Source organism: Rattus rattus, chromosome 8 (assembly GCF_011064425.1).
Source record: "Rattus rattus isolate New Zealand chromosome 8, Rrattus_CSIRO_v1, whole genome shotgun sequence".
Lineage (NCBI taxonomy): Eukaryota > Metazoa > Chordata > Mammalia > Rodentia > Muridae > Rattus > Rattus rattus.
This window is the reverse complement of record NC_046161.1, coordinates 84,103,965-84,173,256: the sequence shown is the minus strand read 5'-3', so window position 1 is coordinate 84,173,256 and position 69,292 is coordinate 84,103,965. Positions and strand designations below refer to the sequence as shown.

The window sequence follows — 69,292 nt, the reverse complement described above, 5'->3', positions numbered from 1 at the left end:
GTGTTCCTTTAAAACAATAGATTTATTTACTTTATATTTGTGTGTGTGTGTGTGTGTGTGTGTGTGTGTGTGTGTGTGTGTGTGCACGCATGCGTGTGTGTGCCTGGTGTATCTACATATACATACATGTTTGTGAGGTGCCTGCAGAGGCCAGAAGAGAACATTTGAAACCCTGGAACAGGAATTAAAGGTAGTTATGATCTGCCTGATGTGGGTGTTAGAAATCAAGCCAGTTCTCTGCACAAACTGAAAGTGCTCTTAACCACCACGTCATATCTCTAGCCTCTTCAGAGCTTGTTACAAGCAAGTAAATAAATTATATTTCTGATGATTTTATGTTCTCAGAATAAGAAGAAAATGGCTTTGGAGATCGAGAAGGTTTTTGATTAATTATTTTATTTTTGGAGTTACAAAGTGTTAAATTCATACTTGCATAGTGTACAAACCAGAGCTCCCAGGGACTAAACCACTACCCAAAGACTATACATAGACTGACCCAGGGCTCCAACTGCATAGGTAGCAGAGAATAGCCTTGTTTGGGCACCAGTGGAAAGGGAAGTCCTTGATCCTGCCAAGGTTGGACCCCCAGTGCAGGGGAATGTCGGAGGGGAGGCACTAAGGTGGGTAGATGGGAGGGGGGAACACCTGCATGGGGGCGGGGGCTGGGATGAGGACTTATAGAAGGAAACTGGGAAAGGAAATAACATTTGAAATGTAAATAAAGAAATATATCTAATAAAAAATATTTCAAAAAAATCTCAAAAAAAGAAAGAGTTTTGTGAAGATATACATATGAAAATTATATATTTTATGTTTTAAATGAAAAAAAAACAAAGGTCAGCTCAGGGTAGTGAGCATTTACACCTCCATAGACACTTTAAATTTTTGCTTAACAAATAATAATCATAATTATTTATGAAATATAACGACACACTGAAGCACACATATACAATGTGCACTGATGAAATCGGGGAAATCAGATTCTCTACCTTTTATCATTGCTCTGTGGTTGGAGACATTGAACTCCTCTTTCCTCCCTATTAAAAAGCCTAAGTTACTCTGGACAGGTCTGAGCTGTGCTGTCGAATGCTCCAACTTCTCCTTGAGTTGTTTTCTGGTAGCAGTTAAGCAAACTCTCACTGCTTCTCCCTCTCCATCTGGGTCATCCCTTTTAGCACATCCTTCCTCTCATTTTCGCTCCGGGTGTTCATTGAAAGAAAATAGCACCCTCATTCAAAGAAACATTTGCACATCGGGGTTTACTGTTACGTAATTCACCCGGAGTAAGATATGAAACTAGGTAACTGCATATCAACCGATGGGCGGAGAAAGAAAATATGGTTTGTGTCATGTAGCAGAATATTACCTAGCCACTAACGTGCTGACATTGTCAGCAAACTGATGTAACTGGGGACATTGTGTTATGTGAAATTAGACTCAGAAAGACATACTTCAGTCCTTTGTCTCAGGGAGTGACTGAAGAAAAGAAGAAAGCTGCCTTGAAATGAGAAAAGCCAAGGGTAGGCTTGTTTTCTCTCACACACAGGTAAATGGAAAGCCAGAGCGACTTCAGAGGAATTAATTCAATTTGCTAAATCCCTGGAAGTGGGCGTGTGATAAATGCCTGAATAGGATAAAGCATTCGAGTCAGCCAGAGATTCTTGGCCAAGCTGAGTTTTGTAGTTTGGGAGTGGTGATTCACTTCTAAAAGACGGTTTCCCAAACAACACAGCCGAAACAAAATATAGGCATTCCTCTAGTCAGTCTTGTTATAACTCCCTACCAGGAATAAATATTTAGTTTAAAATAAACACACACATTCCGATGGGCCCATTTGTAAGAACTCTAGGATTTAACAGTGGACAGTGTGTACACTGACACAGATGACATGGTGGCTATTCTTATTTCTTTTGCATGGCCGGGTGGGTTGTGGTTTCTTTAGTTTGTGAAGACTCCAAAGGCAATCTCGAGTTTGGAACCATCAGATTATCATTTAGAAAGACCCCGAAGTAACGCGATTTTCCTGAGCTCTGGAAACAGAAATAGATTCTAACGCTATATCAAAGCTGACGGAGACGGAAGGGAACGCGGCTCCCAATGCAGTTTTTCTAATTCCCCTTGGCTCTCTGACTCGAAGGATGTTCCCGTAAGTTTTGTCTGTGACTCAGCAGTACATTCCGATGACCTCATGCTTCCACTTACCCAGACGCGAACATGACTATTTACTCAGTCTGTGATCCCCAATTAGGATGGCAGCAGCCTCAGGGGAACTAAGCGTGTGGCTTGGCGTTCATCTTTTTCCCCCTCTCAGAAAATCAGCACTTACAGTGAGCCTGCTTAGCAGACATTTTTTGTTTCTTAAATCCTTTCGGATATTTCTTGGTTACTGTAGCTAAAAGCCTAGCTACACATATCTTGCATACAGTAAAGCAAACCTGTTTCTACCCTTTTACATCACTGCTACACCAAGGTCTAAAAACCCAGTCTTGACCATCAAATTCTCACAATAATGATTTGTTATCAAAGCTGTTCTGGGATTATGGAATTAATTCTTTAGAAACAGCAAGGGAGCGTAAAGAACTTCTGCCTCAGAGGCACATACATGACGATCACACCTGAGTATCATTCAGTTGCGGTGTAAGCATTTGTTGGTATTTTCAGTCGTGTGTGCGTGTGTGTGTGTGTTTGTGTGTGTGTGTATTTGCTGTGTGTTAGAGTTTGTGCATTGACAGTGACAATAGTTTTTTCTTCAAAAGGAGATTGTATAGTTTATATTGGAAAATGATCCTGAAATCAGAGGTCAGGAAATACATTTACATGAGTTAACTGTACCCTGAAGTTCATTTCCATCTGAATAATAAGTAGCAAGAAGAAGGTACCTGAGTTCTACACACACACACACACACACACACACACACACACACACACACACACACACGGTAGCCTACCTGTACTGTCTTGGTTTAGAACCATTCATACAATTGAAAAAAAAAAAAAGATTAGCAAAAAGTCAAGCAAGTTCAGTTGGTTTAGAGGAGGAAGAACGGAAGTTGGAGTGGAAGGGATATAAATGGGGTTTGGGAGCCATTTGCCTATTCATTGAATTGAATAAGGGGGTGAGCAGAGGATCCAAGCATGTTTTAATATCCAGGGCTTCTGGAAAAGTGTATACAGTGGACATTTTCAGTGGACATTTGCTAAGAGACTACTCTGATTTTGCCTCAAATTCCATCCCCTTTCTCCTTCTTTGCAGACAGCATTGATCTTCAGTGATGTGTTTGTTGGGTTGCAAGAATTCACAGGTAAATTCCTAAGGAAATGTGACTGGATTCTCTCCCAATTAGACTGGATTTTCACCAAAGATATTCAGAAAAGCAATGGCTATTTTATTGTGAGAGTAACTAAGTCGCACATACTGTCTGCAATATCCCTGCACGAAAAACTGGTACCTGGGGCCTGGAGAGATGGCTGAGTTAATAGCATTACCACTCTTTCAAACAACACGATTTTCTTTTCATTTCCCATGTGGGTGGCTCTCACCTGTCTGTAAAGCCAGCTCTACGACCCGGTGCTTCCACACTCCAAGGACACCTATTTCCTGTGCAAAAACCCTCCCTTGCATATTTATAATGGAAAATAATAAATACTTAAAAATATCGATGTCTAAAATCAGCATTTATGTATGTACTTGTTAAGAGACGGGGTCTCTTTATGTAGCTCAGGTTGGCCTTAAACTCAGGATTCCTCCTGCCTTACCCACCACAGGACTGGGATTACAGGCATGGGAAACACACTGAGTTTGTAATTCATAATTAACTCTACATTGTGTAGTCCACATAGCAATTTCGCCCCAATTCACGAAAGCAAGAGAGTATACTCTATTGATTTATATGCAAATTGGGTATAAGTTTCTTGGAGGCTTGATGACATGAGCAGATATTCTCACACTTCATGCAGGATAGATTCTGTGGGGGAGCTCTGCTGCCCTTGCTGCTGCTATGGGATTTGGTAGGATGTAGGATTTTCAACAACTTCCAGGTGACTTCTAGGTATAATTGCAAGGAACTGGAACCTGACACTCAATGGCTCTTAATCTACTCAATATAAACCCAGTATAAAATCATTATCAGAGGACACTCATATTCTGAGGAAGCTTTTAGTGAACACTGAAGATACAGCTGGGTTATGACTATACTTCTGGCTCCAGAGAATGGCACATGCTCTCCTGATATTTAGAGCAGTGGTTTTCAACCTACCTAATGCTGTGTCTCTTTAATACAGCTCCTCATGTTGTGGACACCCACAACCATAAAATAATCTTCATTGCTACTTTATAACTGCAACTTTGCTACTCTTATGAATCATATTCTACATACTTGACCTGCAGGATATCCCACATGTAACCCCTGTGAAAGGGTCTTTGAGACCATAGGTTGAGAACCACTGCTTTAGTGATAGCCCCATCCATGCACACAGCATACACATACATAAATTCCATTTTCAAAAGCATTTGTGTTGCTGGGTAAATCTTTTGTTGTGTGCATAAAGGGAGGAGTCCTCCAGTTCAAGCAACATGTCTGATAGCGATCAGGTAGCATTATTTCATCTAAGAAGCCTTGGGTACCCAGTCCATATTTCTAGTATCTTGTAGAATTCAGTTTCCTGAGATCTGCTCACAGGGTAAGAAACTGTGCCAACCATTCCATTGGCGATGGAATCCACTGGGAGAAGACAGAATAGATTATTGGCCAAAGACCTGATCGCATTTTTACTTGCCTGATACTCCCTTTTAAACAGGTAGAGAACACAGCTAGGGATGTAGAAATAATATTTATTTGCATGAAATAAAGTCATAGATTTCCCTGCTTTGAAATTGCCTTCACACACACACACACGCACGCACGCACGCATGCACGCACGCACATGAACACAAATGAACATAACCTTCTAAATTTTTTAAATAAATGTTATCATTTGTCCAATAGTTACCTAAAACGGATGTATCATCTTCATTGTTAAAGAGAGCTCAGCACCCACGTGGTACCGTACAGCCACTGTAATCCCAGTTCCAAGACATCTGGCGCCTTTTTTGACCTTTATACAGACACGCAGGCACTCATATAAACACAAAATAAGAAAAAGAAATCATTTTTCAAATCACCACAAGTTGGAAACATGTTTGCTTCCTTTTATAAAACCCTGTTTATTTTTCCTTCATACAGCTTGTCTGCCTGCATACCCTTGAATTGTCAGTGTTACCCCCAGAGTTCCCAGCATCGCGGGGCTCGTTATAGCAGGGGTGGTATGAATCCAAAAGAAAGCCAAACCCAATGGCTTCTTTCTCAGAAGGAACAAGGTGTTCTTTCGAACTTCTTAGGATCCACATTGAAGGATCCATCTACTGAATTACTAGGGAAATTTCCTATGTGGTTTGAAACCACCCACCATGTGACTGAGACAGACCACTCTGATGTCTGGCTTTTCTCACCACCCAGAAATAAACTGACCTCCAGAGCCGCATGAAGGAAGAACACAGCTGTTGCTGAGGTCGGTGCTGTGTGCCCTGCCCAGGTTGGATCCCCACAGCAGTGAGTGTCTCTCTCCGGGTGCTAGAGTATTTATGCACACCAACCTCATGAGTACCAAAAAGACAAGTTTGTAAACTAAGAATAAACTCAAAATATCAATGTTGTAAAAACACGTTGCATTAAATGTTTCAAAGCTCTGCGAAAGTCTTGATTTTATACTAAGGAAACAGGAAAAACAAAAACAAAACCAACAAAACAAAACAGAGACTCGTAGTTTTTCTCCTGGTTTCTTCTGAGTTTCCAGGGTACTTTGGACGTATGCCCGGTCTTTTTAAAATCCTTCATTGTAGATTAGAATGTAACGCAAGTGGTCCTAAATGCCCCTTCTAGGTTCAAATCTTTGTATCTCATAGATCCGAAGAGATTGAGTCTTGGCTGAGAAGATAATTGTACTTCCCTAATGAAATCCACAGGCCTGTGCTGCCCCCTACCGCACCGTGTCATATTCAATTCTTCTGACACCAGGGGTGGGAGACTGAGAAACCAGGTAAGCTTTGTTCTTCCCTTGCTTCTCCCAAGTACCCTTCCTTTGTGTATTCCTACAAAAATCAACAGTATGAAAGACAGTACAATTCTAATTCTGTTGTGGCACGTTATGCAAGATTCGAAACTCTAGTCATCCTTCACTGTTAGTGAAGAGAATTTGAACAAACTTTTTAAGAAGTTGTTCACGGAAGATGTTCTATAATTTGACAAATAAACTTTATCTGAGCCTCAATAATCGGGGAGCTGGAAAATTAAATGAATTTTAAATGAATGTGTGTGGGGGGGGGACAAAAACCGTATCTTCAATTTGAATCTTCCGCAAGGCTGATTAACTTACATCATCTTACAATGAGTTTGGAACGGTGCAGGTCTGGAGCTCAATTACAATTTTTCTTGGGCCAGCTCTGTCCACCTAAGCAACTATATCCCACCTCAGTGACCAATAAAAGCATTTGGACCATACTAACTTAGCAGAACACCAGCTTGCACCAACTCCGAAATCAAGAGTACACCAGAGCATCTGAAGGCATGCCTCTGGTCCTCTGCTTGGCTGTAGCCCGCCTCTCTGATGTCCCCTCAGTGTAGCTGGAAAGGGTTATGATTTATGATTTTCTTGCTGCCACAAAGCCCCATGAAACTGTTTCAACACTGAACACAGAGTTCGATGATTACTCAATCTGTGTTCATGGTCAGACATATTTAGCCCCAGAATCAACTCTTTCTTGTTCCCTTTGAGGAGAGAGCTGTGTTTCAGCATCAACAACCTTTTCCATAACAGCAGTAATAGAAATATTGAGCACTGAAAGACATTCTAGAATGTAGTAGTGTGTTGGTTGTGAAGATGATGCTACCTCAAATGGAAACAGGACTCACATCCTGCAGGAATCCTCAGACCCAGTGACTGGATGCTTACATTAAAGAGCTTTCCCTACCGATCTAGAACTTCACACTTTAAAAAAAAAAAAAAAAAACAGATCCCTTACATGTTGCTACAATTGCAAACTAACTAACCTTAAAATCCTCTTGCTGTAGGAAGCTAGAAAGTCTGATGCAGTACAAACCAAGCATACTGAGGGCAAAGTGTAGCTTGCTTCTGGAAGAGTAAGGGTTTAGCAGAGGCTACAACATAAGAAGCAATCTCAATGCCGGACTCTGATCCACAGTCCTCGTTAACAAATGGGATGAAATTAACCCTGTCTCTGATTCACTATCTGCGATGAGGCTGGTGGTCGGCTTTGAGCTTACCAAGGTGTGGTTTTAGAGCAGAGACTCCAACAAAACAAAAAACCCTAAAGGTATTCACTGGTAAAAAGGGTGAAATTCATCCACTGCTAAGCGGCCATGAAGACAATTATGTATGATGTATATATTGTATCATATCATATTATATTATAAATATTAAGTTTATATGCAATATTTAATATTATGTATAATTGATAACATTATTATTACTTATACCTCAGGAAGGAAAAATTAAATTACTTTTGGAGGATTTAAAAACCACACATTGCCCTCGGTGTTTGGGATTTTGTATTTTAAAACATACACCATCACAGGAAGGGTGTCCATTTGGTACCCCTGGGGTACTAGCAGGGATGAAACTGAACTCTGAAGAGAGTACACCTCACACAAGGCCTCCTCTGTGTCCCCGGCCCGTCCCAGCTGAATTCCAGCATTTCAAACCACAGGACAACATGCTGTCACTCTGTTCTGTTTTTGTATATGCCATTAACGTGCCTTGACACAAGACAGGGTCATCTGGAAAGAAGGAGTTTTGGTTGAAAAATTGCCTGGGAGCAAGATTGTAGAGAATTTTCTTAATTAATGATATGAGAAGGTTCATCTCACCAGGGGCAGTGCCAGCCCTTGGATAGTGATCTTGGCTCTTGGATAAGAAAGCAGGCTGAAGAAGCCATAAGCAGCAAGCCAGTAAGCAGCACTCCTCCATGGCCTCTGCTTCAGTCCATGACTCTAGGTTCCTGCCTTAGTTTCCCTGGACTGTGAAGTGTAAGTCTAAAAGAAAGAAACCCTTTCCTCATCAAGTGGCTTTTGCTTGTGGTGCTTTGTCACAGAAATATAAACTCTAATTAAGGCATAGTTGGAATGTTTACAAACTGTAACAATGACCAGAATGTCAAAATAAACCCAAGGTTACCATAGTGACTCATATCCCTAGAGTAACCAACAGCTGTCTAATTGGACTTAAGCCCTGCTTAAAAGGAAGAGATCTGTGCCCACGAGTGTAAACTTCTCCAACCACCCATGGATGGCGATGTTGCAGACTCTAAAAGGGGACCTGTGGCTGCCATTTTCTTACATGGGTATAATTCCCAATTACAGCCTAAGGATTTATCTTAATGTCATAGATAAGTGTAGCTCTCACCTCTCAAAGAAGACTCTCTAAAAGTAACATTTTAATAACTTTCTTGAGAATTTTGATCATATTCACTTCCTTATCTTCCCCAAAGCCGTCCCAGTCCTTGTCCCTAACACCTACATTTCATGCTTTCTTCTTAATCCTTTGTTCTTTCAGAAGAAAATACATCATAGCAAATGTCTTGTTCCTTTGGTTTGTGTGTGGGTAAAATGACAGGTTTATACCTGAGCTCTCAGAATGCTGTTTATCTGGTTTATATGCAAAGTACAAGATATCACACAGAAAATGTACATCTCTAGTTAAAATTAGAGGTGCATTTCAAAATACAAGGTAATAAGTTTTAGTCTAGAACCCGTGGCTTTTTTTTTTTTTTTTTATAAAAAGTCACAGCAGCAAGTAAATAACTGAGGAATCAATCTTTCTCATCAAAATCTTTTTGCCTCCTCTTCTGTGACATTCCCTGAGTGTGTCGTAAATACAGAATGAGAGGGACAAGGAATTTAGAGAATGGAGAGAATATGGTGAAAGTGATGTAAATATATTATTCACGTATGAAAATCTCAACAAAATAAATGTCGATTGTAATTGGGGCTGGACAAGAGACTCTTGGTTGTTCTCTGACTTTTGACCACTTGTGGATTTCTGTGACATTCTCTTGCAAACAAAGACGCTTCTTTGATGGGGGTGTGAAGGGACTTCTAAGCAAATAGAAACCAATATAAACACTTGCAAAAGAAACTTCGTTTTGTAACAAATGAAGTCTGTCCCTGAAGGAGACAACTATCCAGAGACCAGAGGACTGACCACGTGGAGTCCATCCACAACTGATACAAGCTACAACACAACCCTACCCAGAGGTTAGGTGGGGGAGCATCTCTGAAGAGGGGCAGAAAGAATGTGCAAACCACAGGAGAGCAAGGTTTGAAGTGAGATGATAATTTCTATACATGACAGGCAGCGCTGCAGAGATCATAACATGGTCTTCTAAACAAACCCACACAATGGCAAATACTAATGGACGTTCCTGCATGGATGGGGGAAATCTCACAGGGCCTGTCCAATAGATGATGCGCACCTCAAAGAGGGATAAAGTGTCTTCCCAGAAGGAGCCCCTAACACACTGTCCAATTCTTAGTGGTCAATCCTAAAGTCATGCACATAAGAACAATACTAAATGGACTTAGCAAGCTGTGTGCGAATTTGTCTGTTGACTAGAGAGGCTTATGTATTTGAGAGGGAGAGGGAGGAACAAGGAAATTGGACCGGGGAATATGAGGTAGAAATGATAAAATATAGAGTGCATACGCAATTCTCAATATGATAATACAAGTGTTAAAAACAGACAAGTACAAAATGAAAGAGGGTCTGAGGTAGGGGTGCAGGGTGTGGAAGTGGGTCTGAGGTAGGGGTGCAGGTGTGGAAGTGGATCTAAATAGGGGTGCGGGGTGTAGAAGTGGGTCTGAGGTAGGGGTGCAGGTATGGAAGTGGGTCTGAGGTAGGGGTGCAGGTGTGGAAGTGGGTCTGAGGTAGGGGTGCAGGTGTGGAAGTGGATCTAAATAGGGGTGCAGGGGTGTAGAAGTGGGTCTGAGGTAGGGGCAGGGTGTGGAAGTGGGTCTGAAGTAGGGGTGCAGGGTGTGGAAGTGGGTCTGAGGTAGGGGTGCAGGGTGTGGAAGTGGGTCTGAGGTAGGGGTGCAGGTGTGGAAGTGGGTCTGAGGTAGGGGTGCAGGGTGTGGAAGTGGGTCTGAGGTAGGGGTGCAGGGTGTGGAAGTGGGTCTGAGGTAGGGGTGCAGGGGTGGGAGGTGGGCTGGAGGAGGGGTTCAGGGTGTGGAAGTGGGTCTGAGGTAGGGGTGCAGGGTGTGGAAGTGGGACTGAGGTAGGGGTGCAGGTGTGGAAGTGGGTCTGAGGTAGGGGTGCAGGTGTGGAAGTGGGTCTGAGGTAGGGGTGCAGGTGTGGAAGTGGGTCTGAGGTAGGGGTGCAGGTGTGGAAGTGGGTCTGAGGTAGGGGTGCAGGGTGTGGAAGTGGGTCTGAGGTAGGGGTGCAGGGTGTGGAAGTGGGTCTGAGGTAGGGGTGCAGGGTGTGGAAGTGGGTCTGAGGTAGGGGTGCAGGGTGTGGAAGTGGGTCTGAGGTAGGGGTGCAGGTGTGGAAGTGGGTCTGAGTTAGGGGTGCAGGTGTGGAAGTGGGTCTGAGGTTGGGGTGCAGGGTGTGGAAGTGGGTCTGAGGTAGTGGTGCAGGTGTGGAAATGGGTCTGAGGTAGCGGTGTTGGACGTGGGAATACAACTTGGAGCAGTTAGTGGGAAGGGTTAAGGTGGGTATGATAAAAATGCATTTATAAAACTATCAAATAGTTGACAAAATGTTGAAAAGAAATGTTAGTGATTACTGTACAATATCTACAAAAAAATGCAATAAGCTTACTTAGTAAATAAGAAATTCCCTAAAAAATCTCTGTGGAAAGCATTCAGACTCAGTCACAACTCAGAAAATAAAACAAAATACCATCTTACTATTAGTTCTATTACATACTTAAAAGTCTAAGAGACCCAAAAGAACAAGAAAACACTCAACTTTTTAAAAAACAAGTTCCGTTTATTGTTTAGTTAAGGAAGTTGTCTTGATACAATGAAATTCTACTGAGATATAGAAACTGCGTGAATCATGATAAAGAATTTTTGCTGTTAGAGACGGCTTAGCATCGTAAACACTAAAGTATGAAGCACAGAAATAGAAAGCATTCTGACCTTCGCTATCAACGCGGTACAAGTGTTAGAATGGGGTGTGCGTGGGTAAAATGACAGGTTTATACCTGAGCTCTCAGAATGCTGTTTATCTGGTTTATATGCAAAGTACGAGATATCACACAGAAAACGTACACGTCTAGTTAAAATTAGAGATGCATTTTAAAATATAAGGTAATTAGCGTTAGTCTAGAACTCATGATTTTGTGTTTATAAAATGTCAACAGCAGCAAGTAAATAACTGAGGAAGACAATCTTTCTCATAAAAAACATTAGTATAATTAAAGCTGAAGCACCTGTCTGTTATTTCAAAAAAGACCTGTTGGCTCAATCCCTTCTCTCAGGATAACCCAACCCAAGAGCACTTAAACCTTTTTTATTTTTAATAAACTCTAAAAGGATATATCCAATTTAAAAAAATGCCACACACAATCTATGTGGAGGTCGAAAGCCAAGATGTGAGACTCATTAATCAAATCAGTGGATTCTTAATACACTGTCCTTGGTACAAATCTGCTGGTCTTCCATTGTCCTCACTGATAATCTGGAGAAAATATGGAAGCAATATATTTACTGTGTTTTCTTACTGTTTGTATATAATGGGTCTCTCAGCATGCAAAACAGTCAAGCAGTACTAGAACGATGACGGGATTTATACATTCAGTTTTTATGAACTGTTCGTCACAAGGACATCCTGATCTTTAGATGGATCTTGGAAAAAAAATCAAATGAGATAAAAAATACAATAGATAATTCCAGACAGACATCAGGATAAACATCCAGATATAAGGCCTGTGTAAATAAGAGAATTCACACTAAATCTGCTGAGGAAGCAAACGCACAAGGTTTGTAAGATGCCAAGACCTTATCTGGCTGTGGCCCTGATCAACTTTCCCTGGTACCCTCATCCTGCCTTCATACATAGGTAGTTCTGAGTTGCCCAGCTGAGAGGATGAAGAAATATGGATAGAAAATATAAACTGCCTATAAAGAGAATACATTTTATTATGTAATAAAATAAAATTCACCCACTGAGAACTTTATGAACTTGTATGCACGTTGCAGAACGGTGTTCTGGTGCATGCGCACGAGAAACATTTCCTTTGCACATTAAAGCACATTCTTTCTGTGCACCTCTTGGCTCCTAAAGATGACGGGTAAGAGTAGCAGTCCTCTCACCTAGAATAAAGTTTGTCCCAATGAAGAAGAGAGGGACAGATATAGAAGACGTGTTATGTCTGTATCTGTTAAGTTGGGAACTAAGGGCGTCATTTTCCCATAGCTCACGTGCCTATTGCTTATCGCTCGTATCTGTATGTTGATTGGGCTAATGAAGCAGCCATTTCAGAATAACCTAGTGTCCCAAGCTGCTAAATACTCAACTGAGACACGTGTCAAGCCAGAGGAATACACTTGCTAATAAATGAAGGCTATAAGCTGGATGCAAATTTCTCTGATTCTGTTTTCAACTGATGATTCATCTGATCTTCTATCTTGATGAACGTCGCGGAGGAGGGCGTTCAAAGTACATGAAATCCTGCAATTGGAGAAGGGATTATATTTAGATTGAGAGATGGATGGCAAAGAGAAATAACTATATTAATGCATGTCATAGCCTTCACAGTTTATCATGGGAACATGCTAGTCCAGTAAATAAGTCTAATGAAATATTTATGAGCGCAGCTAACGTGCGAGCATGGAGACAGATAGTAAGCTTTTCCTATTCAGCACCAATTATAATGTTATCGTTAACCAAAGGAAAACCTCAGGTAAGCCAAAGGGTGATGGAACGTTGGTGAGCATGACTGTAGTTGACACGCAAGAGAAAAGGGGGCAGCTGTTTTGCAGTTACTCTCTTATATGGATTTTTACAGGACAGCTGTTTCGAAGTAGCGGGAGTGATAACCAATAGGAAATGAAGCCGACTGCGCCCACTGTCTATCTGACACCTTCCAGGTGTGCCCCAGCAGACTGTACTCAGCTGCTTCATCACCCTGGAAAGGTCAGCATTTTTGTCCCTGCTACACATGAGTAAAGCCAGTCACCCAGTGCCAATCGCGTGCCTAGAAGTGGCACAGACAGAAGCTGGCCAGGTTTCAAAAGGAATTTTCTGCTAGAGAATACTGCTTCCCGCCATAAGGAATAATTCTCTCAAACGCCCCAGTGAACGGCTTACAATGAGGAAGCAACAGCCGAAGATCATTGCTTTCATTTTCACATCCAGGGCCAAAGGGAAGCGAATCTCAAAGTGGTCTGCATTTCCCATCGTTGATAAAAAGCCATTCCACTTCCTGATAATACTGCCGATGTTAGACGCTCCATCTAGAGAGTTGACCTGCAATGCCAAGAATAGGTCTTTATGAAAAGCACCAAGGGACGTGTCTCTGTCCTTTTCTTAGAAGCAGTTTGTGCTGTTCCAATTCATAATGTAGGAACAAACACTAATGACACGATTTCCAATGAGAATTTTTTTTTTTTTTGCGTTGTCTCGAAACTGTTTAGTAACTGAGTTCAGTTATATCTTAAAATCCTCAACCTAGTGAATTTTCCTAACCCTTAAATACTTTCTTTGGGGTTTCTTTTAGAAGGTACAACTTGAATTGATAGTTCAATTCTTTTCTGTAGCACAGGACGAGAATTTGGGAATACAAAGTCACATCCAACCAAGGGAACCTATAAGCAAAACTAAAGGTCCTGAATCATATACTGTCCACCACTCACTCAAGCCTTTGTGGGACACACCCACCCTATCTTAGCAGACTGTGGTTTAAGAATGGGTGGCAGCTTCTAAAAGACAGACACCGACACTGAACTCAGTAGAAATACCCCCAAACATAGCTGCTAATATTACCCATAACAGAATGCTCACACACAGCCCCACCAGGAATCTGGTTTGTTGTCATTTTCTACCATACTGTTAATTAGTAAGCAGTGCTTTATTAAGTGGCAATATGAAATGAAAACTTTCTGTTATCATAGGAAGCAGGAGAAGGAGTATGTTTATTGTATGCCAAACCTCATCCTGTTAAAGGAATTTGAGAAAGCCCCCAAACATCAGCCCTTCTTTTCTAATGAAATCTTTGGTAGTCCCTGGGATAAATGCAAAACAAAATGTCCTTTTTTATTGAGAAAATGTTATAATATAACCCTGTCACTCATTGTCATTCATCTATGTCCTTATGAATGTACTAAGGGCTATAGTTCTTAGAATTTTGCATTTCAAAATACATATATGCATTCTAGAAATCATTAGAAAGAAAAGAGACGATACACACCAAGAATAAATTGATACAATTTATTCCCAAAAGTTTTCATTGTTCTAAATGGGGAAAAGATGTTTGTTTTTAAAAAGGCAATGCCATTATTGTTTTGAAAAATGTCAAGTGACCATAAGGAACCATGTGGAAAGGGTTGATGTCAACTCCTAATTCTTTCTTCATAATACCTGACTCATTCACAGGAAAATCTGCAGAAGAATATGGTGGGATCTGATATAGAAAGAAGGGAGTGAGGAGAGTAGAGGCACTAGTTTTGACATATATTTACCTCAAAAACAGAATCAGAGCCACAGCCATAGGTCGCACATGGACCGCGCACTCTCATCGCACTTTCCTTCTTCTCATTCTGGATGCTGTAAGAGGCTCTGCATAAGTTCCAGTGTTCTGCCACAAAGCCAATGGTGACTCCAGGAGGACACTGCACTTCCAGCTGCATATGAAACAGTGACAGGGGTTAGGATGCTGCATGTACACAATGCACCCGGGTGTAATTCATGTGCATGCACACATGCACACACGTGTTTGTGTGCACACCCCCTACACACACGTGCATACACACATACATGCATGTAGGCATGCACGCACACCTGGATTTGTTCTCAGTCATTCAAGGGCAAGGAGAATTGATGTTGGGAAGGAAAGACGCATTGTTTCCCTGGGGACAGCTTGCAGGGCTGTATTTCAGAAAGCACTCTAAAGAGGTGAGGTCATGTTTCATTGTGGGAAAAGAACAGGCTTAATTACTGCTTAATTGCTTGATATAGGATTCCAGTTATCTAAGCTCACTGTTAGTAACAGGACACACAGCGCTGTCTGGACAGATACACCACCTCTTCCAGCCAACCCTGAAGGACTCAAAGCTAAGAAGACCCTCAATGAATTTACTGGTACTCATGTGGCTGTGCCATAACTCTGGCCTTTGTTTCATCTAGGACTCTCATTTCTTCTAACTCCATTAAGTTTACCAGTTAACTTAAGAAAATCTTCACCAGCAGACATAAGTCCCCTACAGACAACTAGAATAACAAAAGAAAATGAAGTGTTGTGAAAACTGTAGGATACTCCCCATCTCCCGACTCAAGTACAAAGAGTTCTGAACCCAATGTATACCATGCTTTACCATAAATACATGCTATATCAAAGTTCAATCTATCAATTAGTCACAGTATGCTACTAACAAAAGAACAGTTCAACACTCTGTCCTAAAATAGAAATTGTGTGAATGTCCACTTTCAACTGCCACTGTGCCCATGGTATGTCTATCTTCAATAGTCTGCACAAAAGAGTAATTCATATTCCAGAATTTACCATACTATTCAGCTGATGAATTGCTTGTTTCTGAAACGCGCCATTGACCTTTCAGACTACACTGATCTACAGAAGCTAAAAGCACAGAAAGTATGTGGAAGGGGCAGGGTGCTGGGCTATCACAGTTAAAAACCTCCACGTAGAGGTGCATAGCTGCCTTTTATTAATGACTTTAAAATACTGTGCACTATCCTGTTCCATTTAATTGTCCATACATTAAAATTTTATAAAAGGTGAGACTTTCTCTTTTAATAACAGGAGTTATATAGATGAAATTCTTTCTTAGAAATCCAAAGTGAAAGTGTGATTGCTTTCTTGCCTTCTTCTGCACTTTCAGAAGGGTGTTGGGAGTGGATTTTATACAACATAGGACAAGACGACAAAGCTTTGCATTGTCAAAACCATTATTCATATATATATATATGTGTGTATATATATATAGTACATATATATGTGTGTGTATAAGTGTGTACAATTCATATATATTATTCAAATATATATATATATACAAATATATATATCTGTACCTATACAATACAATTGGATAGTTCCTAGAACCAAATATTCATAAAAAGTCTACCCAGTATAAGATTTAAAAAAAAAAAAAAAAAAAACAACTCAAGGTTTGGGGATTTAGAGCGCTTGCCTAGCAAGCGCAAGGCCTTGGGTTCGGTCCCCAGCTCTGAAGAAAAAAAGAAAAAAGAAGCAAAAAAACCTTAAAGTTGGCATGCTAGTGAAGTATTATGCTGTGAATAGGTGATTAATGCATGCTTCACTTTGTATGACCTCCTCGAGAAACAAACTGCAGAACTTCAGGATGAAATAGAATAGTGGTTGCCAAAAACTAGTGGTGAAAACAAGGGTAAGTGGGCAGTTTGTTAGTGGAGACCATTTCCGTGGTTAGGAAACTGTTGGGACTTCACTCTGCAATGACGATAAAGGAGTCTCCACAGGTGAGGAGGCTGTGCAAGGAAAATAAAAAAAAAAAAAAAAACGGATGAAAAAGAAAAATATCTTACTTATATTGTTGGACAAAAGTTTGATTAATTTGTAATTTTGCTGTACTGGTTGACTTTAATCAATTTAATCGATTTCTGACCTCCTTTATAGAAATGCAAAGTGTGTGATCTGAAACCAAAATATATTTGACAATAAATGCCTGCTACATTGGAGAAAAACAAGGATTTGAGAGATTCACCTCAAATACAAAGCTCCTATTACAAATATAATAACTGCAAAAGAGTATTGAGAACAACAGAAAATACTGATGGGCAGGCCCAATGCTATCTATTGGGAATCGAGGTTAGAGACAGGTGTGTATTGGCAAATCTGAAATGCATTCTGTCAGGGAAGAACTCAATTATCATGCCATTTACATGTCATTATGAACACATGATTTGCAAACCCTAGGTGTTCTAATTCAGGGCCCAGACAGGACGGCTAGCATAGTGAGGAAATGAGAGAGAGGAAGAAATCAACAAGGGATATAATACTACTAAAAACAATCAAAGAGAAATAATGGAAATGAGAACGTAATCAATCAATCAAGCAATAAAATGGACAATGAAGAGCATCGTGACTGACAAGACAAAGCAAGAACGTGAGATTGAGGGACTCAGAACAAGGAGAAGGCCACAGAACATTCATATATATATATATATATATATATATATATATGCATATACACATATGCACATATATACACATATCATATGTATATATAAATTAATACCTATGACCAAAACTTCCAAGATTTCTGGGATACGTTCAAGAAACCAAGTCTAAGAATCCATGGAGTAGAAGAAAAGGAATGGATAAAATCTAAATCCTAGAAATGATGGCATATCAAGAGAAAGTCATCCAAACCTAAGAGGCCTTTAGAACCACAAACAAAAATGAGCAGAAGAGAACCTCTCCATGACATATCACAGTGAAGATGTAAAAAACACGTAACAAGGGACAAAGGCTATGGTGGGAAAACACCAAGCTGGGAAAAGACACACAATAGTATCAGATTTCTTCCCATCGACTCCACGACCTGGAAATTATGGAATGAAAATAAACAACGGCAAACAGGATTGCAAGCTAAGCTTAAAACCAAGCCAAGCTACGTTTTAAAACTGATGGAGAAATAAGACATTTCGAGACAAGCACTCACTAAGGCCCTGCAAGGCAACCAAGGCGGCCCTGCCAAAAATACTTAGAAACCACTTAAAGGTTATGTGCTGCCCAACATGGGTGCTGGGAAACTGAACTTGGGTTCCCAGTAATAGTTTAAGTGTACTTTTCTCAACCGAGATTCCCTTTTCTGAAATGACTCTGGCTTGTATGATGTTCACACCAATCTAATCAGCACAAATATAATTGTAATCATTTTGGCATCAAGTATTGAGAATTCCAATTTCATAAAGCAAACATTTATAGGCAGAGGAAGATCCAATATGTCCTGATACGGTAATAGTGAGAATCCTCAACAACCCCCTAACATTGTCAAGATTTCTTTCAAACCATAAACTACAACTAAAAACTATGTAACTTTACAGCTAAGCTATGTCATCCATCATCTTCCACTAATTTATGGAACGTTTTGTAAAAATTAGTGACATTGTAGGCCCCAAAACCAACCTTAACAGCTACAAGAGAATTGAAACACTTCCTTATATTCTGTCAGATCACAACAGAATAAAACTAGAAATGGCATCAAGGAAAACTATTGAAATGACACAAACACTTGCACACTTTATGAATACAGATCACTGAAGAAATCGAGGAAACTGAAATAAAAATACATTTAAATTCAAGTAACAACCAAGTAACAAACTAAAATAACCAGGATGCAGGCAGGACATGTAAGGGAAATATTAGAGCTAGAAAGGCTTCCACTAAAGGTCAGGTCTCAAATAATCTAATGAGTCACTTAAAGGTTCTAGAAAATTAACAGCAAGCCAAATCCAAATGAGGGAGATGCTAAGTAATTATAAAGATTAGGGCAGAAAAATTGATGACTTGAAAAGATACACGAAATCAACTAAAATGATTTATTTTTGAAAAGATAAACAAGATTGAAAAATTCCTAGCCACATGAGCCAAAATTAAAAGGGCAGAAATTCACAAAATTGCAGACAAGGGAAAACAAAGTCCAATGTAATCTAAAAGTACCTTTTGGCAATGCTAGGAAAACTTTCCAAACAGCTTAAGCATGTGATCTGACAAAATTAAATCAAGAAGATATAAATAACTTAATCAGACCAGTGATAACCAACAAGAGTAATTGAGCGAAAATAGTATTCCCTTGATATCAAAACCATATAATGACAGAACATAAAAGAAACCCACAGAGCACCAGACAGAAACCTCTCAGGAAAATATTGGAAGCTGAATTCAAAAACTAATTAAGAAGACCATACTTCATGACCAGTGATTATACTTAATGATCCATATCAGAAATACAAGTGGCCAAGAACCCAAGACCAGATAGGCCATGGGTATAGAAGAAAACTTACTATTATTGTGCTTACAGAAAATAGCAACAAAATGACTCTTAATGACATATTACCCATAGTTCAGAGAAAAGCTTATAAGCAGATGCAGACTCCCACAAGTGGCCAATGTGCAGAGATGAGAGGGTAGGAACACTCAGCCCTAACTGGAATGCTTTCATCAACACTTCCAACCTCAAGCCTTAGGATCTATTCAGAAAAGGAGGTAGAAATATTCTAAGAACCAGAGGTGATAAATGACTCTGAGGACACAGCATCTTCCAGGCATGACAGAATCAATGCATATGGCCTCACAGAGACTGCTACATATGCACAGGTATGTTACCAGGGTTTTGTTTTATTTTGTTTTGGGTTTTTTTTGTTTTTTGTTTTTTTTTTTCTTTTTTATTGCGTTATGGCACAGGAGAAGCACCAAAACACAACACAGAGAGAGCACGTACACTGTAGGTCTGACTCTATCATCTGCAGGGTACTTCTGTCTGGCATTTCATCTACTTTTAAGACTCATTTTTGCAGAAATGTGTAGGCTATGATTCATCTGGGGAATGTGATGATACCACTATAAAGCATGTGATCACCGTCCATCCCTATCTAACTCATCAGAAAGTGGCAACTGTCAAAACAGCCTCAAGTTGTACTTGACCTTCCCCATCCCCACCACCTATCTAATCACAGAAAAAAGGAAAACCATTAAGGTCTGTCTTGTGATATAATTCAGCTTCCTCCTTCTCCACTACTGGGTTTTAGTTTCTTTCTGAGTGGTAGGCCTAGAATGCTTCCTCGCATGTTTAGAAAGAAGCCAAACACCCTGTAATACGCAGATCGGGAAGTGACTATGAATCCCAGGTTCTCTGACCTCTTGCCTCGCACAGGGGCAGCAGAAGCAACAGCAGGTGCATCGGAAAGGCCTCTGCATGGTCATGATCTCTCGGCCCAGGCAGTCAGTGACCCGGAGCACAAAGGGTCTGAGGTTCCGATAGGCATTCCTGGTAAAGTCATCTGTGTCTTCTGTTACGATGTAAACCATCTGGTCTACGTTGTTCTTGATATCATATCTATTATTAGTTTCAAAGCGTGTCATCACTAAACGTTAGGATGAGAAAAAGATTTTAAGTTAGAACCAGTTTGGGGGATGGGGGAGCTCAGACAGTCTTTGTTACTTAAGTGAAAGAAGAAAAAGGAAGGAGGAGAAGGATGAAGAGGAGGAGGAAGGAGACAGAGGAGAGGAAGATTAGGAGAAGGAAGAGAACTAGCAGTTGTTATGGTACTCATGGTAGTAATAATGATAGTAGTATGGTTGGGGCTTAAGGCAAATAGACTTTTAAAAATTTCAGGTGAAAATGTGAAATGCAACCATGTGACCCATTAAGCATTTTCAGAATGTTAAACATTTGCTAAATTTAATATGAAATTATTTTTACAGTTTCCCCACATAAATGTAATAGTTGATACAATGTTCCTAGAGTATCAGAATTCAGAAAAATGTTAATAATAAAACCAGTTTAACGGAATCACACACTAGTCCATGATTTAGTCAGCTCATGAAATGGATGAAATGACTGGAGACATGGTACTTGCAAATAAGAAAATAAATCCAGAATGACCAAAGTCCCTGTGCTGTGCCCAGAGGGCAGAGCCAGCTCCTACCCTGAACACGAGGGGCCTGTTGGGAGCTGAGAACAAAACTACCTGACAGCGATTGTCTTTCCAGACTTATAACAATAGCCAGGCCTTCTTAGATTCTGTTTTCTCTTTGCCACTGACTGTAGTGAATGGTGGGGCTCTGGCTAGCTCAGTCCACCTTTCCCCTCCTTCTTGCACCCATCTAAGTAAGGTGAATGCAGAAGAGGGAAAGGGGCAGTGCTACAAGGGAGCCAATCAGGTTAGATGTAAGTCCTTTTGGAGTCCAAGAGATCATCAGTGCATGGGGTATGGACAGATAAGACTATATATAATAATTCACTTTATTGCTTTTATGACTCTAACATAACAGAGAACTGTTTTCTTTCCTTAAATAACTAAAAGCCCATCAGCATAAAATAAGGGAGTAGGTATGAAGTAATACAAATTTCTATCAGATTAAAATACCTTAATCAAAACACAATGGGAAACAAAACGAATTATACATACATTCCAGAGGCTCCAAATGTTGAAGGACGTGTATATTGTCCAACTGTGGGGACAGAACAAAAGCATTTAGAAAACAGAAAGCCAGAGATAATATTTATCAGCAAGAGAAAAGAATGTGATGATGCAATATTAAAATGTATCAATCAGGATCTGGAGAGTTGGCTCAGCCTTAAGATCGATGGCTGTCTTTCCAGAGGAAGTCACTTGGGTCCCACAAGGTACATGATTGCTCACAACCATCTGTATGTAACTCCAGCTCCATGGGATCCGACTCTCTTTTTCTTCTCTATGGGTATCAGGCATACAATTGGTGCACAGATACATATGCGGGCCAAATACCCATATGCATGAAATAAAATAAAAATAATTAAAATGTATCCATCGATGCCAAGAATCTCTTTGAAAACTGAATGGAATGGAATCTAAACATGGAATCAATTGAGATTATCTCATCTGCATCCAACTAGATAAACATTAACAGAGGTGTCTAAATAAGAAAAACAGTTTCACATTAAAGGACAGAGCTGACTGACATCAGGGAAACATCTGCTTGCTACAGTGACAACATGTTGAGGAAGCCATATTCATGCACAGAGGAATAGGTTGTTTTTCCATCAACTTCTCTGAGATGGTCATACAGTAGCAAGTCAGGGCGACACAGTATAAGTTAGACACAGAGCATGTGTTTCTATTGTGGTTTGGGGAAGGTAAGCTAGCCAAGGTAAGCCTTGAATAGGAGTCTCCATTTCACATGGTTTCTTGAGTGCCTCTCCCGGTGGTTAAGCACCGTGGTCACTAACACACCAGGTTCTTGCTGGAGGGCACATTTTAGTATCGAAGCCATGAGGGTAGCACCATGTGAGTAAGATTTGAAGGAGAGGAAGCATTCTAAGATAGCAGTCCATCAACAAAATGCCATTAAAGAAACTTCTACTTGAATGGGATTGGAGTCACATTAAGGATGAACAGTTTGATGGTTCTAATATCAGTTACACTTCAAAACATCCCAGCAAAAGATAAAGAGTTCCCTCTAGGACAGAGGAATCATTATCAACATAATTCTAAGTCGTTTAGATCATTAGATCACTGAGCACGGATGCTGCCTAAAATGTTGCATTTGATCAAAATTCATCAAACAATGAAAGCTATATGAATGTAACAACAAGATTTAAAACAACTGGTCATGGATGACACATGGGGTGATTAGTTCAAAGAGGATATAGGAGGACATGATTCATGTTTAATATAAAGCTGATATAAATTAATAAGGAGACATTGCAGGGTCATTTCATATAAGATATCAAAATGGCTGCTAAAGTTGTTTGCGGTTTCTTCTGTAAAATACTAAGAAATTAGAATATAGAAACATAAAAATATCTACTATGTGGTAAAAGTATCTACTGAAGGGCAAAATGTTCTTACTGTGGCTGTGCCAGCAAGGAATAGACAAACGGGCAGAGTCCCTGCAAAGACAAAGCTCTGGAAATATTCTAAAGCTGCCGTGGGTAAGGGCTCTCTGTAGTCTTAACAAAGTATCATGTGATCTGTGTGAGAGATCTCAAGACAGCAAACACGGGAATGACACAAGAACAACTAATAGTGCCCAGAGCCTGCATCTGTAGAACGTGCCTGCTGGCTAACCAAAGGACGGCCATTACCAGTTTATCCACTAAAACTTCTCACGGCAACATTACAGGCTGCCACTGACCAAACCATTTCATAGATAATAAGAGTTGAAGACTACAAGGTTAGAGTTAGTGAATGTAGAGAGGAATAAAAGCCAGGTTTGTCTGCTTCCAAACCTCTTTCATTCTCATTTATTTTAAACTCAAATAATTCCTGAAAGGAAAAACAATTCATGAAATATGTTGATTTACTCTCAGAGAAAAAGGGGATAATGACACACCTTTTCTAAAAGGTTTTGGGTTTCAAAATCTTTGGATATCTCATTGGGTACAGAAATGGGGCTTTCTAAATGAGATTCATTGTAGTCACTTCTGAAAGCCTTTTGAATAACAAATGCATCAACTAAGTTTGTTTAAGCAACTTTAATAAGACATATCATTCCCATAAGATTCAAATTCTTCTATTCTAACCGTTGACCTTCAGATATCTGCAGTACAACAGTGTAACTCTGATTTTCAACACATAAGACGAACAGGTCTCTTCCACAGGGAGAACTAGAAACTGATAGGTCAACTACAAAAATGTTTAGTTAACTACACGGAGCACATTAAATTGAGATGTCCTTCTAATTAATGTACTTAAAATACCTCCTTTTCCGAAAGCAAAACGAGACTTATAAATTCAAAAGGCACTTCCACAATTAGCTTTATCTTATTTTCACCAACAAGTTTTCTTTTGCAGGTTTCAAATATCATTTGTACAAAAACTGTATCTCACACTAGCTCTTATTCTATCATCATAGACACAGAAACTGTGGAGTGCCCTATAAAAGGGACACGGATTTTAGTTTGAAGCAACATTTTATACTTATTTAAATTTATGTGCTTGGAGGTTCAGGGGTGTTAAAGAGAGCCCGAGATGTTGAGAAGAAGCCAAGGCATTGAACATTCTATGATTCCCCCTCCCTTTGTCTAGTGTTCTCTTCTTACTTTGGTTTTCTTAATGAGTATGTTTTATTTTTAAGTAAATGGCATGGCATCAGGTTAGTGACTCTCATTCCTAGTTTTCTAATTTCTTTCAGAAAGCCACATTGAACACTTTGAAAGTTATGTTTGTTGCATCAAGAACGAATATGTCCTATGAACGCATCCTTGTATTCACTGGCTACCTGTAAAGCCACCACCGCCAGCCTCTACTGTCAGCGACTTATCTCCCTGTGTGCTCTAGCCAACATCTTGTTCCCTCTCCTTAAACCCCAGGGCCATACTTCATAGAAAAATGCTTTGGATTTAATAGAGTACCTGAGCCAAGTATTCCAAACCAGGAGGGCAGTTGGGCATTGGAGCTGGCCCTGGCATCCACATTATGGGAGCAGGCTGGTTCATCAAAGGATATTTGCCAGGCTGGTACTGGATTGGATGGGTACCACCGGTGGGATGGTACAAGGGGATGGCACTGGGCTGCTGGGGAACGTAGTATCCCATCGGCAAGCCTGCAGATGGAGGGGCAGCTGGTCCAGCAGGGCCTGTGTTCTCAAACATATGAAAGTATTATGCATCATCAATGTGGTGTATTAGAAGTTATATATGTTTTACATGAGAAAATAACCACGTAACATGTTCTTAAAGAAAGTAAGTCCTGCTGGTCTCTGAGTACCCAAATATCAACCATGCACTAAGGGGATTATTCACATATTAGTTCACCCGATCCTCTGAAAACTTGTGATGTCATAATGCCTATTTCACAGATATAGTAATGAAGTTCAACACACTGAGAAACAAGACAGCCTCTCACTTCATGAGGAGTCTCTTCTTTAGGGATCATACATGCATTTCATTGGTTTTAATGCAGTTAGCATGAGGTCTAACATGCAATTATCACTGTCATTTACAGCTTATAGCAAAGGGGTCCTTAACTGTGTATCCTGGACTGTCTGTTCAATCACTTCTTTTTGCCTTTCATCTGGTCCTCAGGCAGGTTCTCTCAGAGTCAATTTCTTAAGTTTTGTTTCTTCCTCAGACCACCACAAGTGGAGTAGTTTCAACAAGTATTCCCTTCCCTGGCTCTAAGCTGGGAACTCCAAGATCAACTGCAAATCTAGCCTTTGCTAATGCGCTTCATGGCCGGGGGTGAATACCTTCAGAAATACCCAGGCCATCAATCTCGTGCTATCTTTCATAAGATCACTAACTCATAAGGGTTTCACTCTCATGACCTGAGCAAGCCTCAAAACAGACACCCCCTCCCAGCCTTTCTTACAGGTCCCAGCTGGTGAACTTGGTTAAGGTAGGGTTATGAGATGCTCAGTCCAAAGTACTTATCCATATTTATGGCCAATTTTTCACACCCCACCACTATCCAACATCTGATGAGCTCTGTCTCTGTCATTACAAATCGTTTAAAATCCCAGGAACAGCATTTTCCCATGTTTTTATAGAAGGGCATGCAGATTATTAAAATGTTATAAAATAACTAACGCATCTGCTGAGGTCATGTTTGCCGGACAGGAGTACAGAAAAACAAAAACAAGGGGTCTAAATTTCAAAACTTGGTTGTTTAAGTGCACTACTGTCAAATGTCTAAGAGGGTTATTTGGGGGTCGTTTCTTTAATTGTGCCACAATACAGTAAGTGCTTCAAAAATAGCCTGGAATTCTCAAAACAGAGATTCCTGGCCCAGTGTCCAGTTATCAAACACAATGTCCAAGTCAAAGTAACAAAGAAAAACATCTCGACGATCCTTCTCTAAATACATAATTCAGCGGGCTTTGCTGCTGCTGTTGCTGCTGCTGCTGCCGCCGCCGCCGCTGTTCTCCCTGCTGGAGAAGTTGAACAACCATCCCCACTGACTAAATCCAGATGCCTTCTCATCTGAACAGTCACTCTCATTTCTTCCTCTCTCATTTCTGGAAACCGTTCTTTGTGCTTTGCCTAGGGTGGGCATGCCGTGTAGATGGTAGTGGACAGTGTGTGTGTAACCCGGGAGTCAGGTTTCTCTCCATCTGTATGCTTTCAGATTCTATTTACGTATGGCACATGCATTGCTCTTGCAATACTTCATTCGTTTTTATGGTTGATTGGCATTCTGCGATGTGGAATATATAGCATTCTTTCAGTTCTTTAATTCAGGTTTACTTTGGTGATTTTAACAACAGTGTTGTCATCATCCATGTACACATTTCATGTACACATTTTGTATGAACATTATTTTTTTAAGCAACTTAGGGAGGAAAGGGTTTATTTCATCATGAAGGGGCAGTCAGGGCAGAACTCAAGGCAGGGGCTGAAGCAGAGGCTACAGAGGAGGGCTGCTTACTGGCTTGATCCCCATTGCTTTATTTTATTTTATTTTATTTTATTTTATTTTATTTTATTTTATGTCTGAGTATTCTGCTGCAATACATCTGCAGGCCAGAGGAGGGCATCAGATCCCCTTACAGATAATTATGAGCCGCCATGTGCTTGCTGGGACTTGAACTCAAGACCTCTGGAAAAAGCAGCCAGTGCTCTTAACCACTGAGCCATTTCACCAGTCTATGAATAAATATCCTGGCAGGACTGGAACTCTCTCCGTAGACAAGGCTGGCTTCACACTTAGAAAGATCCACCTGTCTCTGCCTCCCAGGTGCTGTGATTAAAGACATTCATTAAAGGATTAAAGGCTAAGAGGTCTTCTTGGGCTGAGGATTGAGTAATTTGTGAAGGACACTACCAAGTATGTGACAAACGGAGAATTCAAACACTCTGACTACTAAGGTTTTCCTTATAAAGCATTTTTAGATTTTAAATTTTAAATTTTAAAGCATACAACTTGCTATCGGTGAGACATTTCCACATATGCATCATTGTCTCTTGTCCCCAGTCATCTGTCCTCCTCCTACCTCCTCCTAAGCGCCCTCATCCTTATCGTCCCCTTGATGGTCCTCCCTGTCTCCAAAGCATCTGTCTCCGTGCCACATGTATTCTACTCCACTACACTGGTTCTCCTTCCCTCATATGCTGACAGTCATCCAGGCTGGATCTGCTGTTGATGGACATCTAGGAAAGTATCTTTATGGCATTCTGACTTGGCGTGCTTCAGGTCCATAACCGGGAATGATGTAGCCAAGTCACGTGGCGGTTCTGTTCACTTTTCTGAGCAAGCTCCACAATGATTTCTACTGTGGCCGCATGAATCTACACGTTCAGTCCACCCACCTTGAGTAAAGACCCTTCTTTTTCTGCACATTCTCTCCAGCATTTGCTAACTTCTTTTTTAAATAATGGCCATTCTGACTGGGATAAGACAAAATATCAATAAAGTTTAATTTACATATTTCTGACCATAAAGATGTTGAACACCTTTTCAAATATTTTTTTTTAGGGTCTAGCCAGATGCTTAAGTGGGTAAAACCATTTACAGGACAAGTCTAATACCCTGAGTTCCATCCTCAGAACTCAGTAAGAAAAGAGAACCAACTTCCAGACCTGGCCTCTGACCTCCACACACTCACTGAGACCTTTGTGTTTGTGTACCTCCCGACCCTTGTAATGAAATCTTAAAAGTGTTTTCAGGAGTTTGTGTTTCCTCTTCCGAATTGCCCTCTCAGTTCATTTATAGATTAGGTTTTTGTTGATTTTTGCGGTTTATTATTCTGGATATTAATATTCTATCTGATGTGCAGTTGGCAATGTTTTCTCTGCTCTGTAGACTGGCTCATAATTCTCCTTTTGGCCTTGGTTGTACAGAAGCTTTTTCATTTCCTGCAACCCCATTTGTCCGTTCTTGGGAGTTTTTCTTGTAAAGTCCTTCTTTGAAATGTCTTAACCTGTGTCTTGATTGTGAAGTTTTTCTATAGCAGTTTCAGAATTTCAGGTCTTACATTGACCTATGATCCATTGTGTGTGTGTGTGTGTGTGTGTGTGTGTGTGTGTAGAATGAGAGATACAGATCTAATTTTATTCTTTTATGTATGAGTGTCCGGTTTCCCTAGCATCATTTGTTAAAAGAGGCTGTACCCAATTGCTCCCAGTGTATGACTGTGACAACTTGGTTGAAACTTTGGTGGCTATGTCACTGTAGATTTATCTCTGAACCCTACATTCTAGTGGCTTATGTGATGGCCAGTCTTGGTTGTCAAATTGACACATTGGGGAACAGAAACCCTTCACTGAAGAATTGCCTCCATCAGATGGGCCCACGAGCATCTCTTTGGGCCATTTTCTTGGTTAGTAGATGATGTTGATGTTAGATGGCCCTGCCCACTGTGAGCAGTGACATCTTTGGGCCAGTGGACCTGGGACCTCACAGGCCCTGTACAAGGACATAGCTTTGCAAGTCAGATGCAATATGCAGAGTTCCTCCAATGTCTCTGCTTCAGCTCCTGCCTTGAGCGCCTGCTCTGGCTTCCCTTGATGAGGGGATGGATTACGACCTAGAACCTGAAACAAACCCTTTCCAAACCTAAATTAGTTTTGTTCAGCATTTGATCAGCAATGGAGAACAATCTACATGTCTGTTTTTGTGCCAGTATCATAAAAATGACTACAGCTCTTTAATACAATTTGGGATTATGCATTTGGGCATTTTCCTTGTTGTTGTTGTTGCTGTTGTGGTTGGTGCTTTTCCCTGCTTAGGATACATTAGGCTATACTGACTATTTTTTTTTTTTTGGTTCTGTGTGCATTTTAGTATTATATGTTCTAGTTTTATGAAGAATGAAATTGAAATTTTGTTGGGGTTGTGTGCGATCTGGAGATCATTTTCAATAATTCAACCACCTTTACAATGACAGCTGCCATTTCGTGGGCAGGAGAGGTCTCAGGTCTTCATTCATTTCTTTCCTAACTTTTTAAAACCTTTATGCTTAGGACATATGTTCTTGGGTGTTTTGTTAGGTTGACGCTTCTGTGAATGGAGTTTTTCTTGGCAAGCTGTAATCGGTCTATACTAAGGCAACTGGTTTTTTATGCTGTTTTTGCATCCTGACAATTTGCTGAAAGTGTTTATTAGGTCTAAGTGCTTCCTGATGGCGTTTTAAGGATCCTTTAAGTAGAGAATCATGTCATCTGCAAATAGGAGTACTTAGAGTTTTGTTCCTTTTTCTTTATAGTCTTCTTTCTCTTGTTTTACTGTTCTAGCTAAGAGTTCAAGCACTGAACTGAGTAAGGATGGAGAGAGTGGCGCCATTCCATGTTTCAAATGAGAAAACTCACTTTTTTTTTCTTATTTGGTATAATATAAATTATAGACGGCACCTATACAGCCATTATTATATTGCGATATGGTTTTTCTGTTTTAGTTTCTTTGAGGTTCTTATCATGAAAGGATGCCGAACTGACAGAAGCTTTTTCTGCATCTATATTTCTACATTATATAACATTTACTATATTATTAACTACATTACCTCACTCTCCCAACTGCATTACAAGCAAGGATTAGGGACACTCATTAGGGGACTCTGTGGAGGGCTGTAGAGCTCGCAACTCTACTGCCAAAAACTATTTCAATCCTTAAATTTCTCTCCCCTCCCCTCTCCTCCCTACTCATAGAAGCAAAGTGGTCTTGTATTAACCAACACTGAGAAAAATAACCAGTTGTGCAGGGGACCAAAATTCCTGCAATTTAGGTATTAGCTTTTGAAGTTAAATGAATCTGTGACATCCCAATCTATGATAAAAGCTTGTTAATAAAGTCTTGAACTATAAAATCAATTCTCTAATGCTATCTTAAAATGAAGCTATGAGGTAAACATTACTTTATCTAGGGAACATTAATCAAATCAGCCTTAGGAGCCAGTTGCTTTGACTGAGGCCAGACAGAGACTTACACACTCATTACTGCCTTCTGTATTTTGGAGCATATTATTGTTTGTAAGAAAAGCAAATGGTTATTATAAAGCACTTAACTGCTGCAATCACGGAGAAATGCATAGTGTATTAAGGGATGACAGAAGTGGCTTTTAACCAATGAAGACAAGATGAACTATGACATAAATGCTGACTCATTCACCCTGGCTCTCTATGGCAAGGAAAGGTCTTATGAGAACAAAGATCAGAACAAGAACTGAACAAAGCAGGCTCAATTCTGTAGAAGGAAGGGCTGTGTGGGGGTGTTCACAGACAAGGCTAGAGAGCAGGGCAGACCTTATGTTATGTATCTACATCTTGAACTCTATGCCATGAGGAAAAAGAATAGGTGTTTCACATTAAAGAACAATGATAATGTTTCTGGTTTGTGTTCCTACCTGCTTCCAAAGTGTGGAAAACAAAGTACAAATATGGGAGTAATATGTCAAATTTGGTTCAGTGGTTGTGTTTGAGAACATGTATCTATGCAGAGAACATGGTGGTATCCAGGTAGGTGCAATGGAAAATCTGAAGTGTAATGTACTAAAATGGGTCAGAATGGGATTTATAAGTATCTCAAAGTACACAAAACTAGTTGGATTATCAAGTTCATTTCATGAGAGCATAAAAAAGAAGAGGAAGAGTGGACAGAAGACAGGGGGAGCCATGCAGGACTCAAGAGAATGCCAAAGAACACTGAGAAAACCAGCTTGTAAGGATAGGGATAGCGTTCTTGATTGTAGAAGTTAGGTGTAGTTCTTCCTCCAAGCCCCATGCTCCCAGAAATAAGACTCAGATTAAAAAATATATTTCCAAATACCTTGGCTCTACTCTGACTAGATCATGACTACAGATAACCCATATTTTTTAACCTACATTCTAGCACCTGGCTGGTTACCAGTGCCCAGGTACCCTGTGTGTCTCTCCTCACATCTTTCCAAGTGAAGCTCCCTCCTGGCTCTGTCCTAGAATTCTTTCTCCTTCCAGATGTCCCACCTCTCATTTCCTGCCTAAGCCATTGGCCAGAGGCTTTTTAATTGTCAGGTGATGCATCCCACAGAATACACAAGATATTCTCTCTACACTTGATAAAGACTGAAAGTACATATAATTAAATGATTGGTAATGGTAATTTAAAATGCTGTTAACTTAAAACTAAGTGAGAACCAAGATGAGTATCTATAGAAGAAGAATGAGAGGCATTTTAAGTTTAAGCTTATCATGAAGAATGTACTGTAATTACTGAAAGAACTATTATGAGGGTGCTGAACTAGGAGTCAGGGATCCTTCCTCAGATTTTCAAGACCCTCATTTAAAGACTACTAATCATTATATTATGTAAATGAGTCAATTACCATATCTTGTACATTTCCTATAAAAGCACTTAAAGTAATAATAGTTGATGATCAGTAGCCAGATGAAAAGTAGAACTTATGTTAAGGACTTACTCAGTACAATGGTTAACTTCCTAAAATTATATACAAATTTATATAAATGAGTGATTTTTATTATAAGTATGTATTAACCCCTGTTAAAAATGAAGAAGAAAAATTGTGGAAAAGTTGTGTATAAGAAAGTGGCACATTATGTTTCCTTCTGAATTGAAAATTGCCTGTAATGGTTTTGACTATTTCTGTAGGAGAACAAACTGAAAAAATATACATGTTTAACTTTGTATAAACACCATACCTCACATTAATTTACAGAGAACTCTAGTATGAAGCTTTCTGCCAATGTCAGTGTGAGAAACTGCCTATGGGATTTTCATACCTAATAATCTTTGGTATTACCATTGATTTTTATTTCAAAAAGTCATACTATTTCGTCTTCTCCAATAGATTCCATGTAACCATGGTTTATTTATTAACTATGCTTTTAATAAACAATACAGGGCATTATTTCTGGTTGGAAAAATACAATCAGAACTAGATTGGAAAATAAATGCTATTTGAATTAAATAATTTCATTAAACCAAAATTTGCAAGTATATTATTTCTGGTTTCTGTGAATTAGAAGAACATGATTCATGCTGCTAGAATTGACACTTCGCTGAGTTGTTGGACTTGGAGGTGCCACAGGCTGCAAAAACAGGATAAGTTCTTGCCAATGCTCTTCATCCCCAGACTGAACTTGATGGCACAGTCTTATTGCTCAAAATACAAAGCATTCACTTTGAATATAGACATAGACCCAGAAATCAGGCTGGAACTTAACTAGAAGCCTTCTCCTCGGTGGCTGGTTTTCACAGTACCAGAAGGTACTATATAGGCTGCTGAGATGGGGAAGCCATTAACCAATGTTCCCAGTGAGTTATGATATTGACTTTTTAGACAAAATGTGCCCAGTAGTAAAGCAGAGGCATAGTTATGATGAACATGAAGAAGGCCTGGTGCAAAAAGACAATGCCTTGTAGACACAGCACAGCTGTTGGATTCCTGACCCACAAAAGCTGTGGCGATCTGCTCACGAGGCTTCGCAGCTGCTGGAGGACTGTTAGCAGTTAATGGTTGCGGGAAAGTGGGGTATCACACACACACACACACACACACACACAGAGAGAGAGAGAGAGAGAGAGAGAGAGAGAGAGAGAGAGAGAGAGAGAGAGAGGGAGACAGAAACAGAGAGAAAAAGAGAGACACAAAAGCAGAGGGACACACAGGACACACAGGGAGAGACAGGGAAGAGAGACAGAAACATACGAGAGAGAAAAGGGGGGAAAGGGAGGGAGAGAGAGAGAGAGAGGCACGAAGGGCAGGAAGACTGAGACATACACACACACAGAGAGCTAGAGAAAGACAGAGAAAGGAAGACAGAGAGAGGGACACAGAGAGATAGTGAGAGACAGAGATTGAAGTAGGACGGGATTTCCTGGATGAAGGTTTCAGCAGAAGAGAGAGGAGTGACAGAGTAACCATAGGCATGTGTAAAACTGTCCTGTCAACTATTGCTAAAGGATGTGGTCTACCCACTAGGACGCAAACACAATGACTTGTCACTGTTGGTGACAATTCATTAGCAGTACACTTGGCATTGAATCCATTTTTGACCGACCTGTTTAATGTGAAGGACGTCTCCTGGGACTGAACCCATGGCCTTCATTTTCTAGACAAAGTCTCCTACGACGGAGGTAAATGCCTAACTCCACCTATTTTTGATATAGAGAAAACCCAAGAAATTCCCATAGTGACCAGATCCTGATTTTAACAGTGTTTGTTCCTTGAACGTGGTGTGATTATTTCCTAAAATGACTATTTTCTCCCAAACTTACTCTAGAACTATGGGAGAGTCCCCCCTCCCAAGTCTCCACCAATAGTGTTAAGACATAACAATCCATACCATAGTGTCAGAGTCCCTACTTACAGCTATGCTCTGCCCCTTCTCCGTCTCCCCTGCCATTTACCCATAGTGCCTCACACCAGATCTTCACAAACTCTATGTAAGACTCGGGTAATTTCCTTGTCTATCAAAGCCGGCTTTACCCAACACTGCTTTCTTCCAAACTCTGGTAGTGTCAGACAGCACCTTGTTCTGCATCCCCGTGGTGTTCTCTTTTACTGTCCACTAAGAACAGAGGGGATCATTCCTACTTTGACAACTCACAACCTCCGTGCCTTCCAATCCACAGCCTGGGCTCACAGGAATATGTTCAACTGGCCCGCTGTCAACTCTCCGTATTTATTGGTTGAATCAAATGCTTGTTTGAGAAATTGACCTTAACAACTGCTTATGGTATTCCGGAAGAGGTTGATTCACCTTACAAAATGAGAATTATAGTCAGGAGGAGCATCGGGCACAGCAGTTGTCGATTTTACCTGATTTTCTGCTTCTTCTGTAGGCTGCTCAGGGGCTGTGGGGACCACACCTTGAGGAAGAGAGGGACATGACCCACACAGTAAGCGATAACATGATTGCAAAATGCAGCCTTTTTTGTCTCTTATAATAAGCACCAGAAAATACACTCATAATTCTTATGAAAGGCGCCTGTTAATAAATTTCATGAATGTTGGGCTGAATGTAAGTTTTGAAAAGGAAACTAAACATCCCACTGTGTTTGTGGCTGCAGCCTAAGCTTTCCTTGCTCCTGCTGACCCCCACCTACACAGTTAATCTCCTGCAGACAAGAGAGGTTCTTTGTCTGAGGAACACTGGGAATATAAAGCTAATTTTTATAGTCTTTTGGAGACATGGTATCTAAATCGAAAACCTTAAATAAATTCTCAGTAGTTACAGCCATCAACACATCAGTCAGACTTGGTTCAGCCTATGTCTGCTGCGACTCAGACTCTTACTGAATTCTTCCTAAAAGCCACTTGGTCCCAGTGTCACAGAGGTGGCTGCAAGGATGGTACAGAAGCCATTGTATTATACTATCTCTTGTTCTCTCGCTGAGATGAAAGGAAATCCTTACTTGACTCACTGTAAGGAAGGGCCTCAGTTTCATAAATACATGGCTGAATTTTATATCAGAGGAAACAAAAGACCCTAACGGTGAGGCAGAATCATCACCTCTTTTGCCTCTAGGCCAAAGATCACCACATCCTCTCACAGCGCTCCTCTCTGGATTTCTCTCCCAACTTTCTTTTGCTTCACCTGATTTCTGTTAAACACTCAGAAACCTTTCAGGCCTGCGTGCAACTGTGAGCTGTTTTTACTCCTTTCCTTTCAGAGCATTAATATGTTCGAGTGAACGTGCATACCCATATATCTAAAGGGTCAAATGGTGTAAAAGCTCAAACATGTCAGAATAAAATAGACCGTTTCAAAGAAAACAATCAGTTAAAATTGGGACTGGAGCGAGGGCCATGCTCTTAGGAGTACTTATTGCTTTTGCAGAGGACCCAGCTGGAGATCTCAGCACCCATACTAGGCTGCTCACAGCTGCCTGCAACTCCAGCTTCACACATGGACACTAAAAATAACAAAATAAATTTTAGGAAATTAATAAAATCTTACCTGACATTTTTGCGGATTCTAATTATTCCTGTAAAAGAAAATATGTTAATATCTTTATGTATATGTACAATGTATGTATACAACAACAGAAATAATAGAAAGTTTACGAACTCAAAGGAACTGAACATCTCACTACCAAATGAAAAATGGATCAAGACAAGAATCGAGTCTTGAAAATGAAAAACTCTTTAGAATTGAATGAGAGTGGAAGTAGAAACGCAACATCCCCAAACCTATGGAACAATGAAGGAAGGTCTAAGAAGGAAGGAAGGTGTTTATAGCACCGAAATTAAAAAAAAAAAAACCTGGAGAGATTTCATATTAATAACAGTGATACATCTAAATGCTCCAGAAAAAAAACAAGAAGAAATAATGCCCCAAAAGACACCTTTAACCCCAGTACTCAGGAGGCAGAGACAGGCAGATCTTTGTGAATTTGAGGCCAGCCTGGTCTACACAGCTAGTTCTGGAAGGGCTAAGGCTACTGAGAGAAATCCTGTCTTGAAAAACAAAAAGTGTAGAAAGGAATAAACAATCAAATCCAGGGCTGAAATCAATGACACAGAAATAAAGGAAAAACAAAGAATCAATGAAATAAAGAATTTTGGGGGAAATCAACAAGATTCACACATCCTAGACAAGTTAATGAAAAGATGGAGAGTAGAGAAACAAATTACCAAAATTAGAGATGAAAAGGGGATTACCACAAACACTGACAAAATTCATAGGATCGTAATAACACATTTTAAAACTCTGTATTCCACCACCAAAGTGGAAATGAAATTTCTTGATATACATGATCTACCAAAGATAAGTCAAGATGAAACAAACAACTTAAACAGATCCACAACCCCTAGCGAAGTAGAAGCAATAAATAAAATTCTCACATCCAAGCCTCAAACCAACCAACGAACCAACAAACAAAAAACTCAAGGCCAGATTGATTCCGTGCAGAATTCTACCAGACTCTCAACGAACACATCGCTCCATAATATAGATACTGAAAGAACACTTATTAATTATTTTATGAAGCTTCTACTATCTTGATATTAAAACACACAAAGTCCTGAAGTTAATATTCCTTATGAACACGGATGTGAAAGTTCTCAATAAGATACTTGCAAACAGAATCCAAGACATCAGAAAGATTATCCACCGAGACCATGTTGGCTTCATCCCCAGATATGCAGTGTGGTTCAGCATAGGCAAATCAATAAATGCAATGCAACATATAAACAGACTAAAATATAAAAGTACACATGATCATTAGATGCAAAAAAGACCGCTGACAAAATTCAATGTCCCTTCATGATAAAAGTTCTGGATACTATGGATACAGGGGACATTTTTCAGCATAATAAAAGTGATTTATAGCAAACCCATAGCAATATCATCCTAGACAGAGAAAAACAAAGGATTTGCACTAAAATCAGGATAAGACAATGATGCCCAGTTTCTTCATACTTTCTCAATATAGCACCTGACGTCTTAGCTAGAGCAATAACAATATAACTCTTCACAAACATGAAAATGCTATCTTCAACTTCATGTGGAAAACACAAAACAACCAGGATAGTTGAAAAAAACAATCCTGGATATCAAAACTGTCAGAGTTCTCACTCTCCCATATTCCAGCTTCTACTATAGAGTTAGAGGGACAGAGCCAGCCTGGGACTGGTGTGAAAACAGACACACTGATCAATGAATCTAATTCAAGACACGGACATAATTACATACACTGAGATTTGGCAGTCTTTTGTACATGCCTAATAGATGTTGTGACGGAAGATGTAGTAAAATAATACATTCTTCAAGTACTTGAGGTTGGAACTAAGTCCTATAACTATGACAGGAACACAGTAGGGCTCTTGATTTAGTATAACCCAAGCCTAGGTGCTAACTTCAGACTGAGCTTTTGCAGTTTTTTGTTCCCTTCCTTCCCTTCCCTTGCATTCCTTTCCCTTACCCTTCCTCTCTCTCTACTTTGTCTCTTTTTGTTTCTTTGTTTCTTCCTTTACACTTTCTTTCTTTCTTTCTTTCTTCTTTCTTCCTTTATTGCAAGTGAGGAATAGAGAATGTTTCTCTATAGCCTTGGCTGCTGTGATATTGGCGATGTAGCCTAGCCATCCACCATGCACTATTACACCTTGACATCACTTCCCTCACAGATCAGAGAATCTATATGTATGCGTTGCCAGTTACTAAACATAACCATTCCTGCATTGTGGAAGTAGGGGAAATCTAGGGAGTATGTTTTCATACTCGCAGATTGACTGGGAGAAGGGTTGCCGTTATAAACCATGATTGCTTACTTTCCATAAGTCCCTACTCTGATTGGTTGGTTTCTATATTAGACTCTACTCTGAATAGTTGGATTCCTTAAGCCCATACTTTCTGATTGGTTGGTTTCTATATACTCCTACTGTGATTGGCTGGCCATAGTAATGTTGAGAGATTTCTAGAATAGTAGCTATTCAGAGCCAGTGTGTAGCAGTTTTTGAATAGTATGATTAATTTCTTTCCTTTACTTTATAGCTATCATAAAATAAGTCACTTTTAAAAGATACTATGAAGAAACGGGGAAAAAATTCCGATTTTCAGTATTATTCTTATAGGGTCCTTTCTCAAGAAGAATTAATTGGGTTTCTCTTCTGTCAAGGAGTTCTGGTTCTATAAGCTGACTGTAAATGGCTAGTTTTAGATGAGATCGAAACACGTTAGAGCCCTGTGGGAATACAGAACCTCAACTGAGAAAACAGCCTCCCCCAGATTGGTTTATGGTGAATCTTAATTGATGCAGGAAAATCCAGATCACTGTCAGTAGTGCTACCCTTCATCAAGAAGAGATGAAGCCGGTGAGCAGCACTCCCTCATGGCCTCTACCATGGACTGTGATAGGGAACTATGACCTGAAACAAGCCCCTTTCCCTCACAGCAAAACCCATAAAACCTCAGGTATAAACTAATACTAATGAAATGAAGCAGAGTGTGAATTCATATCGCCTCACAGGCTGTAAATGACAACTCTCCCTACCTCCTTTCAGCCACTAGGGCCTTTTCTCATCAACTTAGATTCTCTTTCTTTTCCTTTAAAGTTTTACAACACAATTCTAGCCAAAACATCATGGAAGCACAATAATTTCCAGTTGGTACAAGTAAGAATTCTGTCATCTTCATCCTCCCTTAATAGTTAGTACATTGTTTCAGACGTTCTGTCAATCAGCAACAGTGAGGCATCGACACTGGCTTCCGCCTTCATCATTTCTAGAAACTAGTTCTGGAAACTGAGGCACATCTCAGGTTAGTATGCCTGCTGAAGGCTTGGCATTTGGGGACAGATGATTCACATGGGGTATCTACAGACGCCTGGGCCATAGGAGAGAGAGACACAGTCAGGACACAAAGCCAGGTGGGGCAAGGACCTACTTCCTTGTAAGGCAGCTGCCGCTGCTACTTCGAATGACGTCTGGCAGCAACGGAAGACATATTAAACATCGCACATTCTAACCCACCTATGTTGCTGTTCTTTTCTTATACCTAATGCTTGCCAACATATTGTGTAAGAAGAATAATTTCCAGTTGCCAGAGGCAAAAGTTCTTAGTCCTAGAATAGTCAGTGAACTGAGGGACATGTTCTTGTCACTCAGCGCAGCTAAGCAGGCTGAGACACGAATACAGAAGATTGCTGTTACGTTTCCCTTGTGCAAATCATGACATGATGTAGCATCCCATAAAACCAGAAATTCTAACACACACACACACACACACACACACACACACACACACACACACACACACACACACACACACACGGAGATTTGAAAGTTCAGTCACAAGACCCAAGCTGGTCAGAAATTCACAGTGAAGCACTGGACTTGTGCTGCTCTCTGGGAGGGAGGGTCTTTTGTTTGGTGGGCTTTGGGTTTTTCTTTTGTTATTTTGTTTGTTTCTTTATTTATTTGATTGCCAGGTGAGAATCTCTTGGTAGAGGCTTTAAAACTAGAATATGCATTCTAAAACCCTGGCATTTGCCTGTCTTTTAAGCCTGTGTTTTTAAAAAGGACAAAAAAGATGGAGACGTCTTCCTGCCTCTCAGCTAACTGAGGAAAGCCCTATACAAAGTACCCACGTCTCCCGTCTGTTCAGTGAATCGAAAATGCAATTAACTTCTGGGCCACGATATCCTTCTTAAATCTTAATCCTCACTTAAAGACACCTGAGGCAAAAAGAAGACCAGGCAGCCATCCAATAGTGCAAGTCAGCACTCGGCTGACAGCACACACCCAGCCAGGTCTATCGTGTGACTCTGAGGTGAGCATGAGAACCCGGCTCTTTTTCAGGTTGTCCTGTGCATCAGAGAAAGACTGACTGTGGGACCAACCTCCAAGAACTGCTGTATAAGGTTCCGTGGAGACAGTGTGAAGCCCTCACACAATCCTCAGGTGATCGGCATTACTATGGATTCACTAATAAATTGTGCATGCATAGCCATACTGTTTAATATGCTCTAGTACTTTGTCCGGCCAGCATGGACCAGCTAAACCACTGCCAGACCAACCAGGGTTCTGGGCAAGTACTTTCCCCTCCCTGAGGGAGGAGTTCTAACAGATAGAATTATAAGTATACAAAGGAGCATGCTACGTAGTTGCAGCCAAATGTGACAAATGTTGGATTAACAGAATTTCTTTACCAAGCTGTATGTTTTTTCAGAGAAAAAAAGTTGGCTACATTAAATCTCTCTCTCTCTCTCTCTCTCTCTCTCTCTCTCTCTCTCTCTCTCTCTCTCCTTTTCTTTTAAGAGAGACAAGATTACCCTACAGTATAGGACATTGTACATCATAATGACATTTGTGATAAGAAGGGTCATGTATGATAAATCAAAGAATAGATTGCTGTTTTCATTCAGCTTTCTGCCTTATAAAAGTTAGTAAAAAATAAAATGACACATAAGAAAATGAAAAGAAAAAAAATAAATGACTATTTTTAAAAAGTATTAAGAAGTGGAAAAATATTATCTGGAGAATTTGAAAGTGGGAAAAATGTTAACATTAAAATCAAAATATATCTTGGTTTGGTTTTTGGTCATGAGGTTGAAATAACGTGAAAAACATTCAGCATTCTCAGCCCATAAGCAGTCACTGTATTCATTTTTCACAATGAAATTTGCAAAGAAATTACGAATGTATTTATGGCATGTCTATAATAAATTTAGAGGGAGAGGGAGAGGGAGAGGGAGAGGAGAGGGAGAGGGAGAGGGAGAGGGAGAGGGAGGGAGGGAGAGGGAGGGAGAGGGAGAGGGAGAGGAGAGGAGAGGGAGAGGGAGAGGGAGAGGGAGAGGGAGAGGGAGAGGGAGGAGGGAGGGAGAGGGAGAGATGGAAGATCTCACTCAGTGCCTAGGCCAGCTTGGAACTCACAGTATAGCCTAGACTGTTCTTGAACTCACAGAGAATCTTCTGCTTAGGTTTTCCAAGTGCTGGGATTATAGCCCTGAGCCACCATATCAAGCTCATTGTATTTCAACATCAATGTTCTTGAATTAGAGACTCAACTAAGTGTCTTAGTATAGTCCTCGCAGTTGAAGACCTACTGTGGGCATATGAGCGATGCTGTATTTGTGTGGGAGTCATATTACATTTGGTGAGCGTATAAAGGTTAAATAAAATGTGATTCTTTTCAAATGTTCACATTTAGCCTCATATGTCACAGGACCCAAAAAAGGTGAGTGTGTTATTGTTTTAATAGTTCTAAGAAAATTTGTAGACCTTGTCTAATAAAGTAAATTCTTCCAGGCCTTAAAGAAAGGGTATCTACTAGGCCTTTAAAAAGAGATTCCTACTAGGTCTTAAAGAATTCATATCTGCTAGGTCTTGCTACTATCTAAATCATTATTTTCTTTTACCTCCACTGAAAGTAATACTAATTAAACTTTCATTGTTATATGTGTAACTTAGTGCTAGATAACAACAAACCAGTGTGGCTGGTCTTGTCCTGGGCTCTAAACTCTTGGGATGTCTCAGTGACAGAGTTATTCTTGTTATATATGGTATGCCCTTAGGATGACACATGAGGTTACACAGAGGGGATGACTCAAGATGTGGATTGGTCATGTATAAAAGACACACCACATGTTCAGGGGGTTGAATGTTCTTATCTGCCTGACCTCTAGGGAGGTAGGGGACTAGAGACTTAATTCAACCACATAGTTCAGGGTTTGAGCAGTCAGGCCTATGGACAGAAACCCCAATAAAAAGAGTTCTCAGTATCAAGTTAGCTTCACAGCTTCCCTAGGTAAAGGGATGGATGCTTTGTGTTTAGGACAATAATCCAAGCTTTACCCAAAAGCCACATGTGTAGGTGAGAGTCATGCAAGAGGCATGGTGATATGTGGAGGTCAGGACACAATGTTCAAATGTCAGTTTCTTCTTCTACAGTGTGTTTTCTGGGCATTGAACTCAACTCCATAGGCTCAGTAGAAAGCTGCCTAACTCACTAACCCCTCCCACATATGTTTTTATTTGGCTAATCTTGATTTGCATTTCTTATAATAAAGCTTTACTCACTTAGAGAGCCCTGAGTCCTGAGTCCTATGAATTATTACAGAAAATAATCACACCTGAAGGGGTGGTTGGGCTCATTAGGTTGTCAGAGTGTTAGTTATCTGGAAACCTCACACCTGTGTCAAATGCCAGGCGTGAGGGAATTCTTGTTGCCAACTGTTAGACTGCGGAGTCTCTATTGACATTGGATAGCTAATTTAATGTTGTGATGAAGATTGAAATATGTACTCACATAACTGAAAAGGTTACTAACCACTTTGAGTATAGGAACAGGAACACAGGGCACGAAGCTTTTAGTTTGTTTCTGGTACTCCTGGCCTCAGAATAGCCTGAAACATATGGGGAGGCACTTGGTGGCTTCGGGACATGTATGCTTTTTTTAAATTCTGAAAAGAATTCCCAATAATGTTTCCCAGAACCTAACAAAGACCTGGAGATCCAAACAAGAGAGAACAGTGTCCAAGTGTGAGACTGAGTGCAGGCTTGTGTCCACTCAAGAGCTAGCTGAATGGCAGAGAAAGGAAAGCTGCCACTGAAGTCACACTCTCAGAAGCTGGCCAAGAAGGGAGGCCTCAAACTAAGTACTGCACTGCCTGACCAAACAGTGAGACAGTCAGTTTCTCCATGGAGTTTACAAAGACTCAGGTTCTCCTAAATAATACTCAAAATGTGTAGGAAACAACACAAAATTATGGCACAAAAAAGACTAGAAAAAGGTCAACTCATAGGAAAAAAATATCAGAAGATGTTAATGCTAGGAAGACCGTAATGTTGACTCACCTTACAAATAATTTAGGTATTGAAAAAAATGCTCCAGGGCCAAGGGAGAGCCATAGAGCAAAGCTCCTTCACTGGGCCAAGAACTTAGCATGACCTAAGTTTGATTTCCAGAACTCACACAAGATGAAAGAAGGAACTAATTCCTCAAGGTTGTCCTCTGACCTCCACATGTATGCTCTGGACACAGGCACCCACATACATGTGTCATGTATACAAACACTAAAAAAAATAAAAATTTAAAAATATCCTGAAGGTCCAAGCAAGGAAATGAAATATATAAAAAAGTAGATGTGTTTTCTAACTGAGCAAATATAATAACAGATCTAAACATCACTGGATGAAATCAATAGACAAATGGAGACTGTGAGAGAAACTACAAACTTAATAGCAAATCAATGAGAATTATCCAGTTATACATAGAAACTATAGAAAAATGAAAAGATGAGTTATAGAAAAACAGAAGAACATAGTCAAGCATGCAACTCAATGATGAATGAATTTTCAACATGGGCGATGTCCTGGGTTTGAGCCCCACCAATATAATTAATTTTGCTTTTGTTCATTTTTAAAAGTCATATTATAATGTACTTACTATAGAAAACACACACGCGCACACACGCACGCATGTGCACACACGCGTGCGCACACACACACACACACACAGAATTTTGATCAACTAAATAACAGAGGGATTCCTAGAAGGACCTACCACTAAAGGTGACTTGGTAAGAAGCAGAAAACCTGAACAGAATTACAGTAAGACAATAAATGGGTATTGCATAATGTCCCACAGGAAGAAACTAAGAACATAGGACTTCTCTGATAAACCACAAACTTCTTTTAAAGAAAAAAGAATGAATGCTCAGCTTTCAGAAATGTCCCAGAAGTAAGAGTGATTGTATCCTAATTAACTTTGTTGGGTCAGAATGATCTTGATATAACCAGACTCGGACACTATGAAAACAGAGCTATAAACATTACTTAAGAACTTCACCCCAGAAGCTAACGAAATACTACAGACCAAACTCAAGCCAAGTCACTGTACGCACACTGTGACCAATCAGGATTTATCTCAATAACAATATAGGATTTTACTTACTTGAATGTACTTCCTTTTCCCTTTATCTTAAAATTTTTACTAGCATATTTTTATAACCAATAATATAATTTCATATAGAAATCAACCAATATAGCAAAATTTCATTTAATCTCAATAGACCCCAGAAAAGCATCAAAGGGATCCAATTTCCTTTTTTTTTTTTTTTTTTTTTTTTTTTTTTTTTTTCTGGTTAAAAATATAAAGCCAAACACTCGATGACCTAGAAAGAGAGGGGATTTCCTTAACCTGCCAACACTCCCATGAAGCATTCCATAGCTAGCAAAACAAGAAATAAGAAAGGCTGCTTCCTCTAAGACCAAAGCACAAGGGTGTTCAGAGTGTCCTCCTGTTCAAAGTTATCCTGGAGTTTCCTGCTGGGAGAGTTTTGTTAGAAAAAGAAATGAGGCAAGCAGATTAAAAAAATAAAAATGCGGGTTGGGGATTTAGCTCAGTGGTAGAGCGCTTGCCTAGGGAAGCGCAAGGCCCTGGGTTCAGGTCCCCCAGCTCGGGGAAGAAACGCAAAAAAAAAAAATGTGGCATTTCTACCTTTCTAACCTGTATAACGGTTTCTCGGAAAGTCACTAAGAACTCTTGAAAGCTGAAAACGCAGTGCAACATGTGATCACACAGAAGACCAATAAGCAAGACAAAGAGGGAGGGAGGGGAGGGGGAGGGGGAGGGGCAGGAGAGGACAAGAGGAGAGGGAAGAGAACAACTAAGGAGACCATCCTAATGCACCATCCTCTAAAGCCACTTTCTTGAACCTAAGTAAGTTTTCTCTGTTTTAAGTCCAGAGATTCAGTAATAGTTTTGCTTTAAGTGGCATTTTTATTTTCTGTGAATAAATGCAGACTAGAAGCAAGCAAGTAGCAACTGTACATTACATGCTACAGTAGCAGGCTGGCTGGGACAGCCCCTCACAGTGGAACGTCATAAACTACGAACCCAGGGAAATGTAGAAACCAATGGTCTTGGCGTTAACATATAATGTTTAGAGTACAATCAATACTATTACAATATAGTTTGTTAAAATATAAAAAGGAGAAAATTTGGCAAAAACAACATTATTTCTTCCTTACATTTTCTATAATAGGCATATTATAATCTGAACATTAAAAAAATCAACTGGAAACAAAATGTTGGCAATGTATTCCATCCTAGCGAATCCATAAGGAAAGAGCCCTTGAAATCTGCCAGACATAAATGTTGAGTGCATGTATCTCTGTGCATGGATCTTAAGTCAGTTTCTTGGCATCTGTGATGTGAAGCATTGATTTGTTTTAAGGGTTTCTTCTTGCCCAGGGAACTAGTAGTGGAGAGGCTGACTGTAAAGGGTCACTAAAGGACCCTGTTAGCCATATTCCACAGTTCTGCAACCGAAGAGGTGCTGGTGCACAGGCTGGCATTGAGAAATTATCCAATGCAGACAGGGTAGATGGGGAATTTTTTTCATTGTCAAGATAAAGGGGGCAGTAAAAAATGTCGTGCAGATAAGTCATCAGACCTATATGCAAAATGTATACTTTTAAAACTTCTCTGCATAAACTCCACCCTCCAAGAAACCAGAGAACCTCTTTTCAATGAATGAATGAACCCATTACAAAACCCAAATCAAAATAGGCTGTTGCATTTATAACCTAAAATATTCCTTATATTAGTCACGCCATGAATCCTTCCAAAGGAAGAAACTGTACAGCTATTTCCTTAAGATGGGTTGCATGTGGGACTACATTCCAAAATAAAGGATGGATTAAGCCAGAAGCACGGTGAACAGTAAACCCACAGACAATTAACATTATACCTGTCCAGACTGTTTAAAAAGATGATTTGCTCTTTTTATTTTAGCTATCAAGAAGGAAATGCTTTTATTACATACTATACAAAAATATTCTCGCAACATTCATATAGACCACCACCAAACCTAGTGCACTACCAGGAAAATTGCCAAGTCAGGACTGTGTCATCTTCTCACTAGATAAGCAAAAGGCCTCTGGCTTACTTTAGATAAGCTTAAAAAGATACACTTATTAAAGAGAATTCCTAAAGAATCCATTGTCTGAAAGTGAATACTTACTCAGGCAGTTAAATAGCTACATAAAAAGAATTCTATCTCTCTCTTCTGTATATGGGACCATTGTATCACAGCTATATACACTTCTGTGTACTTTTTGTGTATGTAGTACTGTGTGTGTGTGTGTGTGTGTGTGTGTGTGTGTGTATCTTTTAATACAGAGTGGTGCCTTCCATAGCTTAGTCTTATTAAAATGTCTATTACCATTTAGTAGAACTATTCTCATTTAGTAATTTACTATATTCAATGGACTGGCTTTGTTGTTTAACAGTGAAATTTTGAATTATTCCATAATTTACGATATCACCAACAATTTGGAAACACTTATGTAGATAACTCTGCATATAAACATTTTAAATTCCAGCAGTGAAGCCAGGAGGTACAATATTTGTGCATTTTAAACATTGTTAAGTAGCTATCTAAAGAATTTAAATCAGTTCACACACTGGACAAAAAATGGACACTAAGTGGGTTCTCACAGTGTTGGTTATTGTCCGTCTTGCAGGAAAAGAAAATGTGGCTTGATTTCTCAAATGTCCTGTTATGGAAGAGGGTGAGTAGCTGTCACTTCATCTGGAAGTCATTTGCATCTCCGCTGCTGGAAATGTCCCATTTGTCATCTGCTCATTTTCTGTTTATTAGGTTCTTTTTCTTTGTCATTTATGCGAAGAGCATTAAAATTTTATGTTAAGATTTTTTCCCAGTTTTTGCATTTCTTACTCAATGGTTTAATTTTTGCTTTTCTCAATATATGTTTTCCTTCTTGAAGAAGAACATATGTATGTATTTAATCGAGAAGAATATGTATTATTAAAGTGGACTTTAGCACAATAGTGGTGAAATATAAGAATATGAACTCTATATTTTCTTCTTTTAGCAAAGTTAATGAATATGACAGTGCAAACATTTTGTACTTTTGTTTCTATAATAAACATCATAACCGTTGATATTCATGAAGGGCAAAATGGAGTTTTCCGGGAATATATCTCAAAATGATCTTTAAAAGGGGAAAATGAAAAGATGAAATTCTTCAGGAAAGATAATGTATTTTTTCCTATGGTAACTGATAGCTACTGTATCTGTAAAGGAACTATAGACATAAATACAAGCCCTGGATTCTCTGTAACTCTACTACACTTCTTACTGGAACATTTTCTTCATAAACATGTACACAGAAATATGTAGGAATACATAAACACCCAAAGTCACAATAATTCGTTCTGTATTCCAGCTGTCTCAAAGGCTGCAGCATACATGCACACTGTGATTGTGTGTAGATGCTGTTGTGTGCCTGTAGTTCTGGTGTGTATTTTAATTAGCACATTGCTATACTTCCATGTTAGAACATTCAAGCCTTCCCAAAGCTTGGGAGAATGTACCTTCTATCTCCTGCTGCCTCCAATTAAACAACTAAATCCTAATACCATTTCCAAACAGTTTCAAAGCTCGCTTCATTACAGAAGATGCTACCACGAGCATCTTTAAGGCAGACTTTTGAAGGAGGTTTTTTATTTCCTCCTGTATTGTTACAGGACAAATTACAAAAGATAAATAATGAATGCAACTATTCACAGCTATCTCTTGATGATACATTTTGCCAACTACATTTATACTGGATGCTTATACGCATACATTTCTCTTGCTGTGTCAGAACAGCAAAAATGATTGGATATTCAAAATCAGGTCTCGTAAAAGTTAGATTGTATTTTAATTGAATAACCTTTCTTTTTTGAGCATCCTTGTGTCCAGGAATCTTGCTTACCATTTTCTTGAGTGATACTGATAAACCACAGTACAAGCTGTGGTTAAATTACCTTTCTGTTTTCTAACAACAGTGTCCCTTGTTCATATCTGACTTTTATGCACTTATGCTCACGGACATGTTCTTAATGGGCCCAAGTTTTGCATGATGCTTCCCATTTGTCATGTACACAATCCTTTGCGTTTCATATAACTGGATTCAAATTAGCCATCCTGACTAGATTTTATATTAACTAGAATAACAATTTTATTATTAGTTTACCCAAATAAATGCCAAGTGGTCCAAGCATGATTAATTTAAATGTTATCCACCAGAGCCCTTCCACTGACTTAAAATGAATACTTACTAAATACCCACTTTTATTTTATCCTTAAACCTCTTTCTTCAGTTTTATTGTAATGTCTGGTAGCATTCTACTGTCTGTTCATCCTTTAGAATACCCCTTTCTATATAAAACAACCTGCCATGTATTTTTTAAAATTGTAGTGTGGCTAGTCTTTCAAATAGCTCGCTAAACAGCCAGCTTAAAACTATGTATCAGTTAGGATTCTGTTTAATTATGTATTATTTTAGGGACATGATATTTTCATCTGAGAAAATATATATTTTTTTGGACTCTCCTGTGTAGCATAATTTTAATTCCTGGAGTTTCATATTCATATTTTCATTCACAGTCCATAGTTTAAATGGATTTTCCATTTTTGGTTATTTTATACTAAAGTTTTGTTATTTTATACTAAAGTGTGTTTTCACTGTACTTTCCAGTTTGCCTGTACTTGAACCTCAAAAGACTTACAAAGTGTGATGACACTGGAACGCTTACTAACTTTGTTATTGTCCCTACAAGTGGATCAGCTGCTTCCTGTTGGCATTTACAGTATGTACTTAAATTATGCATCATGTGACATCTTTGTGTCCTCTGTTCTGGTGATGTCACTGGCACATGTAATGTGACAGTGTGGCTAATTTAATGATAACATAATAATGCCTTGCTTCCTTATTTCCCATAACAAGGAGCTGGAAGGTGGAGGCTGTGTGTGTTTACTTCTGCAGTAGCATCTGTATCCAACACGTATCTTGGACATCAACCTTATGGCATAATGTCTTCATAATGTACTTCCATTACTCTTGCTTCCTCCACTTAAAATACTCTATGCAAAATAAAACCCCAAACGTACTGCGGTTCCTAAGAGTATATACTTAGACACAATAAAAGATATAAAATTCTAAGTCCTAAAAGGCTAATAGTGTACTTTGTAGAATAACGGAAAGAAAACTGGCTCTATCTTTTAGCCCCTGCTCACAAAACCTTGCAAATTTCTAAGACATCTAAACCCGCCCAAGGCCTGAGGAGAGACCCACAGAGCTATAAGGAGGGGACCAACTGCTACTGGTGCTAGAGGGAAACAAGTGGAGAGGATCGCCCGGGAAGGGCCTGCACCCTCGAGAGTGGATGTTACCAGAGCCAAATGACTCCCTCATAGAACCTTCACCAGGCACCCCATTGCCCTATCAAGACCCGGGGGCAACCAAGCGGACCCCAACACACGAAATCCCGCCCCGCTCCACAAAGTGAAAGTTGTGCAGCAACCACCTGCGGCTGATCCGCAGCCTGGGGTTCTGCCCCGCCTCCTCCGATGCCTCGGTTCCCGCGCCCTCCAGCCCACATCCCCCATGTGTCCCGGGGTTCCCGCTCACCGCCGGCCCCGCTCTAAGCCCGCAGCTACAGGCGATTGCTGGCTGCGTTCGGTTGTCCTGCCCAGGGGAAGGCGGGAGGCGCTGGGAAGCTGGGGCGATTCACTCCGGGCAGCGGGGCGAGCCTTCCCGGGAGGGCTTCCTGAAGGGTGGGGCGCTGGCGTCCTGAACCCCAGCCAAGCGCAGGGTAAACAAGTTGTGGGCGCCAGAGGAGCCCGCGGGGCTGAGCTCCGAACCGCTCCTCTGCTGGAGGCAGAAAGCAGCTACTCTCTGGTCTCCCAGCTTCACTACTCAGCTCTCATTCCCAGCCCTGGACAAGCCAGTTTGTTCTGCTGGGAAGAGGGGACTGGTAATGGAGTGCGGATGGGGCCTACAGGAGGCCTGCTCACGATTGATTTTCTGACTCTAAAAAGAAGACGTTGGTTACTTGGTTAATTGCTGCTCTTTGGCGCAAACTAAAGTGGTTCATTCCTGCACAGGAAGCTGAAGGAAGTGGACAAACCAAAATGTCCTTTGACCTCACTCAGAACCAGGACTGGACAGGGCCTGGCCTGATGAAGTTGATGAGAATTTGGCCTTGCAGGCTGCGCTCTGGGAGGAGTTTACATGGGGGCAGGCACTTGGGAGTGGAGTTCTGGAATTTTCCATTTTCCTTCTCACGTGATTTTTCAGAATAGATTTAACAATTAATAATGTTCTGGTTGCTAATAACTGCCAAGAATTCTTCTTAAATGTAGCAATACAGTATTTTATTGAAAGCATGAAACAAAGAGGCTGACATCAAAGTCTTAACAAAATGTAATGTTTTGAATTTGTTAGAGGGACCAAGAAATTGAGCTTGTGAATATGAATATGGATATTGGCCACATCTGAGATACCCAAAACATTCAAGATCAAAACGTGTCTGTGAAGCATTACTTAGAAGACTAATCCAATATATGAGAGCAGCCACAGAGACTCTCAGAAGCTGTGAGCTACAGCAGAACCCAAGGACTTTTGCATTTCCACAGCAAATGACTCTCCAGCCTGGACTCCCGGGGATTTGGGGGTGGGATGGGGTGATGCACTGCTTTCTCTGTGAATCTCTACTGCCTACTGGTCCATGCCTCTGTATCTCTGTCTCTTTGTAAGTAGTTTTGGGGTGTGTGTGTGTGTGTGTGTGTGTGTGTGTGTGTGTGTGTGTGTGTGTGTGTGTGTGTGTGTGTATGTGTGTGTGTGTGTGTGTGTGTGTGTGTGCTGTTTTGTGTTTACAACAGTCTTAATGTCTGTATTGGAAAAGTCTGTTCAGTAAAAGTAAAGTTTCCTCAGGTTCCATTTCCTTAATCCTGTGTTTTTAACTGTAATGGTACAAACTCACAAATGGTAAACTATACAAAATATGATGCTTGAGTCAGCAATCAGTCACTCGTGTCTTGCCAAAACTTGGAGAAAAAAAATAAGGTAGCATTTATAATGTCCCATGTGTATGATTTCTTGAACTTGACCGGTTTTATTTGTTTGTATGTTTGCTTGCTTGCTTGCTTATATCTGTATTTTTCAGTTCTCTGAGTGTGTTTTTCTTTTCTGGCACAACCCTTAAGATGATTCCACAGCCTTTCTAAAATCTTAACACTTTATTCTGTATACTTTGTTGGCTTTTAAAATGTATACTTGCTCTACAAAGTAATGGATTACATTGTGACATCTTCTTACATATATGTCAATATACGTTGTTGCTCTCCATGCTACTTCCCACTCCCCTCTCCCATTCTTCTTCCCCATTCTCCATACCCTCTGCCTTCTCTCTTCTTGTGGTCCCCTTTCTCTTCAAGAGCCACCCCACTCTCACCCCTTTCTGGTTTCTGGTTATATTCCATTTATATTCTGTTAACCTCTCATCCCATTGGTTTCTTTTCCTGTTGCTATGATAGACTATTCTAGCAAATGTTACTTAAAAGAGAAAATATTTATTCTGGTTCATAGTTCAAGGCTATGGTCCACCCTGAATACAGTGAAAACAGCAAGAGCTTGAAACTGTAGGTCAAACCACAGCCCCAATCAGAGAGCAGAGAATAAAGAAGGCATGGAGATGCTCAGATAGCTTTCCTGTTTTAATGCAACCCAACCTAGGGAATGGTACCACCCACAGGGGAAGGCCTTTCCTTCAGTTAACCTGATTAAGATGATTTCCCACATGCTTGCCCAGAGGTTAACTTCAAATCACATGCACACAGGCACACATGCACACACAAACACATGCATACACATGCATGCACAAATAATTCACAGATATAACCAGAGCATTTTCTCCTATGTACTTCTAAATTCTAATAAAATAATGGCACTAACCGTCATATGGACCCCTTAAATCTCCCACGATCTACTCCTCCCATGATCCACTGGAGTTGAGGGGGTTAAGAGGGAGGTAGAAAGGAGAGGGAAGGAGGGAAATATGGATGGAGGGAAGGATGCAGGGAGGGAGGGAGGGATGCAGGGAAGGAGGGAGGGAGAGAGAGAAGAGGAAGAAGAGGAGGACAAGGAAGGAGGGAAGAGCTACACCGAAATCTAAGATTTCACACATGGTAGGACCTATACTTACTTATCTGTGAATAGAAGGATAAATATTTAGATGTAAACAGGTATTCTTCTATTATAGTAAGATAGTAGCTATAGATTTACTGTCAAGATCCCTCACCTCACTAGCTATAAGTAGTTGGTACATTACCAGTACCAGGCGTGACTTCCCTGTTGTTGAGTAGACCTTATATCCAAGAGAGAGATGATGGTTATCAGCCAAGTATGTGTACCACTGTTGTAACCTTAGTGTTATCTCCCTATATCGGCCATTGTTGTGGTTCAGAGGAATCGTAGCTGGGTAGGACTATTGGTTGCCTCCCTTGGGAGAAAGTCCATGACACCTTCTGGTACTATGCAGTAGTCCTCAGGAAGGAGGCTTTTGGGTTAGGGTCAGCTCAGCTCCTCCTGGTTCCCAGTCCAACATATACAGTATCTTCAGCAATAGGGACTAGCTGTGATATTTGTCCTTTGTAATCTAGCTCACTTCATTAAATGTAAGATATTCATTTTCATCCTTTTTCTTACAGATCTCCTAATTTAGTTTTTGTGGCTGAATAGAAGTTCATGATGCATGTGCATTACGTTTTCTTTATCCATTCATCTGTTGATGAACATCTAATCTCTAATTTTTCTATTTATTTCTATTTATTGTAGAAAGTGAATCAGTACCTCGGATGTGTTAACTGTAGTTAACAGATATAATTCCATGTGTAGAATATAACTAGGAGTGTAGCTGGGTCATACGGTAGTTTAGCATTTTTAGGGAGCTACCATGATTTTCATAGTGGACACAAAACATTTACGAAATGACCAACCCTGCAGAGGGACCTTACTTCCTCACATCTTTACCACCATTGATGTATTGGTGTTAGGCATTCTGACTAAGACAAGTGGGAATTTGAAATCCATTTCAATTTGCATTTCCTTGATGGATAAAGATGTTGAACATTTCTTCAAATATTTATTGGCCATTTACATTTCTTCCATTGTGTACCCCATTTTTTGATAAGATTGTTTTCAGTCATCAGTTATTTTATATAATCTAAATTCTAGCCCTTGGTCTGCTATATAGTTGGCAAGTATTTTTGGCAGCCATAGGCTGTCTTACATGATTGTTTCCTTGGCTATTCCTGCATAAGAAGCCTCTAATATCACATAATCCTTTTTGTCACATCGGGGGCTTGTGTCCTGTGGTGCTCACTTTCTCCTCAGAAAGTCTGCACACGTACCTCATGTTAAGTCACAACTTACCTACAGTTGTTCTATCCATTTTAAGATAAAGCCTTATATTAAGGCCTTTCATTCATTTTGAATCGATTTTTTTGTACAGGTGAAATGTATGGCTCTATCTATCCAAGCAACATTTACTAAGGATTCCCTCCCTCAATCTAAGTTTTTGGCAATTATTTTAAAAAAACATAGCAATAACTCTTTGGATTGCAGGTTCTTCCATCTTCCCTGCCTCTGTTTAGTGGCTGTGCGATGCTATTTTTATTACTGTGATTCTTACAGATTTTGAGATCAGATCCTGTTGTACTCCAGCCTAGATATTTCTGCTCAGGATTGATCTGGTCATTGGAGTCTTTTGTGTTTCCAACATGAACTTGGAATTTTTGTTGGTTTTTGTTCCATGAAAAACCTCATTGAAATTTTGGTGGGGATTATGTTGAATCAGTAGTTTTATTTCTGTAACCCAGCCGTTTTCACAGTATTAATTTTGCCAGTGGCATATTACTCTATTTTCTGGTGTTTTCTTCAACTTCTTTCTCTTGTGCTCTAAAGTTTTATTAGCAAGGGTTTTTGGCTCCTTGTTTCTTGTATTTAAAAAATATTTTTAAATTAATGTGAGTGAGATTTTCCCCATTGTTTTTACATAGAGATCTAACTTACAGATATTGACTTTATCTACTACTCTGCTGAAGCAGTTTAATCAAGTTTAAAACTGTTCTGTTTTAATTTCTATAGCTTTGATGAAACCACCTAGTGAAAGGCAACTTAAGGGAGAGTTTATTTGACTTACAATTCCAGTTATATTGACGTAGGGATGTCTATGTAGGGAGCATCACATCACAGTCAAGAGCAAGAAGAGATTAAAGGCATGGATGCTTGTGGTTTTCTCTGTTCGTCTTCTCCTTTCTTATTCTTGCCTAGGGACAGGTACTGCCCAAAATGAGCTAAGTCTTCTTGGTCAACTAAGAATCAACAGATGTAAGTATGCCCAAGACCTACTTATTCTGGAAATTTTCTAGAGGCTTTCTTTCCAAGTAATTCTAGGTTGCCTTGAATGTTAAATCTGCTCATCAGAAAGTATTTTCTAAAATGTTTGTGTCTTTTAAGCACAAGAACATTTCATCCACAAAAAGAATACTTTGACTCCTTCCTTTTCTACTTTATCCCATTTATTTCTTCATCTTGTCCTTTGCTGAATAAGAGTTAGAGCACTATACTGACTAAGAGTAATGAGAGAGAAATTTTTTAGCTTTATCCTATTTAGTATAATGTTGGACCTTGATTTTTCATATACAGCTTTTTATTATATTGAGCCATACTCCTCTAACTTTTCCGAGGCTTTTTATCATGAAATGTTTTTGAAGTTTGTCAAAGAGCTTTTCTGCATCTATTGAGATGATCTTCATTTCTGTCCTTAGTTATTTTTATATGTAGACTACAGGAATTGATTTGGTATGCTGCACCAATCCTACCATGAGAAGAAAACATCTTAGTCATGGCTCCTGGTGTTTTTAATATGTGCCTGAATTTGGTTTCCATGTATATGTTTGAAAATACTTGTCTCCGTGTTCATAATGGCAGTTGACCATTTTTTCTTTGTTTTTTTCCTTTCCTATATTCTATTTTGTTGCCAGGGTAATGGTGGCTTCTTAAAATGAATTCGGTGTGAACATATTTTTCTTTAATTCTTCAACATTTTTTTTACTTCTATTTATATGTTGGGACTCATAGCCATGATTCTAAGATTAACATTTCAATATTTACCTTTGTGCATCTAGTTATACTAAAGATGAGATTTCTTTGTCTTCATACTGTTTGTGGTTTTTTGAGCTTCATAAATGGCTTGGTGTCACTCATCTAATTCTGAAAGCTATTGCTATTTTTCCTTTAACCTAGTCCCTTCGAACATTTTCTTTCTTTTCCTGCTGGCAATTCAATTAAATGTGTGTTAGACTCACTGACTGCCTAACAAGTCTTTGTTTACATTTTTCTCTGTCAAATTATATAAACTTTAATACACTGGGAAGCCTATGGCAAATATTGGATTCATATAGTATTAAGATCCCTTCTTGAAACTTTCATGTCTCTTGATGAAATTTCATAACCACTAATTAACTAGAACCATCATTTTTTTTGAATTCTTGAACACCATTTTACCATTTTTTTCTACTATATTCCAATACTGTTTTCTCTGTTTCTGTGGACTGACACAGATCTTTGGCAGTGAGTCATAAGTTCCTCTTTTTTTAGGATGCACTGAAAAATTTTATTGTGTACAAGATATTGTGGACAATAAAGATTTTTACTTCTGTCTTATGCCTCTGAAGAGAGTTAGTCATTCAGGCGATCATAGGCATTAACTTCTGAAGCCCTTTGCATATACTTTGATAAGGCAGGTCTAGTAATGTGCCTGAAGGTGAGACCAAACTTCTCTGTCTTTATAATTTCTCAAATCCCAAATTCTGTCTCCTTTGCAAAAGACATACGTGACTTCAAGTCTCAGTCTAGGCCTTTCACCTGATGCTCTCTGTTTCCCGCATGTGTCATAGCAGTCTCTCTAAAATGTGCTGCTAATCTTTCTTTGTCCCTCCAAACCTCACCATGCAAAAGCCTGGGAATAAATACTTGTTCCCTAGTCCTGGCACTGTTGGGAGGTGGTGGAACTTGTGACAAGTGAGGCCTAGTGGGAGAAGAGTGGTTGCAGTTATGCCCTTGAGATATCAGAATGTGGCTCTTCTTCTTTTCTCCTTTGTTCATGGACCATTTCAGAAGAACAGGCGAAGGAAGGTAAGAGCTGGTGGATGACGATGAGACCTGTGAGATGTTGACTTCTAAAGAGGGCGTGGCTGCTGATATAACTCACAGCAGCTGTGGTTACCTGCACCAGACCTGAACAGTCGATCACAAGACAGTCTAAACCCAACATGAGCTATAGAAGGTCTCCAGAGTACCACCCTTGGCAGACTAACTTACAGTGGGTGATTGTTAAGGGAATAGGAGTCACTCTCTTTTGGGATATGAATGGTGGAAGGTTGTGCATTTCTTTGTGAATGGTCGTACACCTACAAACATATGAGAGCATTAATTGGACTTGGGGGATTAGTAACATATAGGGGACATGAAGTTGGGAGGATGATAGGGTAGGGTTTGCCAAGCTGAGTTTAGAGGGAGGTAATGTGGATGGATATGTTATGGCACCAAGGTCTTGGAGTTTTTTGCCTCCAAATCTGGGAGTCATAAATTGTTGCTGTTAATAGTATATTCAGTCTAAGATTCCTTTTTAAAGTAGCAGTTATGAGCAGTGTTTATGCAAAGCTGGTGAAATGTGTCAGTGGTTATAAAATATTTCTGGTGCAAGTCTGATGATGAGTTTAATCTCCACAAACATTAAGTTTCGGTGGAAGAAGAGAATTGACTCTGGAGAGTTGTTTTTTGACCTTCATATGTGTGTCGTGCTACATGCCACACATGCGTCTGTGCTTATTATACAAGCACATGCTAATAAATAAAATATTAGAAAATGTGTGCAATGGCTCTATTTGTATGAACATAAAAAATCAAGCATAAACCACTGCTATCAATACAGGGTATGTGGTAGAATACATTTCTCTGAGCAGAACAGCCACCATCTACAGTGGATCAGCTGTGCCTGGCGGTGGAAGATCATAATTATGAGACTGTTTGTTGCTGACGCCCTCTCACTAGAAGGAGGAGTTGGAGAGGATCACTGGACTCTCCTGAGATTCCAATTACTCCCCAGACATTTGCATGTAGCCCAGTTTTGTAAGCTGTTCATTGCTCTCAGGAGATATTAGAGAAAATATCTGAGGGAGGTTCACTGAAATGGGTTCCATCTATGTTGTTATGAGGAGACCAGAGTGAGACTTTGCAGTGTGATCTCCCTCACCCATGCTCTGTAAATAAGTCTGATAAAGTCATTTATTCCCTAGGGTGGAATCATACTCTGATTGGTCCCTGGGATCTTATGAAAAGAGAATAGAAAAGAAGTTTTACAGTAGACGATTTGGGGTGTGGCAGTGATGAAACAGGGCAAAGAATAAGGACAGCGTAGCTGGAAAGAGTAAAGTAATGTGGCTGAATTGGCAATGGGACCAAGATCTGAAGCAGAATAACTCTTTAAATCTATGCTATTGCTGTAAGCTTTCCTTGAGTCATAACTGTGATACACTAATTTAATGAGACTGACTTCTTGAGTTTATATACTATAGCATCATTTGCATAAACACAAACCCATATGCATAGTAACCACATACTCTTACTCCTATTCATTCTTCTAGACGCCCCTCTCCTTTTTTCCACTCCTTTCTCTCTTCTCCTATCTTTGCCTTTCTTCTGTACTTCTCTACCCCTAAATATGGGAGGATTGGTGATGAAAGGCAGAGTTTATGTGTAATTTAATTCCTTACTAAGTGCTTATGCTTTTTTGGTTATTATAAAGGAACTTTGAGCTCCTGACAATCAATTTAGAGAGGGTGGACCGCACGTATTGGAGACACCAAAAGCTCTAGTGGGAAGACGATCCTGCTCGATTCCAAGTGCGCACTGCTTCCTCCATTAACCTCGAAGGTGTTTGTGGGAAGCCACACAGAGAGCTGCCATATAATGGCCCTGAGTGGTTAACAAAATGAAGGAATGAGGGAAAGTAAGGATGCGCACTTGAAATAGGGCATCTTGCTTAGAAAAGAGGGTGCTATCACATATGCCACCAAGACATCAAATTATGTATTGTTCGAGCTAAAAAAAAATAGTAAAAGAATAGGGCACCTCAATCATTGTTCTTTGTAGTTAAAATTTGATTCACTGTCTTGATAATAAATAGGGTTTAAATTACAGTGAAATAATAGTCTTAGAGTTCAGAGAAAACAAAAATATGGGGATTTAAAAACCATTTTTGATCTTAAAAGAGTTTCTGAACAATTATGTGTTATTGGCCTAATAATGTCAGTCCTTCTAGTTCAAAGAAACTCCTCATCTAATAAAGGGGAAAAGACTACAAAGGACAGCTTCTTCACTGCTGATCCTCGAAGGATGAAGACAGTCCCGGTGCACTGGGCAGTTAGGAAGAAGCGGTGACCATGCGGAGGAAGGGGCAGTGAGCGTGCGGTATCTGCAGGGGATGCTGTATAAGGGCTTCCACTGCTGGGACTCTGAAAGGCAAGGCCCATGGAAGCTTCTTCCCACTTGGTGTGGTTCTGTGTTGGTGGCCTCCGTGCCTATTACCTAGATCACATGTGCCATAACCTCCCTTTGCTTTCCCTATGTTGTTTATAGAGAGATTTAGTTTCATTTTGCCTGTCACTTGCAACACCAAGACCACTGCAGCCTGAAAGTCCCATGGATGGTTAAATGATTTTCTCCAAACTCTCCATACGTAAAACCCTCCTCTCCTGAGTATTTTGGGACATGTGGTCATGTCCCTAGAGAATCAGCTCTAGTCACACACGGTAAAGCTGTAACAGTTATGGAGAGTAATGACCCCTGCTTAGATAACTGTTCTGAGGAAGCTGTGTCTGATCGTTCTTGGGAAGATGCTATCAGGAATCGAGGGTCCATATCAGGAAAGGTCGCTTGGTACAGTGAGCGCTTCTCTGCCTGCAATTAAAAGAAATATTATGACAAAGAGGTGCTATTTGATGGCTGGGGGAAATACTGCCTTAAAATTGTAATTTCAAAGATAGAAAAGGATGGACTTATACCCACTAATGGTTACTCTGTCTCTCATCTTGCACAAGTGCATCACTGCATTTGCTGCCAGCTAGCTTTATGCTCATGTCCACAGGACATGCCTGGCTAGACATTTATTTTTGATTTGCTGAGATCGTTCTTTGTAGTGAAAAATCAGATTGGGGGGTGGTGATTGACCCAGTGGGAGGGGCAAGGAGGATTGGAAACTATTGGAAAACATATGGGGCTTTTCTATATATGTATATGTATATCTATATATACATATATAAACACATAAATATATATACACATACATACATACACACACACACACACACACACACACATATATATATATATATATATATATATATATATATCTCAGGTGGGCAGGCTTGTGATTGTATAAATATAAATGGCTTGAGTTATTCAGGGCCACTTGCTTGGATTGCATGATTGAAGGGAGCTGGAATAGGAGAGGGATGAAAAGCCATGATCTGGACATATTGTAAGGAAAAAACTCTATTTTTCAATTAAAAAAGAGAAATAGAAATCTTAATTAAAAAAATTCTTTCTTGGGCTGGAGAGATGGCTCAGTGGTTAAGAGCACTGACTGCTCTTCTAGAGGTCCTGAGTTCAAATCCCAGCAACGACATGGTGGCTCACAACCATCTGTAATGGGATTCGATGCCCTCTTCTGGTGTGTCTGAAGACAGCTACAGTGTACTTATATATAATAAATAAATAAATGTTTTTTAAAAGGCTTTGTGAATATATACGGACATTCATTCCCTCTGCTAGTCTTCTCTTAATCATACAATAGGAAAACAATTTACCTAGCATTATATTATACTCAGTATTATATGTAGTGTAGAAATTACATGAGTGTGTACAGTCAGTTATATGAAAACATGTTTGCTCCTGTGTGTAAGTCTCTTGAGTATTCCCAGACTTTTGTGATTAAACTTTAGATTTAATTTATAGTCATATTGTGATAAACAGATGTATTCTATATTTTAGCAATTTGTACCCAAAAACGTCTTTAGTCTTCTCTTTTGCTATTATTGTTTCTTTCCTTCCTCCATCCCCTTAAGAAGAAGAATACTTTGAGGTTGTTGTTCACTTTTCTTTTTGACCTTTTCCATTAAAATGTAGCATGGGATGGCTTGGAATGGTGTATGGTGCCAGGCTTTTGTAACTTGATTGCCATTGCTGCGGTTTGACTCTCTAGTTCTCAGGATGGGATCCTCTATGTCAACCCAGATGGTGAGCTTGCCTGGCTTTAGCCCACCTGCATCACATCCAAGGCCCAGGCCTTTTTCCAGATCCTCATTCTTTGCCAAGGTGCAGTCTGGTGAACTTTGACCTCTGTTTTGCCTGCACTCGCCCCTATTTCCAGACCTACCCTGGTACTATACCCTGTGTACTGGCTCAGCCTGATTCATCCCTCCTGCTCATTTTCTAACATCCGGGGATGGATGTTCAACCTATACCCAGGCCCAGTGTGATCTGCTTCACCTGTATGGTTCCTAAACTCCATGCGTGGCCCCTATTGCTTCTCTGAGTGCTGAATCACTTTGGTGAGTAGGCTAAGCATTAACCGGCCTGTGTCATATTGAATCTGCAAGTTTAGCTTGGGACTCAGAAATGAAAATGGATCCAGCATGATGAGTTCCTGGACCCTTGCCTGCCTATACCATCTTCAACCCCTGCTGCATATCCTGTTCAGTATCCTAGGGCTCTGACATAGCCATACCATGACAGGTAGCACAGCCTGCACACTAGCTCAAAAGCATCCACCCGTTTGTCTCATTTGTATATTCTCTGGCTTATTACTAAGTGACACCTGGGTCCTCCAATCCCAAATCTGCATTGAGAATCTGAATATTTGACCAACCAACTCCTCATATCTAATCTGAAATCAGCCAAGCTCAGAAAACAACAAAAACGAAAATAAGTTCCCACACAACAGAGTCATCTGAGAATCATACATCAGACACACAACCATGAAATAAGTCCACATGGATAAGGTCCATCCAGGAACTACCAACAACATGAAAAACCAAGATAGTAGGTCTCCTCCCACACCTACCAACTCTATAGAAATGTTCTCCAATGTTGAATTACATCGACAGAATTCAAGAGCAGTCATTAACTTCATCTAAGAATTCATGGTACTAAAGAAACTAACAAAACTGCTCCATTTATGGTTTTAATCAGTAATAGTTACTGATTGAACAGATATAAGATTATTGACATATTAATAGTTTATTAAGTTAAAGGTAGGTAAACTTAAGTTTTATCAAGGAAAAAATAATAAACTTAATTGTGACAACTGTCATAAAGTTGAGTTTGGTAACTTTTGTAACAGTGAGCTCAAAACCTGATTTACAGTGAGCTATTTTTTCTACTGTATCATGTAATGTCTACTGAAACATAAAAAAACATAATTTAAAGATGAAAATTTAGCACTAATGAGAATAAACAATATATAATAAAAAAAAGTCATGGGTATCTCCTACTATACTCAACATGGCACTGTCATTGAATGTAGCTGCTGAAGATGTTGGCCCAAAGTTAATCTACATTAGTTGAGATCCACTGTCTCTGCACAGAATGCCCCTTTGGTTATATACTCTACAATAAGAGTGGTTTTGGAATATCATTTAGTTTCTGGGCCCTCGCTGCAGACAGAACTGTGGAATACAAAACATCGTTAGTCATAAGGGAAATGCAAATCAAAACAACCCTGAGATTTCACCTCACACCAGTGAGAATGGCTAAGATCAAAAACTCAGGTGACAGCAAATGCTGGCGAGGATGTGGAGAAAGGGGAACACTCCTCCATTGTTGGTGGGGTTGCAGACTGCTGCAACCATTCTGGAAATCAGTCTGGAGGTTCCTCAGAAAATTGGACATTGAACTGCCTGAGCATCCAGCTATACCTCTCCTGGGCATATACCCAAAAGATGCCCCAACATATAAAAAAAATGACACATGCTCCACTATGTTCATCGTAGCCTTATTTATAATAGCCAGAAGCTGGAAAGAACCCAGATGCCCTAAAGAATCAACAGAGGAATGGATACAGAAAATGTGGTACATCTACACAATGGAATATTACTCAGCTATCAAAACAATGACTTTGTGAAATTTTGTAGGCAAATGGTTGGAACTGAAACTATCATCCTGAGGTGAGCTAACCCAATCACAGAAAGACATACATGGTATGTACTCATTGATAAGTGGCTAATAACACAAATGCGTGAATTACCCTAGATGCCTAGAACAAATGAAACTCAAGACGGATGATCAAAATGTGAATGCAGATCGCTCATGAGAGACACAGCCAGAATACAGCAAATACAGAGGCGTATGCCAGCAGGAAACCACTGAACTGAGAACAGGACCCCTGTTGAACAATCAGAGAAAGAACTGGAAGAGCTTGAAGGAGCTCGAGACCCCATATGTACAGCAATGCCAACCAACCAGAGTTTCCAGGGACTAAGCCACTACCCAAAGACTATACATGGACTGACCCCCTGGACTCTGACCTCGTTTAGGTTGCAATGAATATCCTAGTAAGAGCACCAGTGGAAGGGGAAGCCCCGGGTCCTGCTAAGACTGAACCCCTAGTGAACTAGACTGTTGGGGAGAGGGCAGCAATGGGGGGGGGTGGGAGGGAACACCCATAAGGAAGGGGAGGGGGAGGGATGTTTGCCCGAAACCGGAAAGGGAATAACATTCAAATGTATATAAGAAATACTCAAGTTAATAAAAAAAAAAAAAAAAAAAAAAAAAAAAAAGCAGACAAGATTTGTTAATTTTCTTTTTGGTTTTGTATAGCTTACTTCTATTTACCTGATGATGTCCAGTTCCATCTATTTTCCTGTAATCAATGTAATTTTATTGCCATTTATGATTGAATAAAACTCCACTGTCTATGCAAAAAAAAAAAAAAAAAAAAAAAAGAAAGAAATCCAGGAAAATACAAACAGTGGAAGAAAACAAATAAAACTCTTTAAGACATAAAAATGGAAATAGAATCAGTAAAGAAAATCCAAATTGATGGAGTTCTGGGGATGAAAAATTTAGGAATTCAAACAGGATCTAAAGAGTCATTCTTCACTAACAGAATACAGTAGATGAATCTCAGGTTTTGAGTAGACAGTAGAAGAAATGGACACAGCTTTCAAAGAAAATGTTAAATCTAAAAGACACCTGAAGCAAACATCCAGAAAACCAGGGACACAGTGAAAAGACCAAACCTAAAAATAATAAGAATAGATAAATGAGAATAAATGAAACTCAACAGAACAGGAAGTATTTTCAATAAAACGTTACAAGAAAAATTATCTAACCTAAAGAAGAAGATGCCTATAAAGATACAAAAAGCATACAGAACACCAGATAGATTTGGCCAAAAAGAAAAAAAAATCAAAACCTTAAACATAGAGGAAAAGAAAGAACATTAAAAGCTGCAAGGGCAAAAGACCAACTAACATATAAAGGTAGAACTATAAGGCCTTAAAGGAGATGCTAAAAAACAAGAAGGGCCCAGACAGATATATTACAGACTCTAAGAGATTACAGATGCTAACCCAGTCTACTATACCCAGTAAAACTTTCAATCACCATAGATAGAGAAAATCATATATTCCATGATAAATAAAAATTTAAACAATACCTATCTATAAACTCAGCCTTACAGAAGGTGATAGAAGGAAAACTCTAGACTAAAGAGGTTAACTGCACCCACGAAAACTCAGTAAACAAATTCTCTTAGACCAGCAAAATCAAAGGAAGGGAATCATACACATGCGCACCACCACCACTACTATCACCAGCAGCATGACAGTACCACCATTACCATTACCATTGCTACCACGAACACTAACAACAACAACAACAACAACAACAAAATAATAGGAATCAATAATCATTGGTTACTGATATCTCTCAATATCAATGAACTTAACTCCCCCAATAAAAAGCCACAAATTAACAGAATGGATGCAAAACTAGAATTCAACCTTCTTCTGCATGCATGAAACACAGCTCACCATTAGGGATAGACATTTGGACAGACATTCATCAGGGTAAAGGTTTGGAAAAAGATATCCAAAGCAAATGAAGAAGAAAGCTGGTGGAGCCATTTTAATATTAGTGACATAGACTTCAAACTGAAACTAATCAAAGGAGATGGGAAAGGACACTACATATCCATCAAAAAATCCACAAGATTATATTTCAGTTCTTAATATCAAGCCCCAAATACAAGAGCACCCAAGTTTGTAAAAGAAACACTTCCACAGTATAAATTACTTATTGACCATCACACACTAATACAGGGAGACACTTACTAATGGTCAGGTCATCCATACAAATCTAAACAGAGAAATACTGGAGCTAACAGACATTAAAAGCCAAATGAGCCTAACATATTTATGGAATATTTCACCCAAACCTAAAATTTGATGTTGATACTGGCTTGCTGTGTCTTTATTATGTTTAGGTATGCCCATTGTATATATATTCTCTCCAGGACTTTTATCGAGAAATGTTAGATTTTGCCAAGGACCTTTTCTGCATCTAAGGAGATGATCACGTCAGTTTTTGCATTCAGTTGGTTTAATAGTGGATTACTGTCTTAGTTAGAGTTTACTGCTTTTAACAGACACAATGACCAAGGCAACTCTTATAAAGACAACATTTAATTGGGGCTGGTTTACAGGTTCAAAGATCTAGTCCATTATCATTAAGGCAGAAGCATGGCAGCATCTAGGCAATCATGATGCAGGAGGATGTCAGAGTTCTACTTTTTGTTCCTAAATCAGCTAGAAGACTGGCTTCCAGATAGCTAGGACAAGGGTCTTAAATTCCACTACCATGGTGACACACTTTCTCCAATGAGGCCAACCTACCCCAAAAGGCCACACCTACTCCAGCAAGGCCATACCAAATAGTGTCACTCCCTGAGCCAAGCGTATTGAAACCACCACAATTACATGGACTGATTTTCATATGCACCTTGTGGAACTTTCTCCAAAATTGACTGCATACTCAAGACACAGAGCCAGTCTTATCAGATACAGCAAAATGGATTTGACTTCATATTAGCCATGTATCAACATACCTAAAAGCTCTAGCACAAAAGTAGTAAGCACAGCCAAGAGGAGAGCATGGCACAGATATCAAACTGAAGGCTGAAATCATTAAAATACAAACAAAGGAACAATACACAGAATTAATAAAGCAAACAGGTGGTTCTTTAAGAAAATTAACAGGACAGACAAACCTTTATTTAAATTAACTAAAGACAAGGGAAGAATATCTAAATTAATAAAATGAGAAAAGAAAAGGGAGACATAACAACAGATATCAAGGAAAATCAAAGAATTATTAAGTCATACTTTAAATATATGTACTCCATCAAATTGGAAAATCTAAAAGAAATGGATATAATAGGTACAACTTACAAAAGAGAAATCAAAATTGGATAAGCAATCTAAATAGACTTATAGCCTGTAGTGAAACAGAAGCAGAAATTAAAATTCTCCCAAAACAAAAATGCTCAGAGCCAGGTGGTTTTAATGAAAATTTCTATGACTTTTCAAGGAGAGTTAATACCAATACTATGTGAATTATTCCACAAAATAGGAACAGAAAGAACACTGCTCAATTCTTATAAGGGCACAGTTACCCTGATACCTGAATCACATAAAGACTCAAAGGAAGAAAGAATTACAGACTGATTTCTTTGATAAGTATAGATGCAAAGATACTCAATAGACTACTTGGAAACCAAATAAAGAACACATAGAAAAGATCATCCACCATGATCAAGTTGGCTTCATTCCAGAGATGCAAGGAAAAATCACTATATGCAAAGCGCTTAATACAATGCAATTAAGTTACGAGAACTCAAAGCAATTCCACTAAAATGGAAATAAGACAAGGTTATCTATTGTCTCCTTATCTATTCAATATAGTACTTGAAATCTTTGATAACTAAAACAATAAAACTGAAGAAGATCAAGAGTGTATAATTGGCAAAGGAAGAAGTCAAAGTATCCTTATTTGCTTATCATATAATAGTGTGCACAAGAGGTTCAAATAATATAAATTATCCTGAAAGTAACTCTAACCAAGTTAGTGAAAGACTTGTAATATAAAACCTTCAAGTCTTTGATATCAAAGATGTCAGAAGATCTCCCATGCTCATGAATTGGTAGTATTAACATAATAAAAATGGCCATTCTAGCAAATGTAATTTACATATTCAACACGATCCTCATCAAAATTCCAACACAATATTTCACAGACCTTGAAAAAACAATTATCAACATCATATGGAAAATACAAAGCCAAACAAAACAAAACAGGATAGGTAAAACAATTCTGGAAAATAAAAGAACTGCTGGAGGTCTAACATGCCCTATTTCAAGCTGTGCTACAGAGTTATAGTAATAAAAAGCACATGTTACTGGCATAAAAACAGACCTGTTGATCAATGGAATCAAATTGAAGACCCAGGCACCAATCCACACATATATGGACACCTGGTATTTTTATAAAGCTATAAGGGTACACTGGAAAAAAAAAGAAAGTGACTTCAATAAATGGTGGTTGTCAATTTTTACCCTGCAAAAAACTTGTCTAAATGGATCAAAGACCTCAATATGAGGCAAGGTAGACTGAATATGATAGAAAAGAAAGTAGGCAATAATTTTAAACTTATTGGCACAGGAATAAATTTCTGAACAGAACACCAATAGTGCAGACACTGAGATCAAAAATAAATAAACGGGACCTTATTAAACTGAAAAATTTATGCAAGGCAAAGAATACATTCAGATAAAGCAGCAGACTACAGAATGGGAAAAGGTTTTTGGTAACGCCACATCTGACAGAGGACTAATGTCCAAACTATATAACAAACTCAAGAAACTAATATTTAAAAAATCAAATAATCCAATTAAAATAGGGTATAGATCTAAACAGAATTCTCAGCAGAGGAATCTCAAATGATTGAAAAACTCTTAAAGAAGTGTTCAACATCCTTAGCTTCAGAGAAATGCAAATCCAAACTACTTTGAGATTGCATCCTGTTGTGGTTTGCCTTGGAGTTCTCTCTGAATTTGTAAAATAAAGGCAAGAGGGCTAGATTTGGGCAGAGGGAGGAGTCAGGAGCAAGAGGGGGATTAGATTCAGAGAATAGGGTTAGAGAAGACAGTTGGTGACAGTTGAGCCAGTAGAACCTGAGCAGGGGGGGAAAGAATGGAACAGTTGAGAGAGTGAGGGGGGAGAAATAAAGATAGGTGGAAAAGGGGACAGTTTAGAGACACGATGGGGAACTGAGAAGAGTTAGAGGAGACAGGAGATGGAGAGAGGGGAGAAGCTAGGAGTCCTTGTAGGAGAAGGAGAAACTAAAGCATGGAAGAGTTGACATAGTTGGGAGAGTGAGTAAAGAAAAGATGGAAAGAGGGGAGAAGCGAGGAGTCGTTGTGGGAAAAGGAGAAGCTGGAGACCTGGCAAATAAAAGGTGCAAGGGATAGATGGTACTGGGCTTTGTATGTTTAAGTGGGCAATTGTATCTTACCAATTGGATCTAAGATTATTGTGTTGTGTGTTCTTTTTTGTGAGAGTTTGAGTGTAAGAAAGTGTGTGGCTGGGCTGTGTTTCCGCCAAGATATCTAGCAGATATCTGGGGCACTGAGGTGTAGGACCTAGCAGGGTAAAAGACCAAACATTTACCGTTTTATTTTTATATAATTATAACAACAGCATCCTATATCTGTCAGTGACTATGATCAATAAGGTAAGTGACAGTGCATGCTGGAGAAGATGTGGAATACGGAGAATACTCATCGATTGCTGGTGGGAGTGCATACTTGTGCAGCCACTGTAGAAATGAATATTTTGGGGATTGGAGATATGGCTCAGAGTTTAAGAGCACTGACTGCTCTTCCAGAGGTCCTGAGTTCCAGCAACCACATGGTGGCTCACAACCATCTTGATTGAGATTCAATACCCTCTTCTGGAGTGTCTGAAAACAGCTACAAGTATACTCATATAAAAACAAATAAATATTTTTTTAAAAGAGAAATGAATATTGTCTTTCTTTAGAAAGCTGCAAATCATTATACCTCATGAACTAGCAATAGTTCTCTCAAACATATATCCAAAGGACACCTCATCCTACTACATGGTACCTACTCCAAAATTGACCATATAATCAGTAACAAAACAGGCCTCAACAGTTACAGGAAGATAGAAATAATCCCATGCATCCTGTCAGATCACCAGGGACTAAGGCTGGTCTTCAACAATAAGAATAAAGACAGAAGTTGAACAATGCTCTACTCAATGACAACTTGGTCAAGAAAGAAATACAGAAAGAAATTAAAGACTTCTTAGAATTTAATGAAAATGAAGATACAAAATACCTATGGGACACAATGAAAGCTGTGCTAAGAGGAAAACTCATAGCTCTGAGTGCCTGCAGAAAGAAACAGGAGAAAGCATACATCAGCAGCTTGATAGCATATCTAAAAGCTCTAGAACAAAAAGAAACATATACACCCAAGAGTAGTAGAAAGCAGAAAATAATCAAACTCAGGGCTGAAATCAACCAAGTAGAAACAAAAAGGACTATACAAAGAATCAACAAAACCAGGAGCTGGTTCTTTGAGAAAATTAACAAGATAGATAAACTCTTAGCCAGACTAACCAGAGGTCACAGAGAGTATATCCAAATTAACAAAATCAGAAATGAAAAGAGAGACATAAGAACAGAATCTGAGGAAATTCAAAAAACCATCAAATCCTACTACAAAAGCCTATAATTAACAAAATTGGAAAATCTGGAGGAAATTGACAATTTTCTGGACAGGTTCTAGGTACCAAAATTAAATCAGGAGCAGATAAACCATCTAACCAACCCCATAACTCCTAAAGAAATAGAAGCAGTTATTAAAAGTTTCCCAACCAAAAAGAGCCCAGAATCAGAAGGGTTTACTGCAGAATTCTATCAGATCTTCATAGAAGAGCTCATACCAATACTATCCAAACTATTCCACAAAATTGAAACAGACAGTGCACTACCAAATTCCTTCTATGAAGCCACAATTACTCTTATACCTAAACCACACAAAGACCCAACAAAGAAAGAGAACTTCAGACCAATTTCCCTTAGGTATATCGACGCAAAAATACTCAATAAAATTCTTACAAACTGAATCCAAGAACACATCAAAATGATCATCCATCATGATCATGTAGGCTTCATCCCAGGAATGCAGGGATGGTTCACTATATGGAAATCTACCAATGTAATCCACTATATAAACAAACTGCAAGATAAAAACCACTTGATCATTTCATTAGACGCTGAGAAAGTATTTGATAAAATTTGACACCCCTTCATGATAAAAGTCCTGGAAAGATCAAGAATTCAAGGCCCATACCTAAACATAGCAAAAGCAATGTGCAGCAAACCAGTAGCTAACATCAAACTAAATGGAGAGAAGCTTGAAGCAATTCCACTAAAATCAGGGACTAGACAAGGTTGCCCACTCTCTCCCTAATTATTCAATATAGTACTCGAAGTCCTAGCCAGAGCAATTAGACAACAAAAGGAGGTCAAAGGGATACAAATTGAAAGGGAAGAAGTCAAAATATCACTATTTGCAGATGATATCATAGTATACTTAAGTGACCCGAAAAGTTCCACCAGAGAACTACTAAACCTGAAAAACAACTTCAGGAAAGTGTCGGTGTATAAAATTAACTCAAAAAAAAAAAAAGTAGCCTTCCTCTACTCAAAGGATAAACAGTCTGAGGAAGAAATTAGGGAAATGACACCCTTCACAATAGTTCCCAATAATATAAAATATCTTGGTGTGACTTTAAGATCTTTATGACAAGAACTTCAAGTCTTTAAAGAAAGAAATTGAAGAAGATCTCAGAAGATGGAAAGATCCCCCATGCTCATGGAATGTCAGAATCAATAAAGTAGAAATAGCCATTTTTCCAAAAGCAATCTAC

At 39.4% G+C, this 69,292-nt stretch overlaps 2 protein-coding genes across 2 annotated transcripts; both read right to left on the bottom strand.

Annotated features, from left to right (window-relative positions):
• Positions 1–9,879: 9,879 nt before the first annotated feature.
• LOC116908237 (extensin-like) lies at positions 9,880–12,269 on the bottom strand. Its single transcript, XM_032911499.1, has 2 exons — positions 12,219–12,269; positions 9,880–10,728 (listed from the first exon to the last, which is right to left on the bottom strand). Exons 1-2 carry the CDS (start codon positions 12,267–12,269, stop codon positions 9,880–9,882), a joined length of 900 nt encoding a protein of 299 aa, XP_032767390.1.
• Positions 11,022–34,815, bottom strand: Plscr4 (phospholipid scramblase 4). The gene is made up of 8 exons (XM_032911497.1): positions 34,809–34,815; positions 33,614–33,717; positions 24,330–24,560; positions 21,403–21,445; positions 20,129–20,355; positions 14,733–14,894; positions 13,363–13,521; positions 11,022–12,723 (listed from the first exon to the last, which is right to left on the bottom strand). The coding sequence occupies exons 1-8, from the start codon at positions 34,813–34,815 to the stop codon at positions 12,676–12,678; spliced, it is 981 nt and encodes a 326-aa protein (XP_032767388.1). The 3' UTR covers positions 11,022–12,675.
• Positions 34,816–69,292: the final 34,477 nt, after the last annotated feature.

Excerpts from the sequence above, each read along its gene's own strand:
- LOC116908237 (XM_032911499.1), bottom strand. The coding sequence starts at position 12,269 with ATGCACCAGAACACCGTTCTGCAACGTGCATACAAGTTCATAAAGTTC. Across the intron at positions 10,729-12,218 it reads ACAAGTTCATAAAGTTCTCA|TTGTATTCCCACGTCCAACA; the intron begins GTGGGTGAATTT and ends AACTGCTCCAAG.
- Plscr4 (XM_032911497.1), bottom strand. Across the intron at positions 14,895-20,128 it reads GCCCCTGTGCGAGGCAAGAG|CTGGAAGTGCAGTGTCCTCC; the intron begins GTCAGAGAACCT and ends TTTCATATGCAG. Across the intron at positions 13,522-14,732 it reads GCTCTGATTCTGTTTTTGAG|GTCAACTCTCTAGATGGAGC; the intron begins GTAAATATATGT and ends TTGGCATTGCAG.